A 72,089-nucleotide genomic window follows, 5' to 3' on the forward strand; every position below is an offset into this window, starting at 1 on the left:
AGTTCGTGGCTGCAAGGTTTTTGGATTTCAAGATGATTGACACTAGGTCAGTCATAACTCAAGTCCAAGAATTACAAGTCATTGTGCATGACCTCCTTGCTGAAGGTATGACCCGAATCAATAATGTTATTAATAAGATTTATCTTATTATTAATTATGAATTTGTTATTGAAGGTATGGTCATAAATGAGGCCTTTCAAGTCGCTGCTTTCATTGAAAAGTTACCTCAGTTGTGGAAGGATTTTAAGAACTATCTTAAACACAAGCGGAAGGAGATGACACTAGAAGACTTGATTGTTCGTTTGAGGATAAAAGAAGACAAAAAAAATTCTGAAAAGAAGTCACGTGAAAACTCGACAATAATGGAGGCAACGTTGTTGAGGAGGCGCCACAAAATAAGAAGGGGAAGAAGGCTTCCGGACCAAAGAATTACCCAAACAAGAAAAAGTTCAAGGGTAATTGCCACAACTGTGGAAAATCTGGGCATAAGGTCATGGATTGTCGTGCGCCCAAGAATGATAAGAAGAAAAAGAATCAAGCTAACATGGTTGAAGATGAAATGGAGGACTTATGTGCCATGTTGTCTGAATACAATTTGGTAGGAAATCCAAAAGAATGGTGGATAGATTCTGGAGCTACCTGCCATATTTGTGCTAACAAGGAGTTATTTTCTTCTTATGCCCCCGCAGGACCCGACGAGACAATCTTCATGGGAAATTCATCTATGGTCAAAATTGAAGGAGTTGGCAAGATTGCGTTGAAGATGACGTCGGGAAAAATAGTGACTCTAAATCAAGTCCTCCATGTTCCAGAAATTCGCAAGAATCTTGTGTCTACCTCACTTCTTGTCAAGAATGGATTCAAATGTATTTTTGTTTCTAATAGTGTTGTACTTAGTAAGAACGATGTATATGTAGGAAAAGGTTACCTAAGTGAGGGCCTTTTTAAGCTAAATGTAATAGCAGTTCCTATCAATAAAGTGAATGTTTCTTCTTACTTACTTGAGTCAAACACTTTATGACATTCACGTTTAGGTCACGTAAACTTCAAAACATTGCGGAAGATGATAAATCTAGAAGTATTGCCAAAATTTGATTGCATTAATTCCAAATGTCAAATATGTGTGGAATCAAAGTATGCTAAGCATCCTTATAAGTCCGTTGAAAGGAATTCAAGTCCTTTAGACTTAATTCACACAGATATTTGCGACATGAAGTCAACACCATCTCGCGGTGGGAAAAAGTATTTTATTACTTTTATTGACGATAGCACGAGATACTGCTATGTTTATTTACTTAATAGTAAAGATGAGGCAATTGATGCTTTCAAGCAATACAAGAGTGAAGTTGAAACGCAACTAAACAAAAAGATCAAAATGATAAGAAGTGATAGGGGTGGCGAATATGAATCTCCTTTTGAAGAAATTTGTTTGGAAAATGGCATTATTCACCAAACAACTGCCCCTTACTCTCCACAATCTAATGGAATTGCGGAGAGGAAGAATCGAACATTGAAGGAGATGATGAATGCATTGCTAATAAGTTCTGGCTTACCACCGAACTTGTGGGGGGAAGCTATACTTACAGCTAACCGGATAATCAATCGTGTACCTCATAGTAAAACACAGTCCATTCCTTATGAAAAGTGGAAAGGAAGGAAGCCTAGCTTGAAATACTTCAAAGTGTGGGGGTGTTTAGCTAAGGTACAAGTTCCTAAACCTAAAAGAGTTAAGATAGGTCCAAAAACGGTTGATTGTGTGTTTATTGGATATGTAACCAATAGCAAGGCATATCGTTTTCTGGTTCATAAATCAGAAAATCCTGAGATTCACATTAATACGATAATAGAATCAGATAATGTTGAATTCTTTGAAACTATTTATCCGTATAAAAAGGAAAGTGAAGTGACCTGCCAAAAGTCAAAACGACCTCGGGAGGAAATAACAGATGGTATGCCTAATGAAGAAAATCCAAGAAGAAGTAAACGTCAAAGGATATCTACTTCATTCGGTCCAGATTTTCTGACTTTTCTGTTAGAAAATGAGCCTCGTACCTTCAAGGAAGCAATGTCTTCCTCAGAAGCACAATATTGGAAAGAAGCTGTCAATAGTGAAATAGAATCCATATTGAGCAACCATACCTGGGAATTGGTTGATCTTCCTCCAGGTAACAAAACGTTGGGTTCTAAATGGATTTTCAAGAAGAAAATGAAGGACGATGGTACTATTGACAAATACAAGGCAAGACTTGTTGTCAAAGGATTTAGACAACGAGAATGTCTTGACTATTTTGACACGTACTCGCCGGTAACAAGAATTACATCCATTCGGATGCTAATAGCGTTAGCCGCCTTGTATGGTCTTCAAATCCATCAAATGGATGTAAAAACAACATTCTTAAATGGTGATCTTGAGGAAGAAATTTACATGAACCAACCTGAAGGGTTTGTGGTTCCGGGAAAAGAAAAGAAGGTGTGTATACTTGTCAAGTCCCTTTATGGACTAAAACAAGCACCCAAGCAATGACATGAGAAATTTGACCAAACAATGTTGTCAAATGGTTTTAAGATTAATGAATGTGATAAATGCGTTTACATTAAGAACGTTCCAAATCATATAGTCATTGTTTGCTTATATGTTGATGATATGCTAATAATGAGCAAAGACATTGCCGACATTCAAGCTACAAAACGTATGCTTGCTAGTAAGTTTGATATGAAAGACTTAGGAGTTGCCGATGTAATTCTAGGAATTAAAATCCAGAGGACTCCTCAAGGTCTAGCTTTGTCTCAGTCACATTACGTGAAAATGGTACTGGAAAAATTCAAACACTTGGAATTTAGAAGTGCAAGAACTCCAATTGACTTAAACCATCATCTTATAAAGAATAAAGGCGAAAGTACGTCTCAATTGGAGTATGCTCGTGTGTTGGGAAGCTTAATGTACATCATGAACTATACACGACCTGATATAGCTTGTGCAATAAGTAAACTTAGTCGATTCACAAGTAATCCCAACAAACATCACTGGGTGGTAATGAAACAAGTTATGAGATACTTGGAGTATACCCAAGACTACGCCTTGCACTACAATAAATATCCTGCGGTTATCGAAGGATATAGTGATGCAAATTGGATAACCGGCTCAATAGAAACAAAGTCCACAAGTGGATATGTTTTTACTGTTGATGGAGGAGCAATGCCTTGGAAATCTTCCAAACAGACGTGTATCGCTCGTTCTACAATGAAATCAGAGTTTATAGCTTTGGATAAAGCCGGTGAAGAAGCTGAATGGCTTCGAAATTTCTTAGAAGACATTCCGTTCTGGCCAAAGCCTTTGGCTCCTATTTGCATACATTGTGATAGTGAGGCTGCCATAGGACGGGCATGGAGCGTTATGTACAACGGAAAGTCTCGTCATATACGACGAAGACATAACACCGTTAGACAACTACTTTCTAGTGGAATTATCACCATTGATTATGTAAGATCAAAGGATAATGTGGCGGATTCGCTTACAAAAGGCTTAACTAGAGAGGGAGTTGAGAAATCATCTAAGGGAATGGGACTATGGCCGAGGACAAGTCAACATGGCGGTAACTCTACCTAGAATTTTGGATGTTCCGAGATCTAGGTTCAAGGAGCTCAAACAAAGTTGTGATTGACCGGTTCAACATTGTCAAAATAAAATCTTTGGTCCATTCTCGTGATGAAGACAATGTTCAGTAACAAGGATAGAACTTTACACGTTCTTTAATGATTACCAAAGTTTGATGAGGTATCTATCAAATAGTGTCAATCTAAAGGATTACACGTTTAGGAATCACCTACGTAAGTGTGAAGTGTAAGCCGCTTCAAGGAGAATTCTGTAAGGCCAATTCTCTACGCACTTATGAGACCAGGCGGTGTTCATGGCTAAAACGAACACAACAATGAGAACCAAAAGACGGTTAAGGGTTGGTTGTGTGACATATGGCTATCTAGGTATACACTAAAGTTCGACGGTTCAAAGATATCAAATCTACCGATTGACCGAGTATATCCGACATATGTTCACTACGGAAGAAGAAGTGTGAATTGGAAATGGAGGGAAATAAAATAGAGGGAAAATAAAAAATTTGAAGAAGTGAACTTTTGTCTTGCACTTTGTCCCTCATTGGTGAGGGACAACCACATTTGTGTGCTTATATATAGAATCACTTCTTAAAGCTCTTAAAAGGAGTTGAAGAGAATGAACCCCCGCGGCGTCGTCGCTCGCTCGCTCGGCTCGGCTTTGGCTTTGGCTTTGGATTTGGATTTGGATTTGGATTTGGATTTGTCAAATGATCGATGAGATTACTTTTTGGACAAAATTTATTTAATTATTTAATAATTAATTAAATGCCAAGTCACTGCTGAAAATACGCCAGAATCTTGCTGAAGATTCAGAGAGCCTATCTGACCGCGGTTCTGCCGCGTCGCGGTGGAACCGCGGCAGGTTTATTCAGAGAGCCTCTCTGACCGCGGTTCTGCCGCGGTCGCGGTAGAATCGCGGCAGGCAGCGTATTCTTCTGAAAAGTCACCTTTTCCAGACGCCTCTTCTGATAATTGCCTATAAATTCTGAGGCAAGGCTCTATTTTCTACACACGAAAAATACTCTAGAACTTCTTTCTTTCTGAATACACTGCATCCTAATTCGCAGTCTCTCTCTCAAATTCGTAAGTGTGATTTTGCTCCGTTCTTTGAGTTCGTTGGTATCCTGCAGTTTGGATTGCCACTGTTGCAGGAAGGTTTATTCCGCTTTATCATGGAAGGATTTAATCCATTACCTTGGCAACGTGTGAGGGGGTTAAAATTTCTTAAGGACACACAAGAAAATTGTGGACTCGGAATAATTCTGATTCCTTATTGTTTTTTCTAGATTTCTTTATTCTTCTAACAGTTTTGTTTTCTGATTTTTGTTTTAACATAGTAACGCCCACATTATCTCCTTAATATAAAGCCTTGAAATTACCAGCAGACTTTATCAAGAATAATTCCACATAGGTTTTGTCTCTAACTCTGGTTCATAAATAGATCTGTTATTGGTTAGACAATTTTGGCTAGAAATCGGAGAAAAACTTGATGAATCAGCTTCAAGGGCTTGAAAAATAGCTCTTAGACGATAACGACAATGAGGTAAAAATGGTTGCAGTAATCAAGTGCTTCACCGGAGATGGGAATTTGCAAATTCATGGCCCTTCTTGGGTCAAATCTCTTATTTTTTCATTTGTTACTGTTGGTCAACCTTGAGTTTCGCTAAATAGTTGAGATTGTTGGCTTGTTTCCTTAATCATTCGCTAAATAGTCCTCACGCGCTCAATGCTTAATAAAACTCAACCAAATAGTTGAGATTCTAAAATAAATCCAACAATCATTCACTAAATAGTTTAGTTGTACTAGAGTATTTGGGATAACTTAAAAGGGTTATTTATGTATTTCGACTAAATTTACTACTATAACATTAGCAGATCTAAAGTCTAGAGAGAGAAATGCAGTGCAGCTTCTAAGGACTAAAGTGAATATATTTTTAAAGGTTAAGACATTTCTTTTGCCTTGGTAACAAAGCTAAATTAGAGAGGGTCCATGATTTACACTTAAAAAAATAAAATCATGATTCCAAAGTTTTTCCAATAAAAGCAAAATTTCATTGGGCAGTCTATAGCGTTGTACCATTTATTATTTATGCTAGTATACTTATTAAAATAAATTTAAAAAAATATACTAGTATCTTAGAGAATACATACAAATTTTAACGCCCTTCATTGTATCCCTTTATGTGAACCTATTTGCTTTTTCGTCCGTTCCAAAAAGAATAATCCATTTATATATTTGGTAACAATTTAGCTTAAATTTACAATTCTACACTTAATGAGAAACTTTTATAACCACACAAATATTCTGGGCTACTTTTTGACTTGTTTAGAACCACAAATTCCAAAAATCTTTATTTTTTCTTAAATTTCGTGCCCAATAAAACATGTTCCCGTAAATTGGAACGAGAGGAGTATATAACAACCACGCGTCTTTTGATTTTCGGTCGAAAACGAAAACTAACAAAGTTTGTTTACAACTATTTTTTGCACTTCTATTTCTATTTTCTGTCCAACTTACCAAAAAAAAAAAAAAAACATTTTCCCCTTATTGGAAAAAGTTGCCATATGCTGGTCTTGCCCCTCTATTCTGACCCTGGACTCAAATTACTAGTTTCTACGAATTAATTGAGAATCAAAGAAATCTGGGCAACTTTTCCAAGTGTTTCATCAGCTCGCTTTTGCCTACAGATCCTCTGTAAAAATGGTAACTTTTCTTCTTCCCTTTGATCTAAATGAAAAATATTCAGTAACTGAAACTACAATCTATTGGGGAAATGCTTCTCTTCCCATTTCAAGAATTTGTATTTTTAAGATTTATTTTCATTTCTCTTCTAACATACTAATTTTTGATCCTTTCTTTTCAATTGGGTCATTTCAAAAATTGGTAGATCCGTTTCATTTTGCTTCAAAACAGACAAGGAAAGACACGTCTGGCCAAGTATTACATCCCTCTCGAGGAATCCGAGAAACACAAGGTTGAGTACGAGGTATTATTCTTTCTCTTTTGCTTCTGTTGTTTTTCTTATTTCAACTTTGATAACGTAAATCTTTTAATTTCATATAATGGGTTTATTTATTTAATCAATTTGGTCGTAGGTTCATCGGTTGGTGGTGAATAGAGATCCCAAATTTACCAATTTTGTTGAGGTAATAACTTCCAAAATCTTTTATTTCAGATATTTCCTATCCATCAGTATACAAAAGCTACGTTTTTTTTATACTTTTAAGAGATTCTACATTATTAAGCTTTTTCCTATCATGCTTCTGTGGAATTAAGTTCAACTTGGTCAGCTTGAATAGAAAAAGCTACTAGGTGACTATGTATTTTATTTTGTTTTCATTTCGTTTACAGAACACCAGAATAAGCTACTGTGTTGCAATTGTGCTAAGCCAAAGATGAAATCTTTTTTGCTAGTCTTTAATTTTCTTAAAATGTTTATTTTAGACTACCTTATAGTGTGCGTGAAAGATGTCTCTTGGTGAATGATTATTTTGGTTTTTCCCGTCCGTACATTGTTATGGCACTTCACATTTTAGGTGAAGTCATATTAAGAGGGCTTATCATATTTGTCTTTGTCCTATTATTTCATTTACCATTGTGTCTAACTACTAGAATTCTAACATATGGAGGATCAATATTGCCCAGTTCAGATTAATCTTCAGTGTTCACTTCTACAAGTAGGTCGAAGGAAGAAATTCCATGATACGTTTAAAGGATTTGGCAGTATTCATAGTTTATTGCACAACAGATAATTCCTGGCAATAGAAACTTATGTTATGGCTGAGTTGAAATTCATTTTATGGACGTTTCTTCCATACCTGCATGTTTGATTCTTTGTTCAGTCTCTTGGCCTTAAAAGTATAGGTGTTGGCAGAGAGTGGGAGGGTCAAAAGGAGGAAGGGGAGGGAGGGAGAGGAGGGAAGAGTCGAGAAAGAAGAGGATCTCCTTTTCGCTTTTGCTTGTGTGTGTCTGTGTGATAAGAGGATTTGTGAAGATTGAAGAACCATTTAGCATTCACTATTTTTGTGCAGTACATATGGATTCAGTATTGGTGTTCTATTCTCGGATTTAATTCCTTGAACAATACGGCATTTGGATTTATGCATTACATTTTTAACCTGCAAAAGAAAACAGAAGATGCATTGTTTTTAATTTTCTTAAGTAATCATCAGATGCTTCATGAAGCGTAACCAACTGTTTAATTCCCTTAAATGATTTGGAGTAATGGAGAAAATAATCTCCACATAAAATTTGACATTGTTAATACAATGTCGGTTTCACTTTTCCTTTCCACATAAAACTTAACATTATTTTATAAATCATTGGTTCCACCTTTTCTTTTCTGAATAACTGGTATCCGCATAAGTTATGTGGGAATCCATGTATTATTTTATGCAGGATAGAGTGTGGAGTAAGGATATGAGGATTAACACTACATGGAAACTATTAAATGGCTAAGGAAACCCTTAATGTTGTAACCAATACTTTATTTTTTTTTAGTAAAAACATATTTTAAAACATACAATAGTAATAATTTTTAATGCAACAAGCCAACAATCCAATAAGAAATAATACATACATTACAATCCCTACATTACGAATGTTGAGATTAGTAATGCAGAGAGTAAGATTAATGTGAGAGGAAGAATGATCAACACATGGTATTTATTGACCTGGATAAAGCATATTCCAAGAAAGGTCTTTTGGTGGTTATTGGAGACGAAAATAATCCATGTTAAATATATAGATGCCATAAAAGGACATGTTTGAAAGAGCCGTCACTAGCTTGAGAACAGTAGTTGGAGATACAAAGGAGTTTCCCATTACTATAGGTTTACATTAGGGATTGACATTGAGCAGTACTTGTTTTCCTATTATGGATGAGCTAACTAAGACAATACAAGATGAGATCTCATAGTATATACTATTTGCTAATGATACTGTACACTAATTGACAAGCAACTAGGGTGTCAACCAAAAACTTGAACTATGGAGAAGCACTCTAGAGACAAGAATTTAAGATATGTAGAAGTAAGACAAGAATTTTAAGATAAGCAGAAGTAAGACAAGAATTTAAGATATGTAGAAGTAAGACAAGAATTTTAAGATAAGTAGAAGTAAGACAAGAATTTAAGATATGTAGAAGTAAGACTGACCATATGCATTGCAAGTTTAGTCTGCATAAGAAGAGTGAAGTTGATGTGAGATTGGATGGGATTGTGGTGCCTAAATGCAAATAGTTTAGATATCTAGGCGTGTCATTCTAGGAGAATGGAAGATATAACACATAGAATCAAAATCGAATGGTTTTAATGGAGAAGTGCTATCGGGGTGTTATGTGATCAGAAGATGCCTATCAAAGTGAAAGGTAAGTTCAATAGTTATAAGACATTGAAAGAAAAAGAATGGTTATAAGACCAACAATGTTATATGAGATTGAATCTTGGGCTGCTAAAGTCCAACACCATCATAAGATAGTATCGTGGAGATGCGAATGCTAAGAAAGATATGCAGTCATACAAGATTAGATAAGATTAAAAATAAATACATTCGCTGAAAGGTACAAGTAGCACAAGAACAATAACAAAATAATACATAAATTCTCGCATAACTTATGCCGGTATTAGTTATGCGGAAAAGAAAAGTTGGAATGAAACATTATATAAAATAATGCTAAGTTTTATGTGGAAAGGAAAATGAAACTAAACATCGTATTGTATTAACAATGTTAAATTTCTCCACTATTCTGAACCAAACATCACCTTTCTGACAAAAAGGAAAAAGCAAGAAATAAGAAAGCAGAAATTGTTTTCTCTCCTTAAATTAGTGATTTATGATTGAAACTTTAAGGGGGAATTCAAGCAACCGAAGGGAGAGAAAGCAAGTTTGAAGCTTGAACCTGTGTGTATTATAAGATAGAATACAACTGAATGCAATCAAAAAAAGAAAAGGAAATCATTACCTTTTGTGCTGAAACCTCAACAGAATTGATGAAAGAACTGAACCCAGGGAGGAGTTTATTTGAATGAGGGGCTTGCTCAACTTTCTTTAATATTAGGTTGCTCATGAGGTATACATAATGGCCGAGTCATGGTGTATTTTAGTTAGACATTGGTCTTCAGGATACTAACATCAGTAAAAATGGTGGACATATTTGTCATCTTGATGCAGCATCCAAGATTTATTTTTCCGTCTCTACTTTTTAATTTTCGTAAAGTTATATACTTTTTGATAATTCACTAATAAATATCACCGGCCTGTGATTTTCCCTCTTTGCAGTTCCGTACCCACAAGGTAATATACAGAAGATATGCAGGATTATTTTTTTCACTCTGTGTTGATATCACAGACAATGAGTTGGCTTATTTGGAGTCCATCCACTTGTTCGTGGAGATTTTGGATCACTTTTTCAGCAATGTCTGCGAACTAGATTTGGTTTTCAATTTCCATAAGGTTAGACATTTCTTATCAAACTATGGTTGCTACTTACAGAATCAGCAAAGGTTTTAATATCTTTCTTTTCCGATGAACCCTGTTGTGTCACAATGGTCCTTTTATTTGTGGTAAATCAATCAATATATTGAATCTTCTAAGATGCCTACTAAATTCTGCTGTATTTTTCTTTTTAAGTTTTGTGCGGGCTCTCCAATTGAGTGCCTGTCCTCAAATCTTTAGTTGGCAGCTTGGTTTATACTTTATACTCAATTACTTTGTATTGCCACTTGGTTTCTTATTGAAAGCGTGATCCTCCAGTAGCAAAAGTAGTGATTTACGAACTTCCATGGGTGTAACATCCTACGTATACTATGAGACTTAACCACTAATTTACTTTGTTACACAAAATATCACCTTTTTATCAACTCCACGAGGCTGCCTTCAGTGTTTGAACATGGTTTTAGGCAGAGATGGAAGGCTATGGAATAAAGATAGAGGAATTGAAGTTGATTATTCCATGAGCAAATGCTTTACTGAAGAATTTAACATGGTTGTTAGTTCAGGGTTCTTTCAAGGTAAAAACTGATGGGTACCATAACAAATTGTTTCCCCCAATCATCGGCCCATCTCACATTGCCATCTGCAACCATTATCAGCATCATGTCCTGTATGAAAACACGAAGTGTTCCCTCTTACTGGTTATGGTATTTTACCATTAAGAGTTGAGCGGTTTTTCTTTATCATTCCAGCTACTTTTAGAAGTTGAAAATATTTCTAAATTTAACTTGTAAAGGAGTCGAGGCCAGTAATGTTTCTCAATCCTTCCTTATTGATTTCAAAACTTGGCAATAGGGCGATTAGAGTAGGTGGGATTTTAGGTTTCCTGGGTGGGTGGTTAATCATCCTTTCAACTTACAAATGATTGCCAGCAAAAACTTGTAATACTATCATGCCTCATCAGGTGCACTAACTGAAAATACCAGTTTACTAAAAATTAGGGGAAATCAGCTATTCTCTAGCGTGCAGCTTTTATCAACAGGCACTCTGTATTCCTTTCATCTCTAGAAAAATGTTGACGAAGAAATATACTTTTCCTTAGTAGAGTTGATGCCCACCTTACTAACACAATCTATCGTTTATAATCAATTTTATTCCCTCTACAGGTATATCTGATATTAGATGAGTTTATTCTTGCTGGGGAGCTCCAAGAAACAAGTAAGAGGGTAAGAAAATGCTACTCTAATCACTTCGTTTGGCCAAAATTTTCGTTTTTGCTCTTTTGATGTGCATCCATATCCATACATGCAAATGTGTGCGTGTATGTATATGTATATGTCATTCTGAGCCGAGGATCTAACGGAAATAGCCTCTCTGTCCTACCGGGGCAGGGGTAAGGTCTGCGTACACACTACCCTCCCCAGACCCCACTATGTGGGATTTTACTGGGTAGTAGTTGTTGTTGTTGTTGTTGTTGTTGTTGTATGTACATGTATATATGTGCATATGTATATGCTAATTTACTGGTTAGTTTGGCCTCACATTTGCCACAAACATATTTCACAGTGATGCAAAATTTTCAGCAGAGGCAGGGTTATTATATATCTGTATCAGTTTGTTTTTCTCTTATGCATGAAATGTCAAATCTAATGCATATTTGATCCTGCTTCGACTCTGCCAAATTCTGTATGACTTTGCGCTGAACAACCTTTTTATTTTATATGGCAGGCAATTATAGAGAGAATGGGGGAATTGGAAAAGCAGGAGTGAAGATTTTCATGCTTGCTCAAGATAGACGCTTTTCCGTTGTAGTTTGGACATCTTTTCTGTCTGGCTGTATTTACTGCATTAGAAATTCTGTGCTTATGTTAATACCTGAATGTCGCTGTGCCTCATTTATCTCCAAATTTATTCATTCATACATTCAAAGGTGATTTTCTGTTGCAAAAAAACTTCATAGGCAGTGTTACCGATTCATTCTTCGTTGTGTACTGAACTTCACCAAGTTTGAAAATACATATCTTGCAGTTGACTTTTCTGATCAGTTAACATTTTTCTGGCGAACTGCGCTAGGGTGACCTTGAGTTATAAATTTCAATGCCAGAAAGTAGGTCATTTTTCTGAAAGCATGAAGGTGCAGAAAACCAAGGAGCAGCTCTTTTAGGATGAATAGCTTACTGAAAGAAATTTAAAGCAGCCCTGAAATTATTTCATCTCTTTTCTTTTAATTCCCCCCTTTTGTCCCAAGATTCGAGTCTCTTCATACGTGAGTAATGAGATAATCTCTTCTTAAGTCAACAATCTTCTGAGACACAGATTAACTTTCTTTCCATAGAATCCAGAGAACAAATAGCCATTTAGGCATATATTAGCAGGTGTGTTAATTCCTATCTACAGCAAGAAAGGAAAAAGAAGAAAACCTCTTTGAAAATGTTAACTTTATAACTAATTGAAAGTGAAACATAACATGTAAGCCTTTAATATATGAAATTGTACTAGACTACATCATCCAACAAAGGGACACAATCTACTATATTCTCCCTTCTTGTTGTTCCTCCTAACGATATTTTCATTCACAGAATGAACACTTACTCTTGTGCATAAGCAAAGAAAAGAATAAATCAATTGTGATTTGGAAGAGGCCTGATATAATCTTCATATTGGTAATATTGTACCCTCGCTTTCGATCTTAAAGATGACCATTGCACAGCAGCTGCAATGAAGGCACCTTATTGGGGTAGAGTCCATGTCCATTTCCCTCGTAGCCAGAAGGGAAAAGGTAATATGGTCCTCTGTGCCGTGGCGAAGAAATGGACATAAGCTCCTGCCCACTCAGAAAAACTGGAGCAAGCTTGGAAGAAAGAGATTCCATGGAGGAAGAAGCTGCAAATTGAGCTTGAGAAGGTCCAAAGATAGGCATTTGTCGCCCTGCATTTTGCCAGACACTAAAAGTTTGTGAGGTAGAGACTCCAAACTTGTACTGAGCAGTGAAATGAGCGTTGCGTAGTTCATTCTGCTGCAATGTTTGGCTTTGTAAGGTCATATCAGCTGCAAATGAAGGACGGGTTGATGCACCTCCAAGATATGGAGGCAGCAGAACCTGCAACTTAGCCATAAAAGAATCGCCTTAATCTTCCAAGCAATGTATTAACTAGTAGTGTCACCACATAAACTGACTTATTCCCAAATCCTCTTTCAAAAGACGCTGACCAGTAAAATGCAGTTGATCACACAAATATACCGATATTGTTCTTTAACATAAGCTTTTGTATGTATTGGTATATAAACACGTAGATATGTATTTGACTGGGCAGGTGTCTTTGCATAAAGTATTGTTTATGCAGTTGATCACACAAATATACCGATATTATTCTTTAACATAAGCTTTTGTATGTATTGGTATATAAACACGTAGATATGTATTTGACTGGGCAGGTGTCTTTGCATAAACTATTGTTTATAGTCCGTCCATGGTCGTGGCAGATCCACCCAGTGGCATTATGTTGTTTTACATAATCAAGGCAACCAAAGGGTCCAGATTTAAGTATGTACCTATGCTGTCCGAGTACTGATACATAAAGATACCTAAGCATTCTATTTACTTGTAGATTGCAAAAGCAGTTAAGTGAAAGCACATTTCACAAGCACCTGCTCTTTATGAAAAATAAAATAAAATAGAAGTAACCTGCTGAGCTGATGCTGTTGCAGGAAGGAAACGGAAAGATGTAGATGAATAACCATTCTGGGGCAGCAAGAAATGCATGGCTGGATGGTCTTGTGATGTTAGGGGCGCTTCAAGGTTATGACCAGCAATATTAGCACCGTTAGCACCTTTCATCACGTAACTTCCAGCTGACAATGACAGGAAATCTATGTTCTGCCCATTACAGAAAGTTGATTGTTATTGCGTATCAATGAAGAATATCATACATTACTGAATATAACTGACCTGCTTTACTAAAGAATTGACCCCAGATGTTGTAGAAGCTTGTTGCTGCTCTTGAAGGAGTCTTTGGTGCAAAAGGATTGCATTTCTAACTTCAGTTTGATTCTTCTCAGTAGAAGTGCAGGCAACGCTGCCGGTAGAAACAATGCCATGCATCTCATTTACCTTTCCAGTTAGGCAGTTCTGAAGTAGGCAAGTCCCTTGCTTTGATCCATCGTGGGATGACGACTGAGGAGGATGCGAGGAGACGATGTCTTCTCTTGCAGCAGTCTGTAAGACTTTTATCAGCCGACTTATATAAACATGAGCAGCACACCTCTTAAATGATTTTCTCAAATCAAGTGGAACTTGAGAATCCTGCAGAATCAAATCAAATGAATGATTCTCTTAAGTATATACAAGTAACTTAAAAACCATATCAAAATACTACAACACCTTCACGGTTGGGAGAGAAGACTCTGCATTTTGAGCTTGAGCATCAGCTCCAGTACTTCCAAACCACGCAGGAAATTTGGCAATTGGATACCTATCATTACTCAGCGCATGAGAGGCCAAACAATATTTGTAGGCAAAAGAAACTAAGAAAGAGTACGGCTAGAAATTGGAAATTACTGTTTTGAAAAACCAAGTTTGTCGGAACAAGAGGACCCTCCTGCAGACAAGCCTGGCCACAACAATGAACCTGATAAACAAAAACGACATTTCTGTGTAAGTGTAAATATTGAACGCATAATTTGGATGCCGCTGTCTCTGTTATATGTACAACCATTCATTAGAAAATTTCGTAACTTGCAGGCTATACCATTATTCCTCTTCTCCTTAAGCATGTTCAGTTGGTTGGCTTGAAATCCACAGGCAACAATCTAAATAGCAAAAATGTCAGAACAACACCTATGTCACGTATTAACCATGCATAAAAATGTCCAAATGAAACCTACTGGTTGCAATGAAATTTCAAGTTGCTCTGTGCTGATCGATGTATCGCACTGGGAAGCATCCTCAGATGATTTTAATTTGGCAGCTTCTCCAGCTGAAACAGCCACTTCAGGAAACTGCTTAGAAACTTCATCATTGAATTGGGAGTTGGTTGTCCTTATCTCCTGCTCTTCCTTCACAACTACACCATTCATGAAATGTACTTAGTTTGACAAATGACCAATTATGGAAGATACTAACACATAAACAAAGAACAAACAAACAGACCTCCATTTGCAATCATAGAAGCCTCAGCTTCTTTTAACTCCGATTTCACTTCTGACAGTTGACTATTTAATTTGCTTGCGCTCGAGGTGCCAGTGTCTGGTATCATACCAGCCAAAGCATATAAGGTTTCAGCCACTTCTTCTTCATCTTTGGTGATTGGCCCTTCAAGCTCCGTTACACACCCATTTGAGCCACGACGAGCCTGTATTAAATTGATGTATGAATCAGAGAGGCAAAAGAACTAGTAAAAGGAAAAAGCTGCAAAATTTACGGGTTCCTAACCAATTTGAGCTTAGATTTGTTGACGTCTTTCCTTAGTGTTTCAGCTCCATCTAACATGTAATTCAGCTTTTTTGAAACTGGCAAAGGCGGAGTGATGGACTGGCGACTTCTCTTCTTGATGGCTACAAACGGAAATAAATTCTCTTAACAGACTTAAAGTTGCTTGAATCCTTGTATACAACTTTATAATTAATTCAAAGTCCCAAGTGTTACTTAAACAGGAACTATTTTTTTAACTTTATACTAGAGTAAAATCAGAAACTTGGCATGTGCAGTCACCCAACTGCAGATTGAATACTTTTTAAGTTCTCATGCTTAAATAAAAAGAAAGAAAAGTGAAAAGGAATTTACTAATGAAAAAAAGAAAGCAACAAATGACCCACTACCAAGCACTAGGCTCCAATTAATACGGAACAATTCCAATAACATAACAGACATAAACAAGTGATTGATTTCCAAATTCAATCCACTAAAAAAAAACAAAATACCTGAACGTAGTTTCCGAGGAACAGAAGCATGATCTACTCCATTACACTCATCAAAAAACTGCAAATTCAAAATAGTTGACAATTAAATAAGATTAAATAATATTTACACTATTTCCAATTATAGATTGATATACTAATTGAGCTAAAATTTCCCACCTTTTTAGGAAATCTAAACCGCTTCCTAACAGAAGCACTGGAATGAATCTCATTATCACCATTGGACCTTAAACAACTCATTTCACTGCTGTTCATATTGGATTAGACTTGTCAATTTTCACCTTTTTTCTTCAGTTTATTTTGCTATTATGACATTTTCTTCCTTACAATCTGAACCTTCAAAGCAAAACCCAGTAATATTATCAGAGCCAATTGAGAGAAAACAGAACTTATAAGAAAAAATCAAGAGAATAAGAAGGATAAAGAACTACTAACAGATAACGAAAAAGAAGAGGAGAAAAAAAAGTAAAAAGGAGGAATGCAATACGACACGCGTTACTCAACCTTGCAAACACCAAAAAATACAGATGAATGAAATAAGAATAAAAGAATATTTACAGAAACAGACAATATATTACATTGATGGTTTTTGTTGTTTAGTAACCGTTGATCTTTTAATACGGAGAGACGAAAAACCAATTGAGTTAAAATTAAAATTTTCATATTAATCAAAATTTACACTTCACATCTTCTTTAGCATTACCAATTTGTTTCCACCAAATAGCCTCCCGTCTGTTAAAAAAAGAAAAAAACCCTCCAAATTACAGAGCTTTTTGTAGTAAATCTAGACTAACCAGAACCTAAAAATCAGAGGTTTTTCAGCTGAAGAAGAAGAGGTAAAAAGTTACTGTAAACAACAGAAAAATGGTATTGAAAAAGATTTTTACCAGAAGAAAAGTGAATTTGGGTCCTTTTAATATGTACAAAAAGAATCGGGTTCGTACTCACTCATCAACCCCAGAAAAAAAGAAAGAGAGAGAAAAACAAAGCACACGCAAAGTACTCACATCAAAGAAAAATAGAAAAAGCGTACTTATAACCAATCTCTATACATTTAATAAATTAATATCCATAACTACCAAAAATCAACAATAAGTACTACAATTAACATTTCTGATTTATTTGGATTGTATGTATGTACAATTTCTTCATACAATCTCAGAAAATAAAAGTCTCACTCTTTCAGATCGACATAACAAAATTAAAAAAATGCAGAAAATAAGGAAACTAGAACACATTCCAATTACTTACTCATTTCCAAAGAATGATGAAAAATCCAGCTTATAATCTGTTGCAATTCATAACTGAACAGGAAAGGAAAAAAAAAGAAGAAATTTTGATTAACTAAAATAGTAACGATTTTACAGCTGAGAATATTTCTGCTTAACAAACGGAAAAACCGAAGCTTTCGCTTCTGATTACCCGATTCTCTGAAGATTTCACAAAACGGTCAGTCACACACACACACTCTGAGTTCTGTTTTCTCTTTTTCTACGTTTTATAAGGAATATATTAATTATTACGTCATCGCATTATCTACGGACCACAGCAACGTGATTTTCGTCACCGTTGGATCAAAAGGCCGGTAATCCCACGTGTCATCTACGTGGCCAAAGAGTTTCTTACATAAGTTGCCAGCGTGTATTTTACAAGCCGGAAAGAGGAAAAATCGGCGAGTGATTGAAAACTACGGCGATTAACGATTTTTTTAGTGCTTTGGGTGGGGTCCACGTATGGTAATGATTTGATTCTCTGGCGCTGGGTGAAATTGGAGGGCTTCATGAATGATGCGTGAAGTTGAGATCAATTCAGTTGAAAGAGACTAATGAAATGACTAATTTAGCCTTTCATTTGGAGTTTCAGTTACCAGGGTACCCCTCCAGTTCCAAAAAGTGGAAGGAAGGAGCCATGGAAAATTACTCCTTCCGAGTCAAACCGAGAAAAAAAATTCGATTATGGTTTAGTTTGGAAAAAAAACCCGACCATAATTGGTTTGGTTTGGTTTTAACTAAAGAAAGTCAAACTGAAACAAACTAACCCGACATTACATATATAAAAATTTTAGATATATTTAATATATAAATATACTTATTGTAATGTAATTTATAAATATTTCTTAAAAAATCAAAATTTTATCTTTTAAGGTATTATTTCAAGGTTAGACTTAGAATTTTTGAATGCTTCAATAAGTTTTATAGCCATTAATATTAGTAAATTAAATAATGCTAACAATCAATACTAATGCTAACAAAAGAAATTCAATTCAATATTACGAACAGGAATGTATTGAATATCTATTTTTTATTTTGCAATAATTTAGATAAAAATGCATAACCTATTTTTATTTTGCTTTAGCTTTTAGTCATGTAATTAATACTCCCTTATTAGTCTATTTATTTTAGCATGACTTAGTAATTTTAGATTATGTTTATTTTTATTATGGCTTTTTAATTAGCAATATTTATATTACATAATTTTATTTTCTTTATTGTTGAATATTTTAGGATAATGCCATGACACATCTTATATTTTGTATTATTTTCTTGGAAAATACTTTATATAGTTGTATCTTACTAGGATTAAAGAAATATTTTGAGCATACGTTATATGTTTTTTTCTACGAAGATTTTACCGGAAAAAAAATTCAGAAAAACCCGAATAACACGAAAACCCGAGAAAAATCGATATTGAAAAACCCGAGTTTTATTAGTTTGGTTTGGTCTTTAGATTTAATAACTCGACACAATTGGTTTGGTTTGGTAATTGTAAAATCCGAACCAACCCGGCCTATGTACACCCCTACCTTCAGGTACTTTTTTTTTTTTTTGAATTTTAAAATTGGTACATGTTAAAATAATTTAATAACATTGATTGCAAGATATATTTGATCATATTATACTTAGCTTATGTTTAAATGAGTTATTAATAAATATATGTTAGTCTTAAATAGTGAACATGCTACCAAATTGAAATAATAACTCTTCCTGAGGTCCCTCTCGGCACCTAAATGTTTTTGTCGAGCTTTGTTGCATGAGACTTGCCTAATACAATTTACCTATCTACTATCATTTGCAAGCTATTATATTAAAGTGGAGTTTATCCATAACCCACCTAAAGAGTCGCGACAACGATTTCCCTAGTTTAAACAATTTTTTTAAAGTAGGATGGTATGAATAATTTGTTGAACCGCACCATAAAATCGACTCTAAGTGAGTCATTTTTAGTAAGTAAAAGTGGCGATGAAGATTATGATGCCAAAATGCAGCTAACCTCGACAATAAGGATGATTTGGTTCGGAAAAAAGTATCCCATGACTAATTATCGGGGTATTAGTATCCCGAGATTGTTAAACACTACAATCTCGGGATAACTAATCTCAGAATTAATTATAATTTTATTTTATCTCAATAAAACGTGGATAAATTTATCTTAAATTTAATTCCGAAATTACTTATCCCTTATCCCTTATACCAAACAAGTCGTAAGCGTTGATTAATTAAAACAACAGTAAGAGTAAAATTGAATAAAGTTATTAGTTTCTTCTCAATTTTGCAAATGACAATAGTAATTTGTATTTGGAATAAGAAAATACTACTACTCCCTCTGTTCCAGTTTATGTGAACCTATTTCCTTTTTGGTTCGTTCCAAAAAGAATGAACCCTTTCTAAATTTGGTAACAATTTAGCTTAAAGTTACTACTTTACCCTTAATGAGAAGCTTTTATAACCACACAAATACTCTGGGCCCCATTTGGACTTATTTAGGACCACAAACTCCAAAAGTATTCATTTTTTACTTAAACTTCGTGCCCAGTCAAACAGGTTCACATAAATTGGAACGGAGGGAGTAGTAGTTAAAGAAATCAGAGGAAGTAGCATTACTGCAAAATGAGCAGAAAGTTCGAGGGGACTTTTGTGCTTGCACTCTATTACTCCGCAACACGCGTGTGTCCTGCAACTATTAGTCTATTTTGTTTTGCCTATTTTGTTTTGCTTAAATAAAATTTGCCTAAAAAGGTCATATTAAATAGGCCTCAGCTTGCAAATGGACATTTATTGTTGAATCGAGGTTAGAATTTTATCTTGAATTGGAGATAATTTGAAATTGAAATTGAAGTTGCAGTTAAAGAGTGTATCTTAATGGTAGGCTTTGAAATCCTTAACTCTCAGAAATCATTAAACTTTCATAATCTTTCTCTGGACAAAATTTAATATTCCTAACCGAAAGTCATCTATGTTTTCAAGTTACTTTGATTAGATTATTTATTCTATTATTAAATATTAATATTTCTGTTAGTCGTTTATGCCCCCTTCTTTTCTTACGCCGAGATTTGATTTTAATAAAATCATGCTTTCTAAATATTTATATCGTCTTATTTTATTTAAAAAAATTTAATTGCCATACCTCTAACACCGGCATTTCCCCATTTTTTTCCAATGTATTTAGGGATGACAATTAAAGCGGGTCAGGGAAAACTGTTAACGAGGCGAGGCAGGAGAATATTTAAACAAGACAGGCAGGGCAGGGCAGGGCAAGCAAAACGTTATATTTAAAAAAAATTGGGCAAAATCTTTATTAGCTGCTGTTTTGTACCAGTTTTGGTTCAAAAATAAATTGAATTTGACAATGTTGTGTGTGTTTCAACCACTTAATTGCTGACTTTTTTCAAATCCTTGTTGCTATCACGACCCATTTCTTAGATAGGCCCTTAGATAGGCCATGATGACGCCCAACATCGTCGCTAGGCAAATAAACAGTGAACTAACTAAGTGATTGTTCCTTTTTAATAATTTTTTTAGTAGTTGAAATTCTATTTATTAAAGAAAGCAAGGGGTAGAAGAATTTAACAAAGTAAAGCGAAAACAGGTAAAAAAGCAAATGTAGTATTATAAATACTCAAAAATCATAAAGCCTACTAGCATGTATTTCAAGACCCTGTATCACAAGTAAATGAGCAACTAGTACAATATACAAAACACTAAGCTACTGTCTCAAATAGAGTAGACAGAAAATAAAATGCAAAAGAGAGACTCCGGGTGCTGCAGAACGGACTCAGAAGGCAGCTCACCACTAAGCCTCGGGGTATTGGGGGGTGCGCGCCGGAATAACCGCTAGATGCACCTGCCTCAGATGTTGCACGATCAATGCAGAAGTGTAGCGTGTGTACATAAACAACATGTACCTTATAAGTATCTTGTCTAACTTCGAAGAAGTAGTGACGATGGGTCGGCTTCGATACTTACTACGGGCCAATAATAATTAAATACATAAATTCTAATAGGCATGGTGTACGTGAATAACAACAACAATAATAACACAATAACAAACAATAAATAAATGGTTCCTTAAATAATAATCAATTAGAATCTCCCATTGACACGACACGAACTTCAACAATTTTGGGCCATCAAATAAATTATAACCTCTTAAGTCATAAATATAATATCAAGTGTATTCGGGCTCCAAACATTATTACGCACGATTTATGCCGAGGTTGTACTGTCCGATCCAGAATAATGTGTACACTGTCGATGGTCGAGCGACACGAACCATAGATGCGTCTGTTATACCGCCGAGGCATTCGGCCCACTCCACAAGAAGAGAGAATATTCTATGAACACCCAAATTAAAGCTATCACGCAATTATACACAAGGAACACAATTTTCATTAACAGTCAAGTAGTCCGCCAAACTCAAAGTAAGTGAAGTTCAGTCTTTAAGAATTCTTTATCAAGTTTCAATATAATCTAGGCACTTAAATTAATAAGTAGAGTGCAAACAACTCAAGTATTTCATGATTTGGGACCTAAACTACCTGAACTTAGCATGATTAGTAGCTACGCATGGACTCTCGTAACCTAGTACGTATGTATCTCCCCCCCCCAAATAGAAACAAATAGTAATTTAAAACACCTATTTGGATATATTCCCTCTCACAAGGTTAGGCAAGAGACTTATCTCGTCTCCAGGTTCACTTTCCGACCCACAAATTCGTTCTAAAGCCTCAACTCGGTGCGAACAATCCGAAACTAGTCAAATATTATATAAATTAATCAATATATAATCAAAACTTCATAATTTAACTATTAGAGTAATTACCCAACCCAAATTGGAAGATTCCTAAAATTTACTCCCGGGCCCACGTGCCTAGATTCCGAAAATTTTTCGAAGATAAATGTTACCCATAATCTCACGAACTCAAATATATAATTTTCACCGAATTCCATAATCATTTTCGTGGTCAAATCCCATTTTTATCAAAAACCTAGATTTTTCAACTAAACCCATAATTTTCATAATTTTACATGTTAAAATCTACCTACAATCTATGTATTGAACTTACATTGGGTGAAAATTACTTACCTTCAATATCTAGGTGGAAACCCCTCTCTAATAAGCTCCAAAATCATCCAAGAAGTAAAATAAATGAACCCAAAATAGCCTAAGTCCCGTCTTAAATGAACCTCACTGCCTAGGTCTGCCTTCTTCGCGATCGCGAAAAGGTCATTGTGATCGTGAAGGCTATCTGCCCGGGCCCCCAGGAAAATAGCCATCGTGAACGCGAGGAACCACACGGGAACGTGAAGGCTGACGAGCCTAAGCTTTGCGAACGTGGGGTCCAACTTGAGAACGCGAAGAAGAAGAAGCTCAGCCTCCCCCCGCCCCCAGGCCCATTTCTCTACGCGAACACGGGCCTCCTCACCTGAACGCGGAGGTCATAGGTTTCAGACCTTTGCAAACGCGGGAAAGGGGTCGTGAACACGTAGAGAAATCTCAGTCCCTCACTATTTCCTTCTCCGCAAACGCGACACAGCTCTCACATTCGCGAAGAAGGAAACCAGAACCAGCACACCAGATTTTTGGAACTCAACTCGAAACTCACTCGAGCCACCCGGGATCCCGTACAAGTGCACCAACAAGTCCACTAACATAAAACAAACCTGCTCGAACTCTCAAAGTGCGTAAAACAACATCGAAACTAGGAATCACACCCCAAAATCAAATTGAATCAAATTATGAACTTCGAGTTTTTAACTTGCTTTGAACGCACCGAATCATACTTAGACTACTCGGAATGATGCCAAATTTTGCGTGCAAGTCTTAAATCACCATATATAACAATTCACGAATTTGGAATCTCAAAGGGACCTCGATAACGCCAAAACTTACTTCAAACCAAATATAAAAAACTTCAAAATCTTCAATGTGCCAACTTTCAATATTAAGGGTCGAAACACTCCCGGGTCATCCAAAACCCGATCCGAACATATACCAAAGTTCAAAATTATTTTACGAACCTATTGTGACTGTCAAATCCTAGTTTTGAGGTCATTTACTCAAAATGTTGACTCAAGTCAAACTTAACCCTTTAAAGCCAATATTAAGGAACTAAGTATTCCGATTTCAATCCGAACCCTTTCAAACTCGAACTAACCATCCCCGCAAGTTATAAAATAGTAAAAGCACATACAGGGAGTCTTAATTAGAGGAACGAGGATCTAGAAAGCAAAACGATTAGTCAAGTCGTTACATTCTCCATCTCTTAAACAAATGTTCGTCTTCGAAGGGGTCTAGGATCATACCTGAAGTGCCGAATAAGTGCGAATATCTGCTCCGCATGTCCTCCCCGGTCTCCCAATTTACCTCCTTGATTGGTTGACCCCTCCACTGAACCTTTACCGTATAAATCTTCTTGGACCTCAACTGGCGAACCTGCCTGTCAACAATGACAATTGTTTCCTCCTCATAACCTATGCTCTCATATAGCTGAACCGTGATGCTATCTAACACATGCGACCTGTCGGCATGATGCTTCTGGAGCATAGAAACGTGGAAAATAGGATGAACTCCCGATAGAGTGGGAGTCAAAACAAGCTCATTGTCACACCTCCTTTTTACCCGAGGGGGGATATAAGGGAGTTTTTCCAATTTAAGTAACATTAATCGATGTGAGATTATTTATTTAATTTCAGAGTCGCCACTTGAAATAATTTATGGTTTTCCAAGTCATCGGTTTATTTTAAATCCCAAATCGAGGAAAATTTGACTTCATATAAAAGTCTACGAAACCAGAAAAACTAGGTAAGGAATTCTGTTAACTCGTGGGAAGGTGTTAGGCATTCCTGGGTTCCATGGTTTTAGCACAATCGCTTAGCAATTTATACTTGGCTTATTTTGTCTAATTACTCATTTTAGGACCTATGTTTATTTTACCTTGTACCGCTATTAATCACTTGATAATCCCTATTTAAAGAATTAACTTAAGATGAGTTACAAGTACGTATACTTTTTAGTTTTAGTGTGTCAAAAATCATGTCACACGTACGTATACACAATTCCGAACACTTAGTTTATTTAAGAAAAAAAAGGATTGGTCAAAGTCGCGCGAACACAAACTTTGATTTATTCGAAAAAATCGCAATCACGATAGTAATTTAAAAACCGCGCCTTAAGCATTTCTATGAATATTTGATTAAGGCATTTTATTTAATAAAAGGTTTGACCATGGTCACGCGAACGTATACCTTGGTTTATTTTTGGCATCACAACTATGTCACGTATGTGTGTACATGATTGTAATAGTTAGTTCGATTTAAAGTATACCCAAACTATAATCACGTCTATAAGGTATTTTCATATATTTCAGACTAGATGTAAATGCCCAATGCTATGTGAGTCGTAATTGGGCAGCATAATATTAAGATAACTGGCTTTGCAATACTAGCCTAATCGTATAGGGTAAAGGTTCATTTCCCTCACATGCACATATAAACTTTCCCCCAAATGAGAGAGTAATTTGCCACCATGTACCATGCCTCAAGCACAGGTGTCCAAACTTAACATAACTGAGTAAGAGATTACGACAATTGAACTACTCATTAAGTTTGCATAAATGAACAAAGTGAACAGTTAAGCACATAAATGAGTTCATTTACAAATCATATTACTGTTGAGTTGTTGTAGACTAATTACCAACGGATTAAAATGAACCAAATAACACCATAAAACATGTATGACCACATAGCAAGTTTGAACTCCAATTGACCAAATAAAGCAACCTTGTTCACAAATCAAGAGTAACAGGGAAGCAACAATATGCAAATCTCATGAAAGAACTCGCTAAACAAACCGAAAAAGAAGTAATAAGGAAATAACTAATCAAAACATGTAAAATAATTCCAACCAAAACAACAAACTAAGAATTCAAGTATTTACATAGAATCTGAAACAAGATCGAACCTTTACAGTTGCAAGTATTAACGAATCGTCAAGCAAACGAGAACCTCAAACCAGGGGACCTCGACGACCTTGATGGACTAAGTTCAAATGGCTTCAAAACTGATTTTGGAAATGGAATATGAGAAACCAACCGCTGCTGCGTTTTTCCAGAACTGCTGATGCATTTTTTACAGTGTTTGAAGAGCTTTTTGGAGGTGATTTTGCTGGGTTTTGGGAGTTATTTTTAGTAGTTTTGTGGTTGTTTTTCGACTGTTTTTAGTGAAATTTTGATCGATTTTTAGAGATGATTTCGTGACTGTTTTTAGCTGGGTTTGGGGTGGAGATAAAGCTGGATTTTGGAGCTATTTTGGAATGTGTTTGCAACTGGGTTTTGAGGGGATTTCATGGCTATTTGCAGCTAGTTTAAGGTTGTTACGTGACTGATTTACATGGTATTTTTCAGCTGTGTTTATGGAGGTTTGAAAGCTGGTTTTTGACTGGTTTTGCGACTGATTTTTCAGCTGGTTTTGAGCTTGGTTTCAGGTGTAAAAGGATGGTGTTTGGCTGAGGTTTTCAGATTATTTTAAAGTTTTTTTTCGGTTGGATTTGGAGTGGCTTCGGGCGTGATTTTAGGACGAAGAAGGAAGCTGCCTCTATTGAAGGAGGAGAAGCAGGCGAGCTTCAGCTGCCTCTGCTGGTTCTCTTTGGCCCTAGTTTTTTTGGTTGTTTAAGGAAGAAGATGGGGTAGGCTCTCTCAGATCTATTTTTGAGGGAAAAACGGTTGTTGTCAAGGTGTAGGTGTGTGTGGGAATTAAAATTAGGTCTAGTATTTTATGTAGAGGGAATTAGAGTGTATTTTAGAGATGAGGGGATATTGGGTTTTGGGTAGTGGTCTAGAGAATTGGGTTAAGTTTTGGGCCAATTTATACATTTTTGGCCTAGTCTTGAACAAGACCAAATAAAACTCCTCTTTTCTTTATTTTTCTCTCTTTTCGTTAATTTTAAAAATCTAATTTTATTAATTAAAATCATAAACAAGCTAAAGAAAAATCCTAAATTAGACTCTAACTTAAATCTAGTTAGCAAAATTAATTCTATTTATCTATTAACAAATGCATGCAATTTTTTTTTTTGATTTTTATGTATTAATTCTAACAATTAAAGAGTAATTAATTTCTAAAGTGTAAATTAAACCTAAGATGATATGAAATTAAAATGTGACAATTTTTATGGGTTTTCAATGATTTAAGATACTAAAAATGCTAAAATGCAACTAAGTAAAGAAAAACTCCTACACTCATTTAAAATTATTTTTGGTCTATTTTTAGGAGTAATTTCCATATGGAGAAAAAATTAGGTGCTCACAGCTGCCCCTCTTTGCTCGGAAACATGAAGGATTTTTGGGCAAAGATAAAGTGAGTAATTACGAGCGATATTTGCCCGTTTGGATACTCCATGAGAAGCATTTTGAAAAAGTTTGACCGAGCCTTGCTTCAGAGGTTGCCTACATATCCTTGGCTATAAAGGAATCAGGTTAGTGTAGTTTTGGAGAATGATAGAATTAATGAGTTGCAGAGCCGAATGAGGTTCCGTCGAGGCTCCGGTCCGTGGTCCTGCTATAACAACAAAATCCAAATGAAAAAGACTAACTAAGCCTATCATCTACGAGTTACAAGATTCCTATCTATAAGTCTTTTGAAGCTTGATCTTGAGTCTTGATTGGTTTTCACTTAGACTCTGATATGAATCTTGATGCTTGTTACTGCAGGTGCCAGTTCATTCTTTTTTTCCCCAGCTTCACGGATCAATGTGGGACATGCAAATCTTGTGACTTCAATCATGTCTTGAGCAGTCCGCGTCCCTTCTCTACTTCTGCACTTTGAGTTCACTTCTTTTTCTTTTATTCTGGATTGAGACTTCTTTTTTTGGTCATCTCGAACCCTATGTCTCGAGGTATAACATGCTCAGACACCAAAATAACAAACGAACAGAATTTTTCTGCCCCAGTTTTCACTTGGAAAATTTCGTGAGTTATTGGTAACCACAACTCTATACTACTTCATTATTGAAAGCAATAAAAGCCAGGTTTGTGTATCCTTGGGAAAAAGAGATTGGGAGTGGAGACCCTATATCTAAAATGAAATCAACTAGGAATTGAAGACCCTATTGTCATCAACTAAGGAGTGAGATCGTATGTTGGAAAATTCACCAGGTTATGCTGGCATCAACTAGAGAGTGGGACCATATGTTGGAAAAGTCATCAGGTTATGCTAGAATCAACTAGGGAGTGAGACCTTATGTTGGAAAAGTCATCAGGTTATACTAGCATCAACTAAGGAGTGAGACCCTATGTTATAAAAGTTATCAGGTTATGCTAGCATCAAGTAAAAAGTCGTCAGGTTATGCTGGCATCAACTAGGGAATGAGACCCTATGTTGACAAAGTCATCAGGTTATGTTGGCATCAACTAGGGAGTGTGACCATATGTTGGAAAAGATGCAGTTAGGTATTGGTGATCCTATACTACCATGGCTTTGAACTTTTCTTCTTTTCTTTCTTTGCATTTCATTTTTCATCAATTTTATTTAAGAGAATGAGTAAAGAATTTGGAGGGGACTTCCCTCCTAAGTTAACTATTGCTGCATAACCATTTTAGTCTCTACGTGGTTTGCTTTAGTTGCACCTGCTTCTTGCAAGGTTGCTTTGAATTACACTTGTTTTTCCTGTTTTTCAAACAAAGAATAATTTATCAGTTTGAAATAGTGGTTGGTTTTTTGTGGTCTTGAGAGTTTCATTCACTTGATCTCGGCCCGACTCCTTCGATAAAGGTCTCCATTTCTTGCTTGCTCTCTAGGGATTGGTTTCATTCCTAAACCTGGGGATATTAACTTTAACACGATGGTTAACTATGTGAGACTTAACCTTTTCAAATTTATTTTGCCTTGTGGGCATTTGACTTTGATTTCCTTTCTTTTTGGGAGTTTTTGACTCTAGAGCATCGACCATCATGCCCAGTCGAAGTCGACTCGATGCACCCGTTGAGGCTGGGTGCCTTCTTGAATATCGACTTGTATCAAACAAAAACCCTATAAATTAATCTTGCCATCTTTTATTTGTCTTAGTTTTGAAACATAATTAGACCGAAAGAGATTCAAATAAAATCAAACAAAGAAATGGACAAATGAACTTAGACGAGAGGTATCTATTTCGGAAGGAAATGACGACTTATCTGGAGTGCATGCGGACTTTAATGAACACGACATGCCTCTTGGACTGGATGCCCGATCTATATAGACTGTCCAACTCTCATAAATTCATCGTAACTCATATCTCAAAACTGAGAAACCTTGCTAGGACTCTGTCGATGCCGATGGCTGTGTGGATCCCCTTTTCGATTAGTGGTGCCCTTTATGGGTTTTCAACAGCTGACCTCTCTCATTTATCTTCTTACCATCGCCTTATAGTGCTCTTTGTGAGTTTTCACTAACAAAACTCTTTCATTTTCAATTTCTCTGCCTACCATTGCCTTACGATGCCCGTGTGGATTTTTACCAATAAGACTCTCTCATTTTATTTCTCTCATTTGATTGTATCAGATACAAGTAAATATATCTTCTAATTTGAACATATTTGCCAATTGATCTGAAGGACTTGAACAAGATTTGGGTAAAAAGAATTTGAATTGAATTACAACTTTGGAGCCTTTCAGGCAAAAACTATTGCTGGATCATTGTAACTTCTGCCCCAGTTTCGACTTTGGGGAAATGTGGATTTTGTTTTGGTGCGACTGAACCTCAGAGAGAGGCTACCTACGTATCCTTTCGGAATCAAGTCGAACGTAGTTCAAGGAAAACTTTTATTTTTGTTTTTCTTTTGTTTTGTTTTGCTTCATTTTTCATCATTTTGTTTCATAACAACTTCTTGGTTACAAAGAGGGTAATCAAAGAAGAGTAACCGGATCAAAGGGTTTGCAAAGGACTGATAGTGTTTGGGTAGCGAGAAATAAATCCTTTGCCATCCCAATTAGAAAGTATTAAAATCGCGTAACAGCTGTTTTGGGATCATTTCCTTCAATGTCTCCTAAATATAGTGCTCCTTTCGGCAACAATTTTCTTACAATGTACGGACCTTTCTAATTTGGAGCAAATTTTCCTTTTGCTTCCTCATGATGTGGGAGAATACGTCTCAAAGTGAGTTTCCCCACTTCAAAGTTTCTAGGTCGTACTTTCTTGTTGTAGGCACGAGCCATTCTTTGTTGATACAACTGCCCGTGGTAGACTGCGGCCATCCGCTTTTTATCAATCATGGTTAATTGTTCTAAATGGGTCTTGACCCATTCATCATCCTCAATCTCAGCTTCAACAATGATTCGAAAAGAGGGAATCTCAACTTCTGTAGGCATTACGGCTTCAGTGCCATAAACCAATAAATAGGATGTTGCCCCAACTGATGTGCGCATGGTTGTGCGGTATCCCAATAATGCACAAGGCAGTTTCTCATGATATTGTCTAGAATTTTGGATCATTTTCCTGAAGATCTTCTTGATATTCTTGTTTGCTGATTCAACAACACCATTAGCTTTGGGCCGATAGGTAGAGTTACGACGCGTGATCTTAAATTGTTCGCATACCTCCCTCATCAAATGGCTATTCAAATTTGTAGCATTGTCTGTAATGATAGTTTTAGGAATACCAAAACGACAAATGATGTTGGAATGCACGAAGTCCACCACCGCTTTCTTAGTGACGGCTTTGAAAGTGACTGCTTCAACCCATTTTGTGAAATAATCAATGGCAACCAGGATGAATCTGTGCTCATTTGAAGCTTTTGGTTCGATCGGCCCATTGACATCCATACCCCAGGCAACGAACAACTAAGGTGCTGACATAGGATGAAACTTTGAAGGCGGTGATGAATCAGGTCACCGTGTATCTGACACCGATGACACTTTTGGACAAAGCTAAAGCAATCCTTTTCCATGGTCATCCAGTAATAACCTGCCCGAAGGATTTTCTTTGCAAAGACAGATCCATTCATGTGGGGTCCACATACTCTCAAATGCACTTCGTTCATGATCTTTCTAGCCTCTTGGGCGTCTACGCACCTTAAAAGATTCAAATCTGGAGTTCTTTTGTACAAGACCTCCCCGCTCAAGAAGAAACTGCTGGCTAGCCTTCTAATGGTTCTCTTTTGGTCTCCACTAGCTTGCTCGGGTATTCCTTTGTTTTCAAAAATCTTTTGATATCATGATACCATGACTGAATATCTAGTTTTATTTCAACTGTATTGCAATAACCATGTCTTTCTCGAATTTGGATCTCCAATGGGTCAATATGGACATTACTCGGATATGGCAACATTGCCGCCAAGGCAGCTAGTCCATCAGCTAAATCATTATGGAATCGAGGGATGTACATAAATTCAATAGATTTGAGCCGTTTACTCAAATCTTCCACATGTTGCATGATAGGATAAGCTTGATGTCCCAAGTTTCCCATTCACCTTGAGCTTGCCGAATAATCAGGTCAGAATCTCCCATGATTAGCAAGTCTTCCACATCCATGTCAACTACCATATTCATGACCATAATGCAGGCTTCATACTCAGTGTTTGTACAGAAGAGCCAGAGCCGGGCTATGGCTGGATAGTGCTGACCAGTGGGCGAAATCAATATTGCCCCAATCCCGACACCTTTTGCATTTACAACTCCATCAAAGAATATTTTCCAAGCGTTGGCGCCTTCTGGAATTACTTCAAATGAATTCACTTCCTCGTTCGGGAAGTAAGTACTCAAAGATTGGTATTCATCATTCACTGGGTTCTCAGCTAAATGATCATCCAAGGCTTGGGCTTTCATGGCCGTGCGGGTGACATAAACAATGTCGAACTCAGTAAGCAGGATCTGTCATTTTGCTAGCCTTCCCGTGGGCATCAATTTTTTGAATATGTACTTTAGGGGGTCTAATCTGGTTATGAGATATGTGGTATAGGCCAACAAGTAATGCCTAAGCTTCTGAGCGACCCAAGTTAGGTCACATCAAGTTCTTTCTAAAAGAGTCTACTTGGCTTCGTAACCAGTAAATTTCTTACTCAAGTAGTATATGGCTTGTTGTTTCTTTTCAGTCGCATCATGTTGCCCGAGAAAATAACCAAAAGAATTCTTCAAGACTATTAAGTACAAGAAAGGTCTTCCAGGCTCAGGTGGAACCAACACCGGCGGAGTTGATAGGTATTCTTTGATTTTATCAAAAGCCTCTTGACACTCATCTGTCTATTTAATCGTCGCGTCTTTCTTTAGCAACTTAAATATGGTCTCACATATTGTAGTCAGTTGAGCAATGAACTTGCTGATGTAATTCAATCTTCCCAACAGACTCATGACCTCTTTCTTGGTTCTCGGAGGTGGTAAATCCCGAATAGACTTTATCTTTGTTGGATCTAACTCGATACCCCTCCGACTGACTATAAACCCCAGAAGTTTCCAAGATGGAACTCTGAATACACACTTAACTAGATTTAACTTTAATTCATACTTGCGCAAACGCTCGAAGAACTTTCTCAGATCCCGCACATGGTCATCCTGTGTTCTAGATTTAATGATCATATCATCCACATACACCTCAATTTCCTGGTGTATCATGTCATGGAAGATGGCAGTTATAGCTCTCATATAAGTTGCCCTAGCATTCTTTAAACCAAACAGCATGACCCGATAATAGTAGGTTCCCCAGGGTGTGGTGAAGGCTGTCTTTCTGCGTCTTATTCATCCACTAGAACCTGGTGGTACCCAGCGTAACAATCCACAAAAGACTGTATCTCATGTTTGGCACAATTGTCGACAAGAATGTGGATGTTCGGTGATAGAAAGTTGTCCTTTGGGCTTGCTTTGTTCAAATCCTGATAATCAACACACACTCGGGTTTTCTCATCCTTCTTTGGTACTGGGACCACATTAGCTAACCACATGGTGTATCGAATAACTCGGATCACACCAGTTTTTAATTGTTTGGTGACTTCTTCCTTGATCTTATCGCTGATGTCCGTCTTAAACTTTCTTTGCTTTTGTTGGACAGGTGAGAAACCAGGATAAGTTGGCAATTTATGCACTACCAAATCAACACTCAGTCCCAGCATATCATCATAGGACCATGCAAACACATCTTTGAATTTGAACAAAAGTTGGATCAATGCATCACTAGTGCTTTCATTGGCGTGAATGCTTATCATGGTTTCCCGGATCTCTTCTGGACTACCCAAATTGACTGGCTTAGTTTCATTTAAGTTTGGCTTAGGTTTATTCTCAAATTGTTCGAGTTCTCAATTTGTTTCCCTAAAAGCCTCATCTTCATCGTATTCCAATTCATGATTCATTATTTCACAGTTAGACAGCGTGTTAGGATCTGGGCATGAAGTCTGCATTACTAGAACTGAAAAGAGAAATATGAGAAAAATAACAAAATTAGAAAGAATAATAGAAAGTGATTCATAGACGATGAAATGTTGATTTTATTTCATTGAATTTGAAGATATGAGGGTTTACATCGGAATTTAAAAGACAACAAACTAAAAACATTCGAGTTACACCCTGAAATAACTCGAAATGTAGAAAATATGGCAAGACTAAACTACCGGGATTCCCGCCTGACTCCATATATTGCACCTCAGCAGTGCTTGAGCCTTCGCCCGGTTTGACCATGTGAACCTGTTACAACATTTGCCTCATTTCCCGACATATGTCCTCAATTTCTTCGGCCATGAAGGCCTCTTCTTCTTCTTCTTCTTCTTCTTCTTGTTATTCTTCTTCTTCTATATACCTTGGCTTAACAAATGACCTGGCAAGGTGTGGGACTGGCTGAGGCCGGGCCCAACCATTGTTCTTACATTCATTAGCCTATTTAACGTCGGCCTCGGTAGCTTGAAAGCCTATGCCAAAGAACTTCTCGCTGACAGTCAAAGTGACAGGCTCTGTAATACCTTGTAAGGATACCCCGAGCCCTTTCCCGGGCTTGTACCCATGTTTGATCATTTCGCTGGCAACCATGATTGATGCGTTTGACAAGTAGGGTTGAGGACATGGGGTTCCTTCCTCGCACTGGTCGGCAACCACGATTTCAATGGCTTGGTAGACAATGTGTTCACTACCCTCTCTAGCCTCCAAGCATGGGACTGACGAATCCCTATAGATTGACTATTCATCTTCTTCGTGGACAAATATTTCTTGATTTTCATGTTTGAACTTGACCCATTGGTGGATAGTAGAGGGCACGGCTTCTGCGGCATAGGTCCATGGTCTTCCTAAGAGAAAGTTATAAGAAGTGTCAATGTCTAGAACTTGGAATGTTACTTCAAAATCTACTGGGTCAATAGTTAGAACCAAGTCAATCTGCCCTATAGTATCCTGTTTGACACCGTCGAAAGCACGTACGCAAATATTATTGGGTCTAATCCTTTCAGTCCCAATTTCCATCCTTTGTAATGTTGATAGTGGGCAAATGTCAACTCCAGATCCACCATCTAACATAACCCTTTTCACATAATATCCTTCACACTTGACAGTCAAGTGAAGGGATTTGTTGTAGGCGTCTCCTTCTGGAGGCAAGTCATTTTGACTGAAGGAGATTCGGTTGACCTCGAAAAACCGCTCTGCCATTCTTTCCAACTGTTCAACCGTGGTCTCAATCGGATCATATGCCTCATTCAACGTCTTTAGAAGCACTTTTTATGTTTATGTGAGCTTATCAACAACGACAAAAGTGAAACCTGGGAGGAAGTCTTTCTAAGTTGATCAATTACAGCATACTCCAAGGTTTTCATCTTTCGGAAAAATTCCTCTGCTTTTTCAGCGCTAATCGGATTCTTGAGTGGAAACCGCTTCTGCTTTGTTTTGTTCAATTCTTCTGGGTTTTGATACTTCCTAGATTGGTTTGTTTCATTTACTTCTCCCACAACTTCCTTTCCTTGTATGCGACCACCATTTTATTGTAATTGCAAGGGACGATAATTAGGTCTCTTAAAGGTTTCTACGGTCCGCGACTAATGATCACAGGCTCATCCAGCCTGGGTGGAATTGTTGGTCTTCGCACCACGTAAGTCCCTTTTGGTACATACATCTTTGGCAAGTTCAATGTGCCTTTTTTCTGTTCAAATCTTTTAGGAGGGCTCTGTGAGCACGTGATTTTTGTTTCACGAGACAATCGCTCCAAAAGAAATAAAAAATAAATAACAATTGATCCTGTTGTACAATTTTTTGATTTTTACGTGGCACTTTGTTAATTATTTATGATTTTTGCCCATTTTTACCTTATTAAAACAAAATACAAAAAATGTACGTGTCATGCGTAATCCGAACCGTGACACGGTTGTTAAATAGAAAATCATAAATGGGCATCTTTGTCCGGGATTTTGCTTTTGCTTGATTTTACCTGTTTTAAAATATTTTAATGTATGTGCAATTAATTGTATTAAGTGTTTATTTAATTTTAATCTGATTTTACTTAGTTTTGTTTTTTTAAAAAAATAAAGAAGAAAAGGAAATAATAAAAAAAGAAAAGAAAACCCTTCCTTTTTCGGACTTGGGCCAATTTGTTAAATTGGCCCAAACAAACAGCCCAAAACCAGGCCTGCCCGGTCCGCACCAGCTGATACCCAGGGTGTCCAAACGACGCCATTTTAATCCAGCCTGATCTGGGCCGTTGATCTCAGATTGATCAACGGCCAAGATCACATTTCCCATACCCACGAACAAAACCCGACCCGTTCCACCCGGACCAACCCAAACCCCCTTTAGTTGAAATGACACCGTTTCCCCTAAGCCTTTAGATCCAAGCCATTGATTTCAGTTGATCCGACGGCTGAGATCAACCCACCCATTCCATATATAAGCCCTTTACCATACCCTGCCCCCCCTATCCAACACCCCAGCCTTCGTCCTCACCAAACCTTTCCCCTTCAAACCCTAGCCGCCCCCATCTCCCTTCACCAGAAACCCGGCGGCATGAACGCCGGTGACCTTCACCTTAACACCCTAGGACCACCTTGACACCCTGAACATGGATCCACCAACCGTTCACCTCGAATCCCATCCCACCTTCTCGAATCTTCATTTGAAGATTCAAGTCAAAACTCGATCTACCCCGATCTGCCCTAAATTCATACCAGACACTCCCCAGATCCCCCTCGAGACCAAACCATGCTTGGTTTGGTCCGAATCTGATCAGGGAAGCATGAATCCCAGATCTGATTTTTGGAACCTTAGGGTTCCTCGACACTAGTCCATGTCCGTTCGAGCCAAAGAGATTAAGGTCTAATGGACCTTAATCGAAGTCTGTTCAACCTTAAAAAGGGTCTGTTCGAATCCAAGTAAGATTTTGATTTTTCAAGGTTTAAGGTGAGTTCTTTCTTTTTCTTTATTTGTTTTGGTCCGTCTGATTGTGGTGAAGGTATGTTCATGTTTTGTTTGTGTCCCCGAATTTTAGCAACTATGCCCTGACCACTTTGCCTGAACCTTTGTTGTTTGATTGAGTATCTTCTTCTACTTGTTCTGATAATGTGTATGTATGTATTTGTTGTGCAATAATTGAGCTTCAAATGTTGACTGATCAATTGGTTCCTCGAGTACCACTTTGCTCAGTCAGTATAATTCAAATCATGTGTCGATACTGTTAAATGTCTGATTTTTGGTTACGACTGTATGTGTTATAACTAATATAGTCGAGTCGACAAATGTCTCAATTAATTTCAGTAGTTCAAATGTTAACGATTGAACCTGTTGTTTGCTGCAACTTTGTTTGAATCAAAGTAAGAATCAAGTAGGGTCACTTATAGTTGCTGTATTTGAATCTGAAAATAAAAGGGTAGATTGTTAGCTGCAATCTGAATTGATGGCATGTGCACTTGTGCACAGCATGTGCATTGTGAACAACCTGGTTCCTGCATAAAGGGGCTTTTGATTTTAAAATAGTTTGACAGCATATGCTGTCAGATATATTCTGCTGCCCATACTTTGCTTTAGTTTAAGAAGTATTAAACCTTTTAAAGAATAAGTCTGCCAGGGAATGTTGATGGGGGTTAATACTTAAATAACTAAGTGGAACTGAAAAGAAGAGACCACATGGGAGGGGTTTTTGGTTGTTGAACATGCTGTGTTTAGTATGACTTTAGGGTGATAAAAGGGGAATACACACAGAGGGACAGGGACACACGGTGAGGATATAAGAGAAAAAAGAGAGGGCATAGATAGAGAGAGGGAGAATTTGAAAGAGAGAGAGAGTGATACACACTGAGAGGTATACACACACAGAAATACACAAAGAGAATCAAAAAAGAGGGGAGAGCAAAAAGACATACATAGATACACATAGATACAGAAATAGAAAGAGAGTAAGAAAGAGATAAAACAGATTAGGAAATCAGAAACTTGGTTTTGTTTGGCTGAAGTTCATCTGTTGTCAATGTGTCAGGCAGTGTTGCTTCTTCTAAGTTTCAATCGAGATTATTGTTAGTGTTTTGTTGCATTTGGTGTATCTCGGAATTGGATTGTCTGGAGTTTGGTTTCCACCACACTGTGTGCTGCTCCATTTGGCTGCTTTCTCTTCAACTATAGCTCCACTTCTTGCAATAGAATCTGTTCTGCTATGTTGTTTCGATTGCTGCTGTTATTCTGATTCCTGCTGCTGCTGATCTTCCATGTTATTCTCTTCTTCCTCTTTGCATTTCAGCATTCCAGGTACACATTTCAAATCCTATGTGGGTGTAAACTGTAACAGTTCGAAAGCATGAAATGAAAGGAGTTCCAAGAAGTTTAAATGTCTGTTTGTAATGCTCATGGTCTATTGATTTCTTCGTATAAATTGATCAGTGTGTAATTCAATAGCAAAAAAAATCTAGTTAGTTAATACTTAACTGAGTTTTAGCCTCTTGTATCTTAGTGTATAGTTGTTTGTTGATATGAGTTAAGTAATGGTGTAGTACGTAGAATGTACAAATATTTGACATAGTGACTGACCGGATTCTTGTTTTAGCTATAATGATATGCATAGGATAGGATACTTCCACCTTACACAATGATGTTCTGTTTTATTTTAGTTTCTTTCGTCAAAACCCGCTAGGCAGTATATAGGAGCACGTTCGAACCTCCAGTGATAATAATGCCTAGTGGGTTAATTCCCTTAACCCAGCCTAAATGAGTCTAGTTTGAATTCAATTCAAGAGATGTTTTGGATATGAGCATAGCATTTGTCATGTAATTTCTTTGTCAAAGTAGAACATTTCTCATAAAAGTAGGACGTCTTTTTCACTTTATAAATAATTAATCAGAAATTGATAAGAATTAGGCCCAAAGCATATACTTGAATTGACATGTATCTTCCTTCTTCTATTTTAGACTGAACATAGTAGAAATGTAGCCACTTTAGGATATCCTTTCTAAATAGAGACGAGCCTCGCCAAATAAAAATGCAAAATTGCGGGGCCCTCAATAAATAATCATAATAAATATTTAGAATTCAGGATAGGCCGTTTAGTGAATTTCATGGCTTCCTACAAATAATAATGCGCTAGACTCTTTAGGCGCGACTTAATTAAATTACATTCTTAAACTCGGGTGCACATTGATGTGACCCGAATCCAAATCTCAACGGAGTCGAAATGTGTTAACAACTACGGGTGCATTGATTGTGACGTGGTTCGAAATGCATTTTCATGACGTTGCAATTCTATAAAAAATAAATAAATGATAATAATAAAAGCGGTTTTAAACTTAATAAAAGCACGTAAGTCACAACATGTATTTAAATCCGATATTTTTGCCATTATAACAATTTAAGCGACCGTGCTAGAACCACGGGATTCGAGGGTGCCTAACACCTTCCCTCGGGTCAACAGAATTCCTTACTTAGAATTTCTGGTTCGCAGACTTCATTTGAAAAAGTCGAAAATTTCCTCGATTTGGGATTCAAGATAAACCGGTGACTTGGGACACCAAAAGCCAAACCTTTCCCAAGTGGCGACTCTGAATTAAATAAATAATCCCATTTCGAATATTGTCACTTAAATTGGAAAAACTCCACCCGCGCATCTTACCCCTCGGGGCGGGCGCGCAAAAAGGAGGTGTGACAGGCTCAACATGAGTTTTTCCTTCCTGGGGGCCCTAGGAACGTAAAGAATGGCATCTTTGGCAGGTGCTGCCCCTATCTTTGTTTCCACCGCCTTTTCTGCATTTCGGTGAGTGGAATTTATCTTCTTCTCATTTTTATCCAGTTTTGCTACCGCTTTGGATTTTTTTTCCTGGGTCGGCAATAGAAATGATAGCTTTTAATGCTGGGTCGAATTCTATGTCTTCACAGATTATCCCGATGACCGGCCCATTGTTGTGAGCCGATAATAGGTTGTTGGTTACATTGGGGACTTCCTCGTCTCTTAGCACTACCCGCTTCTGTTCTATTAGATTATCGATTGCTCTCTTAAGGGTCAAATAGTCTTTAGTGTCATGCCCTTCCGCCCCTGAGTGATAAACGCATATGGTACCTGGTCGGTAAGATGAAGATTCCGGATTCTATCTGTTTGGAGGTACAGGCTGCAATAGACCCATTTGGACTAACTTTGGAAATAGTCTGGAATAAGACTCACCAATAGGGGTGAAGTCAGTCTTCCTGGGTGGTTCACGTGGGCGTGTGTTATATTGGTAATTATTCTGTGGTGGGTGAGGATTATATGGAGCTTGGTTATGAGGGTTATTTCTTGGAGGTGGAGCTCTATTTTAGTTATAATGCTACTGTGACCATACATATGGTTGAGCATTCATCATCGCATAAGGATGCGGGGCCATAACATATGCAGCATGCTGGTGGGGGTAGTAATGTTGCGGGGTCCTGGGAGAGGGACCAAAATAATCCCGGGGCTTACGAGAGTTTCTCGAGCTTGAAGCCATCATGGCTCCTTCTTCTTTCTTCTTCCGGTTTGCTAAACCTCCCAAGCCGCTCTGGATGGCTTGGGAAGTGGCTCTTATAGCTGATTGACTTATGATGTGGCCTGTTTTTAGGCCGTTTTCTACCATTTCTCCAATCTTTATGGCCTCCACAAATAGTTTGCCCATGGCAGACATCGTGTTTTGGAAATAGTCGGCCACTTGGTCCTATAAGAAAACATTGACCATCTCGGCCTCATCCATCTGTGGTTTTACCTTGGCCGCTTGTTCACGCCATTTGATAGCATATTCCCGAAAACTTTTCAAGGCTTTCTTTTTGAAGTTAGTCAAAGAATTTCTGTCGGGAGCAATGTCCACATTATATTGAAACTGCCTTATAAATCCTGAGCCAGGTCGTCCTATATGTGCCAATGGGAGATATCTTGGTCCATATTCCACTCAGAAGCAATTCCGGCAAGGCTCTCTCCGAAGTAAGCCATGAGTAGCTCCTCTTTTCCACCAGCACCTCTCAGCTGGTTATAGTATCGCTTTAAGTGAGCAATCGGGTCTCCATGCCCGTCATATCTTTCGAACTTTGGCGTTTTGAAACCAACGAGTAAATGCACGTTAGGGAACATGCACAGATCAGCATAGGAAACGCTCGTGTGGCCACTCAGGCCCTGTATATTCTTGAGGCTTTGCTAGATGCTTTTCATTTTCCGTGCTATCTCTTCATGTTCAAGATTCTTCACGGATTTATCATGTTCTATGGGGACTTACATTGTGGGTGCTGAGGATAGGAATTTGGGGTAACCCGAGCGGAGTCCAATTGAAATTGGGGTGTTTGGAAAGTGAAAGTTGATGGTTCAAAGCTTTGTCGAGGTAGTGTTGGTTGCGCCATAGTAGAGGTTGGTGGTGTTGTGAACACTGTAGATGCTATTCCTGAAAACGGTGCATGGGGGCGAAACTTAGATGGTGTACCGATGAAATTGGCCGACATGGTGGGGTACCCAAATAGGATGAATGGGTTGGTTAGTGGGATAGGGACATTGGTAGTTCCTCCCGTCCTGGATCAATTCAGGGAATCCAGGAATAGCTCTGGGTGGCTCCTTGCCATTGGACCATGCGTCCCACATTTCTAACACATGGCATCGTAGTCTTCTATTTTCCTCAGCAGCCGCTGACTCTGATTGCTGGATAACCGATACCGGGCTATCTTCGGGCTCAATGATGAGTAGGTGACTTTCTGATGTCATGGCAATACTTCCTTTAGATCTCGTGAAATAAGGGTGTGAAACTAGATTACCACAAAAACCAACTACTTAAAATAGAACCTGTTCTTAATAGCATACATAACAAACCGGTTAGTTCGTGACATTTAGCACATAGGGAATCACATATTGGGGATGTAATGCACCTGAACAGTTAAATGTATCTAAATGTTTGCGATGATTGTATGTCTCATCTCGGCCTTGCTATTTCTTTTATCAACTTTCAAATCGTGAATCTTTTTCTTTCTTTTGCTTTTTTTATTTCTCCACTTTTTTTTCTTTTTTTTTTTTCATTTGATTTTTCTTTTCTCTCCCTTCTTTTGGTTTATTTTTTTACTTAGGTTGTCTATAGCTATGATCGAATTCGATGAGGATTTTCTATGTATCATGATGACGCATGCATAAGATCATTACGTAGTTCACGGAAATAAATGCAAAATAAAAGACAAGAAAGTTTTGGGGTTTTTTAATTTTTCATTAAACAAAATCATTTTGTTTTTTCTATTACAGGGACTTAAAAGAACTGACTATTAAAGGAACTATAAAGACTCGAAATAAATAACAAACAACTTAAAAATTAAAGTACAAACTCAAACTGAAAACTTAAAAGTACATAAGAGCTTCTACTAGTACTCTGTGAGCCTGCGGGATATTAGCCAGTCTTTGCGCGGGTCTTTTGGCAATATCTTCTTGAAGACAGTCTAAGTCATCCATCACCTGGCGAACGAAGGTCATCATGGTAGCAAAAAACATAGATCTAGTCATGTCTTCACATTCGTGACATTTCATCACGACATAGTCAGCTATCTCCTTGATCATTGTTCTGATAATTCCTTTTTATTGAAGCAAATGCCCAATTTGCTGTGCTCGGGCTTCCAAAACTTGTGCGTCAGTGTTGTTTTGGTCTTGTAGCTGTTGCACACTTTTTTCTGGTTGGCAAATTAATGCGTAGAAATGCTCTTTTTCAGTCTTAAAATCTTTGGTTTGCTGGACCATTTCATTTTTAAGGGCAAATAGCTTTTTCTTCGGAACTGTTACTTATTGGTCATATTTCTGCTTCAATTGATGGGCTAATTTGGCCGACCTTGTTTGAACGTTTAGCAAATCTCTTTCGGCCTTTGTCAAGCCAGCTGTATAGTCATGTATCTTCAATCTTAGGTTGTTGATTAGCTTTCCATCCTTCTCACTTCTCAAAGGAATTTTGGCGGCTATCCTCATGTCCCAGAGTTGGGCTCGGAGCGCCTCGTTCTCTCGGGTCAATTTTCTCTTTTCACCTTCGACCACATGCGCTTGTAAGTCATTGTCAAACATGAGGTTCCTCAACCTTTCCTCTAAGGAATGGATGGTGACTTGATATTTCTTTTCCTTTTCTCCCCAGTCCAACCGTTCTCGGGCTTTATCATTAAAAGCTTGGATATGAGGCCTTTTGGCAGGCCTTTCAGGTTCGGGTTCTGGCTCATCACTAATGCAACCCCTTTTCTCAAACCATGTGGCATATCCCAGATCTACTTCACCTTTTGCAAGATCAGGCACTTGGGTATCCTCTTTCAAGTATCGGCAACCATCCCAGATTTGTTGGACTAAAGCCTCGGGAATTGAGGCTTCGGGGTGTAGTTCAATGACTGGGACACTCAGGTCTTCATCCTCAGGCACCACTTGATATCTTTCCAGTTGCCTCAGAACCCTCTGGGGAACATAGGGTTGGACACTCCTCATGCCAATTAATAGCAAATAATTCTTTGTGGATGACATGTATATGACTTCCCTCACCGGGAGCCATCTCAAAGTCCACTCAATTTCATTTGCCTTTAAAGTTCTCAAGTGGACAATCCAAGTTTCGACCCCTCCCAGAGAGTCGTAATCTTTCACTCTTTCTTTATTGCTCCAATGAAGTTGCTCTTGCTTGGGCCGTAGTTCATAAATTTTGGATGATGGCGAAGGTGTTCAATTAGACACATTTGTAAAAGGATATTGCAACCTTCGAAGAATGTCGCCCCCTACTTACACTTAGTCAGCGCTCGGTAGATATTCGACAAGATTAGTGGAGCAAGTCTGTGATCTTCCTTAGCAGTTAGGACTTGCGCAATTTTAGCCCTACGGATATCAACTGTTCCTTTTTCATTTGGGAAGACCATGACGCCCAAAATGCTACTATGAAGGCAAAACGATAGTGAATTTTCCAAGTTTCTTTGCTTTGCTTGTTGGTCAACCTTTCTTCATGCATTTCAAACCCCTCTGGATGCCCGTACCTAGAGTACAAGAAGTATAATGAACAACAACCCTCGCTTACACGGTTCTTTCTTATTTGCTTACTGATGTTCATAGTATCAAAGAAATGGCGCACTGACATAGGCCTCAGGAATATAAGCTTCTGATTTCTTATGTCCCTGCTGAAACCTGTATACCCAGCTATTTCCTCTAGGGTGGGAGTGAGCTTGAAGTCCGAGAAGTAGAAGACATTGCGGACGGGATCCCAAAAAGTCACTAAAGCCTTGATTAGATCATTCCGGGGCTTGACTTTCATGATATCCATGAGAGCATCCAGATGTTCAACTACCCAGTCTTGCCCCTCTTGGTCCAAATCATGCCACCACATTTGAAGCTGTAGTAGAGCTTGTTCTATAATATTTAACGGTGGATTCTGGACGGTATTCATTCTGTATCTGTGAACGGGTAGAGTTAGGGTTGACTCTAGTTTGCAAGACAGACCAGCGAACTCTTTTTGTAAGAACTGGTTTTCAATTTTTTAAAGAAAAATCACCTAAAAGTGGCTATTTGTGCAACATTAACCAGAACGGTTATTTTTGCAATAGTGGCCCCTTCTTATTTTGGGTAAAGTTTTAAGGCCGAAGTAAGACACTTTTCTAGGAAGACTGATGATTTATTGACAGACATGTCCATTCTTAGCAAAAATAGCCCTTCGACAATGTAATGTGTTCTAAGGCTATTCCGGCAAAAACGGTGCAAGACTTAACCGAAATTGGGTCGGCTTTATTTTTTGACCAATGGACGCATTTTATTTATTTGGTTTGAAAACATTAGGGTCAGCAACGATTAGGTTTGCTACGTAGCTCATATCCGGTGAGAATCAGACCCTCGTAGTTCGGTCAGTTTTGACACAATTGGAAAAATATGGTATTGACTCACTTTCATTTTGAAATGCATTTTCTTTTTCTATCTCTTTTTTTTTTAAAAAAATTGGCAGACTTTTGAGGCATTTTCAAATACCGGGGTTTTCAAAACCAGGTGAATTCTCTATCCTACCTCACTCTTGGTTTTTCTGTCGTATTTCTTTCCTTAGCTGGTCAACATACAAGCCGAAACAAATAAATGTACAAATAGCACATAAGATGCATCGAGATGGTATTTCATTTCGGGTACACCTGTCCTAGACGGACCCAACCCCTGTGTTGAGTCCCCAAAGTCAAATGCACATGATGCAAACAAATGTTCCTACTAGGGATCCGACATGAGGTTTTGTTATTCTAGGTTTAAACCAGGGGTTGTGTTCTAGACCTAGCTTATCCAAGCGGACAACTTGAGCCAAGGTGGGAGGGACGTACCGGGAGCACGAAAGACTACCCGTCCTAGTGATGATCCATCCTCGTTCTATTTGGTACGACCTTTAACAGAAAAGCGGGCCACACGAATATGTGCACAATTGTTTAGAAAACTCAGAAGGGAGGCATAAGAAGACAGTTTAATACAGTTCAAATAATATCAAAGCGGTAAATAAGCAGCAATTAGCACATTAGGCCCACAAAATACAGTATGCAATAATTAATAAAGCCAAGTAAAAATCACATTAACAAACTCGAATTCTTGAACCCTGAACCAGAGATTCTGGGTTCACATGTCCCCAGCAGAGTCGCCAGAGCTGTCACACCTCCTTTTTACCCGAGGGGGGATATACGAGAGTTTTTTCTAATTTTAGTGACATTAATCGATGTGGGGTTATTTATTTAATTTCAGAGTCGCCACTTGAAATAATTTATGGTGTACCAAGTCACTGGTTTACTTTAAATCCCAAATCGAGGAAAATTTGACTTCATTTAAAAGTCTGCGAAACCAGAAAAACTAGGTAAGAAATTCTGTTAATCGGGAGAAAGTGTTAGGCATTCCCGGGTTTCGTAGTTTTAGCACGATCGCTTAGCAATTTATACTTGGCTTATTTTGTCTAATTACTCATTTTAGGACTTATGTTTATTTTACTTTTTACCGCCATTAATCACTTGATAATCCATATTTAAGAATTAACATAAGATGAGTTACGCGTATGTATACTCGTTTAGTTTTAGTGTGTCAAAAATCATGTCACGCGTACGTGTATTCAAATCCTAACACTTAGTTTATTTAAGAAAAAAAAGTTTTGGTCAAAGTCGCGCGAACACATACTTTGAATTTATTCGAAAAAATCGCAATCACGATAGTAATTTAAAAACCACGCCTTAAGCATTTCTACGAATATTTGATTAAGTCATTTTATTTATTAAAAGGTTTGACCAAGGTCACGCGAACGTATACCTTGGTTTATTTTTGGCATCACAACTATGTCACGCATGCGTGTACATAATTGTAATAGTTAGTTCGATTTAAAGTATACCCAAACTATAATCACGTTTATAAGGTATTTTCCTATATTTGAGACTAGATGTAAAGACCCAATGCTATTTGAGTCGTAATTGGCCAGCTTAATATTAAGATAACTGGGCTTTGCAATACTAGCTCAATCGTATAGGGTAAAGGTTCATTTCCCTCACATGCGCATACAAACTTTCCCCAAATGAGAGTAATCTGCCACCATGTACCATGCCTCAAACACAAGCGTCCAAACTCAACATAACTGAATATGAGATTACAACAATTGAATACTCATTAAGTTTGCATAAATGAACAAAGTGAACAATTAAGCACATAAGTGAGTTCATTTACAAATCATATTACTCTTGAGTTGTTGTAGACTAATTACCAACGATTAAAAATGAACCAAATAGCACCATAAAACATGTATGACCACATAGCAAAGGATGAACTCCAATTGACCAAATAAAGCAACCTTGTTCACAAATCAAGAGTAACAGGGAACCGACAATATGCAAATCTCATGAAAGAACTCGCTAAACAAATCGAAAAAGAAGTAATAAGGAAATAACTAATCAAAAGATGTAAAACAATTCTAACCAAAACAACAAATTAAGAATTCAAGCATATACATAGATCTGTAACAAGATCGAACCTTTACAATTGCAAGTATTATCGAATCTTCAAGCAAACGAGAACCTCAAACCGGGGGACCTCGACGACCTTGATAGACTAAGTTCAAATGACTTCAAAACTGATTTTGAAAATGGAATTTGAGAAACCAACCGCTGTTGCATTTTGCTAGAACTACTGGTGTGTTTTTTACAGTGTTTGAAGAGCTTTTTAGAGGTGATTTTGCTGGGTTTTGGGAGTTATTTTTTAGCAGTTTGGTGGCTGTTTTTTGACTGTTTTAGTGAAATTTTGGTCGCTTTTTAGAGCTAATTTTGTGACTGTTTTCAGCTTGGTTTGGGGTGGAGATGAAGCTGGATTTGGGGGGTTTATGGAGTGAGTTTGCAGCTGGGTTTTGAGGGGATTTCATGGCTATTTGCAGCTAGTTTTAAGGCTGTTATGTGGCTGATTTACATGGTGTTTATCAGCTGTGTTTATGAAGGCTTGAAAGCTAGTTTTTGACTGGTTTTGTGGCTAATTTTTCAGCTAGTTTCGAGCTTGGTTTCAGGTGTAAAAGGGTAGTGTTTGGCTGAGGTTTTGGGATTATTTTAAAGTTCTTTTTCGGTTGGATTTGGAGTGGCTTCGGGCGTGATTTAAGGACGAAAAAGGAAGCTGCCTCTGTTGAAGGAGGAGAAGCAGACGAGATTCAGCTGCCTTTGCGGGTTCTCTTTGGCCCTAGTTTTTTTCTTGTTGTTTAAGGAAGAAGATGGGGTAGGCTCTCTCTCAGATCTATTTTTGAGGGAAAAACGGTTGTTGTCAAGGTGTAGGTGTGTGTGGTAACTAAAATTAGGTCTAGTCCTTTACGTAGAGGGAATTAGGGTGTATTTTAGAGATGCGAAGATATTGGGTTTTGGATAATGGGCTAGGTGAATTGGGTTAAGGTTTGGGCCAATTTAAACATTTTTGGCCCAGTCTTGAACAAGACCAAATAAAACCCCTCTTTTCTTTGTTTTTCTCTCTTTTCTTTAATTTGAAAAATCTAATTTCATTAATTAAAATCATAAACAAGATAAAGAAAAATTCTAAATTAGACTCTAACTTAAATCTAATTAGCAAAATTAATTCTATTTATCTATTAACAAATTCATGTAAAGTTTTAAAAAATATTTTTTTGATTTTTATGTATTAATTAAAGAGTAATTAATTCCTAAAGTGCAAATTAAACCTAAGATGGCATGAAATTAAAATGTGACTATTTTTATGTTTTTTTTTATGATTTTAAGATATTAAAAATGCATAAAATGCAACTAAATAAAGAAAAACTCCTACACTCTATTAACATTATTTTTGGTCTATTTTTAGGAGTAATTTCCATGCGGGAAAAAAATTAGGTGCTCACACTCATAAGCAGCCTCGCCAATTCGCCTCAACACCTCAAATGGGCCTATGAATCTTGGGCTCAACTTGCCCTTCTTCCCGAACCTCATGATTTCCTTCATCGATGATACTTTCAAGAGAACCTTCTCGCCTACCATAAATGATTACGCGCCTTCTAATCCGCATAATTTTTCTGTTTGGACTGTGTTGTGCAAAGTTACTCCTGAATCAACTTTACCTTTTCCAAAGCATCTTTCACCAATTAGTACCATATAACTTAGCCTCGTCGGGCTCAAACCATCCGATGGGCGAACGACATCGCCGACCATATAAAGCCTCAAATGGAGCCATCTCGATGCTGGACTGATAACTATTGTTGTAAGCAAACTCGGCCAAAGGCAAGAATCGATCTCACCGTCCTCCGAAGTTAATCATACATTCTCTAAGCATATCCTCTTAGATCTGAACAGTCTGCTCTGACTGCACGTTGGTTTGTGGGTGAAAGGAAGTGTTGAGCTCTACCCCGGTCCCCAACTCACTTTGTACTGCCCTCCAAAAATGCGAAGTAAACTGAGGGCCTCTATCTGATATGATAGAAACAAGCACACCATACAACAGAACAATCTCCTGGATGTAAATTTAGGCCAATCTCTCTGAAGAATACGTGGTCACAACCGGAATGAAGTGTGGCGACTTGGTTAACCAGTCGACAATGACCCAATTTGCATCAAACTTCCTCAAGGTCCGCAATTACTCAACTACGAAGTCCATAGTAATGCGCTCCAATTTCCACTCAGGTATAGTCATTTGCTAGAGTAGACCACCTGGCCTCTGGTGCTCATACGTAACTTGCTGGCAATTTAGACATCTCGCCACATACTCGACTATGTCTTTCTTCATACTCCGCCACCAATAATGCTGCCTCAGGTCGCGATACATATTCGTAGCCCCTGGATGAATAGAATACCGAGAATTGTGTGCCTCTTCTAGAATCTTCTCCCTCAAGCCATCGTCATTAGGAACACATAGGCGTCCTTGGAGTCGCATAACACCATACTCACCGATAGTGACCTCCTTGGCACCACCCCGTAGTACCGTCTCCCTAAGAACCACCAAGTTCGGATCACCAAACTGATGAGCCTTGATCTGCTAGAATAATGAAGAACGAGAGACGATGCATGCAAGAACTCCGCTGTGATCTGAATATCCAACCTCACAAGTCTATTAGACAAGGACTGAACGTCCAAAGCTAATGGCCTCTCTTCTGCTGAAATGAATACCAAACTACTCATACTCTCCACATTTCTGCTCAAGACATCCACAACCAATTGAGATACCTCTGCTTAAACAAATGCACGGGGTAATTCTTCTCGTAGAGCTTTAGTTGACGTGAAACATATATAATAATACGCCCCTCCTGCAGTAATACACAACCCAGGCCAATGCATGAAGCGTCGAAATACACAGTATACATCCCTGAATCAGAAGGCAACACTAGAACTGGTGCCGTAGTCAAAGCTGTCTTGAGCTTTTAAAAGCTCACCTCATAATCATCGGACTACCGGAATGGAGCACCCTTATGGTTCAATCTAGTAAAAGGTACTGTAATAGATTAGATGCCCTCCACAAATTGGCGATAATAACCTGCTAACCCCAAGAAGCTCCTGATCTCAGTCGTTGTGGTAGGACGAGGCCAACTCTGAACTGCCTCAATCTTCCTGGGATCTACCTTAAAACCCTTGCCTGATACAAGATGCCCCAAGAATGCCACAGAATCTAACCATAACTCACACTTGGAGAACTTAGCATATAACTTCTGTTCCCACAAGGTCTGAATCACCATTCTCAAATGTTGCTCGTGCTCCTCCATGCTACACGAGTAGATCAAAATGCCATCATAAAAGACAATGACAAACGAATGAATATATGGCCTAGACACCCAGTTTATCAAATCCATAAATGTCACTGGGGTGTCAGTTAAACTGAAGGACATCGGTAGAAACTCATAGTGGCCATATCTAGTTCGGAGAGCCGTCTTCGGAATATCTAAATCACGAATCTTCAACTGATGGTATCCCGATCTCAAGTTGATCTTAGAGAACACCCTGGCACCCTGCAATTGGTCAAACAAATCATCAATATGCAGAAATGGGTACTTGTTCTTAATGGTAACTTTGTTCAACTAGAGGTAATCAATGCACATCCGCATAATCCTATCTTTTTTCTTCACGAATAGCACAAGTGTACACATTCGGTCTGACGAACCTCTTTGCTAGCAACTCCTCAAGCTATTCTTTCAACTCCTTCAACTCTTTCGGAGCCAACGTTCCAATGGAATAGAGATAGGCTGGGTACCTGGAGCCAAATCAATATAAAAATCAATATCACGATAAGGTGGAATACCTGGTAGATCAGAAGGAAACACATCGGAGAACTCCTGGACTACAGACACTGATCACTCACTGGAGTCTCTACAGCCGTATCCCGAACATAAGATAGATAAGCTAAATAACCTTTCTCGACCATGTGTCGAGCCTTCAAAACATAGATAATCCAACTAGGTGCACTAACATATAAACCCCTCCACCCCATTCTAGGCAACTCTGGCATCGCCAGGGTAATAGTTTTGGCATATCAATCAAGGGCGGCATGATATGGAGACAACCAATCCATGACCAGGATGACCTTAAAGTCGGTCATATCAAGCAATAGAAGTTCCGCTCTAGTCTATCCACAAAAAGTCACGATGCAGGATCGGTAGATCCGATCCACAACAACGGAATCGCCCATTAGAGTGGATACATATACATGAGTACCCAAGGACTTGCTAGGAACTCCCAGGAAATTAGCAAACAGAGATAACACATATGAATATGTAGACTCTGGATCAAATAGCACCGAAGCATCCCTATCGTAAACAGAAATAATACTTGTGATCACGGCATCTGAGGCCACTACATCTGGCCTGGCTGGGAAAGCATAAAACCTAGCTGGAATACCAACAAACTGGCCTTAACCCGATGGGCCCCCACCTGATGGGACTCCACCTCTAGGACGACCCTTCCCATCTGCCTCCGCCTCTGGGCGACCGGACAGTTGGTGCGGCAGCTGGTGCTGTATTCATAGGTTGAGAGCCCTGCTGTACTGCCTTGCCCTGAAGCCTGGGGCGGAACCTTCTCACATGATCAAGATCCCCACACTCGAAACAATCTCTCGAATGGGAGACTGCTAACCTAAAGTCTGACCCTGATGGCCTGAATATCCACTGGAGGAACCCTCAATAGCTGGAGGACAGTAGGAGCTCTCTGGATTGGCACTAAAATAGGGCACACCGGAGCACCCCAAGGAGGCGGCGGTGCTGGATATGTTGGCCTGCTATACTGAACCCTCACGAACTGAACTCTGGCCCTAGAAGGAGCACCACTGAACTCTCCAGAATATCGAAACCGCTTGTCCCGCGACATCTGCTCTCGGCTCCGCTGACGAACACCCTCTATCCTCCGAGCTATCTCCACAACTAGCTAAGTCCCCATCTCAACCTCTCGGGCCATAGTAGCATGGATACCTGAATGTAAACCAGCAACAAACCTCTGTACTCTCTCTGCATCAGTGGGGAGTATCATAAGTGCATGGCGAGACAACTTAGAGAATCTCACTTCATAGTCGGTCACCAACATCTGACCCAGCTGGAGTTGCTCGAATTGAAACCGTAGCTCTTCCCTCTAAGAGGGTGGAATATATCTATCTAGAAAGATACGTGTGAATTGGTCCCACGTCAAGGGAGGAGAACCTTCTAGTTTGCCAAGAAGATAGGACTGCCACCATCTATAGGCCCTGCCCTCTAGCTAAAAGGTGGTAAAGTCCACTCTGTGGGACTCCAATATCCTCATGTTGTGTAGTCTGTCCCTGCAACGATCAATAAAATCCTGGGGGTCCTCATGTCGCTCACCTTTAAAGACATGAGGGTGTAGCCTGGTCCATCTATCCAAGAGCTTTTCTTGCTCGCCGGCCGCAGCTGGTCTGGGCTCTGGTATAACTTCTGTAACTGGCCGGGCTCCGTCCATGGGTAGTGCGTCCGAGTTTTGATATACAACAACTGCATGTCTTGGAGTCTGAGCGATAGGGGTCTGTGCTCCCCCTCCTGCCTAAGATATGGATGGGTCTACTGAAAATAAACCAGCCTGAGTTATAGAGTCGATGAACCACAGCATACGGCCCATGACCTCCTGGAATCCTAGTGTGGACATGAAATCCACCGGGGCTAGCCCTGCTCCTCAATGATAGGATCCTCTACTGGGTCCACTGGTGATACAACTAGAGCTACTCTAGGACGCCCTCGTCCTCTGACTCAGGTTGGAGCCCTCCCTCGACCTTTAGAAACAGGGGGAGCAGCTTCTCCATGGTCGGGTACATCTGTCGCGTGCGTTCTCACTATCTGTGAGAGAATAAGAGAAATATACTTAGCACAACATCAACTGCACGATAGGAGATGAAAAAAGAGTAGTTTCCTAACACCCTATAGTCTCTTGGAGATAAGTGCGGACGTATCCGCAAGACTCATAATTTGTCAGACCTGCGTGAACCTAATGCTCTGACTACTTTGTTAGCTGTTGTTTTGTACCAGTTTTGGTTAAAAAATAAATTGAATTCGACAATGTTGTGTGTGTTTCAACCACTTAATTACTGAGTTTTTTCAAATCCTTGCTGCCGTTGCTGGGAATTTAAGACTAAAGAAAAACTTCCTTTAAAGCAAATTTGGGTGAGAGCTGGAATGTGAAATTTCTTAATAGACTGAATAGTTACTTACAGGTCAAGTTGGTCATTTTTCTTATCTTAAATATGAAGTATAAGGTGGGTGCTGACTTGCTTAAATATTGTTGTAGACTAATATATTACCGGAGATATAATTTTTGTGCTCTCTACATCTAGTTATTATTTCATTGAATTTAACATCTTGTTTGTATGGTTGTTTTATTCCATCGATATATATAAATAGCACTTATTGACATGGCAATTCTAAATGTTTCAATAGAAAATTGAAAAACTTAAAAAAAAATTATATTGCAAAATAAAAAAACAAAAAGAAAAAAACAAAAGAGAGTCTAAACAGGGTGGGGCATGGCAAAATTTTAAAAAAAAAAACTAAATAAGGCAAGGCGGGTCAAAATTTTAGTGGGTCAAGGCTTGCCCCGCCCCGCCCTAATTGCCATCCCTAAATGTATATTTGACAAACAAATCATATTGATTACTTTTGTCGTCTCATATTATTTGAATTTTATGAAATTAGACATTACACTGCAATATTAATTGTATTTAATATAAAATTAAGACTTAATGAAACTTACCCATTTGAAGAATACACTACTTCATAATCCATTGATCACACCCAACTATGCCTTATAAAAAGGACTAAGCGGTCGTTGCAAATATAATCCGATTTACAAGTCCGGAGTCGAATCCCACAGAGAACTAAAGCTTGGCTGTTCACTATCACCAAGAAGACAAGCTTGAATAATTCCTAACTTGTAGATATTAACATTCGCATATTTAACTAATTAACTAACAAATTAAAATAGTAAATTAACAACTAAATATACTAAAGGTTAGAGACAAGATTAAGGAGGTCTAAAGTTATGATTTTCCCAATTGTCGGAATCCTTCCCGCTACGTTTTTTATAAATTCGCCTAAGTATTCTCTACTGATCATGAGCGTTCTGACTGTCGTAACTCTCTCCCGAGTAATAACCACAATTTACTAGACCTATTCTCCCCAATTACGCTAGCTGGAATTAAGTATGTCTCACTCGGATCGCACCCAAGATTTTGTTATCCCTAATCCTACCTTTAAACCCTCCGTATGATCATATACGTTAAGAGTGATGTTGTTCAACAACTACCTAAATATGCACTCTCTCCCGAGTAATACACACTAAATAGTCACAATCGATTGAGAGATCTTCAACCAACCATAATAATAACGTAGTTGAACAAATAGAGAAAAACTACGTCAAATCATATATTAACATAACAAGAAAATCATCCTTCAAGAGGTTCCATCAAAATCCCAGATAACAAATTAGCTATTCATAATAGTATGCATAACTACAATACTAGAATTCATAACCAATAATGAAAATAGGAAGAAGGAAATGAAAAACTCGTAGAAGAATTCTCCGCCTTGCTCCTAGTGTATTCTTGCCTCCTTAGGTCGAATCCCCGGTCTCCTTAGACTCCTTAGGTATAAATTATGTCAAAAGTATATCCTCGTGCTCAAAATAACGTTTTTACATATATTTATACCAAATAGGGTCAGGCCCAGTCGAAATACCTTTTCTTGCGTGAAATAGGACTCTGGCTCTGTAAAATTTGCACAGGCACCCCGCATGGGGCGACGCGCCACGCGGTGTGCTTGTGGGGAAGTTCAAAGAGCTGATTCTGACAGGCTGCAGGAATTTCCCATAGGCACGGCGCGCCCTACGCCTTACCATGCGCCGCGGTAGTGGGAATTCGCAAAAATGCAAAACATGAAAGTTGTATCCCTTTCAAATAGCTTTCCGACGATATATTGTGAAGCCCAAACGGAGTTTTAAGCAAACATTTATGTGCATTTTACTAGACAATGCGCCATATGCCCGCTCGATTCTCCGTTTTGTTCTTAACTATCATCCATTAATCCCCAAACACGATCCCGGCTTGATTCCTTGGTCTTTTACTTAGACTTCAAAGCTCCACATCACTTGAATTCATTTCATAATATCTACATAGCTCGAAATCACTCTTACAGGGCATAAAATACACAATTAGTGCAAAACACTAGTGATTAAAGCTCAAACTCAATTAAAGTGCAGTACAATAGAGTGTAATAAGGGACTAAAATACGCAATTAACGCTTATCATCAACACCCCACACTTAAATCGTTGCTCATCCTCGAGCAATCAAATTACACTTTATATAGACACGACCTTTTTAAACAATCCTCCTAACTCATCACACCAAGAATATTTAAAATAGACTAAGCACAAAAGCGTAACATCTTCACCTCAAGAATCGACTCACAAGTACCGCACATTATTCACAATTTTCTCTCTTACTCTAACATAGAGGTTCGCAATATTGTCTTTCCTTCATGAATCAAGTGCCTTCACACAACAAAAGAGAGTAGTTCCACACACCATAAAAGTTAAGAACAATTAGGAACTCAAGATAGAAAGAATTCACTCACTCTCAGAAATAATATTTATATGCCACAAAAGATGCACCATAGGCTTGCCTGTAGTGTACTACTCTACTAATCGAACTCATTCAGTCTAGGATCAAGTAGGACTTTATTTGGTTGTAATGGAGGCTGAGGGACGGGTATGATACATTTAGAGATAAGAGTGACTATACCTCCCTAAGCACTTTAATACATACATTTTAACATTTAAAACACCACATTTATGTCAAACCAAAACTCCACCTTCACATCAATGTATATTACTCCATACCTTTTTAAGTACAATTACATCAAGAGTCACCACTTATCAAGGAATATTTCTTAGCAATACAACTATTTTTTTTCAATTCAAGTGACTTTTACTTTTTCAAAACAGTGCACTTTTCTTCTTATTTCATTAGTTCCACTCAAAAGCCAAACTAACCACCCCACCCCACACTTTAACTTTTACAAATTTCATAATAATTCAAGTGCTCATGAGAGATGAAAAGGTTCAAATAGATGGTTAATTCAAATAATTGGGTAAAGCTTGTATTGTGGTTGCCAAAGAAACAGGATTACAGGCTCAAAGGGGTTAACTACGGTACATAACAATTAGGCGGGTAAAATATAGATATCTGACTCAACAAAGAAATGCCTATATCACTTCCAAGATTTAACAAAACTACTATTTCTCTTTGCACACACCCCGTTCTAGACATCAAATGCAATGCATAGAACAACACAAAGCCTTACACATACATGACACATAATTCACTCAGGATTGGATTTATCAAGACACTATAGCCAAAGCAGTTAAGCAAATTTAAAATCATACAATTTAAGGTACTTCTACAAGAGTCAAAAACTGAGCCTAAGCGTTATATCCAAAGCGTCACTGTCAAAAACTGAGCCTAAACGTCACAGCCAAAGTACTCACTATTCTCAAGGCAAAGTCAAGAAAAAAACAAGAGAGAATTACTACACTACCTATAAAGAAAATCTGTTTGTCATTTTTTTCTTTAGAATTAAATCCCTCAAGAAAATTGTCTAGGATATCCATCATCGGGAAAAGTCTAGTTTGTTTCTTCGTTTTTCTAAAAAATAAAAAAGAATATTCAATTAAACTAACACAACTAAAATAGCATAGAAAGTCACCCAGATAATCTCCTCACCCCATACTTAAAAAAGTGCATTGTCCCCAATGCACACCACACTAATAAGAGGGTAAAAGAAACTCCCTGGTAGACCAAAGAATGAAGCACTAGCAGTTCATGGGGTACTCAGACTTGTTCCAGGCTTGGTCGTTTGTGCGGGTACCTCATGCTTAGTTCCAACCATCTGGTTTGTTATTGCATCCTTCCAATAGCTTTGCTTTCCATGCTCCTGAAAAATAAAAAATCAACAATACAAACATAATAAAAAAATAAAAGAAAGCAGTAAAGCTGGATTGCCTCCCAACAAGCGCTTGATTTAACGTCGTGGCACAACGCAAATCACTTTCTGCCTCCACTTTGAACTTATGAATTGGACCCCAAGTTTTGATTCTTCTCTATGATCATGCTCTTGGGGCGATACAAATTGTTGCAAGCTAAAAATTAAATGATACTTTATGAACTTTCTGGCTTTTAATCGAGGAATGTCACTTTGCCTAGAAGGCCTTGGAAATTTCAGAATATGGGGCTCATCTACCTCTTCCTTTGATTATTGCATTGGCTCATATGGCTCAATTTCCATTTCACCATCTGAACATAATGTAGAGAAGTGTTTGGAATGAGGTCCAACACGCTCAAATACATGAACGTCAAGATTTTAACCTCCTCAACACCAATCACACTAGAGTCAACTAAATTTGTATCTTCAACGTCCCTGGTTGACTCTAGTATTACTTCTTCAACATCAACATCCTCAAATTCTAACTGGTTAGGGTGTTGGGGTTCTACTTTGGACCCCTCCATTGGCACCTCAGTTTCCATCTCTAATACAAACTGCTCCTGGCTACTATCCATAATATTGACACATTGAGCATTAAAAGCTTCAACTAGGTGACTCACTTGAGCCTCCAAGTTGTGAAAAATTGCATCTTGCCTTTGTACCCGCAGTTGTATCTCATTATATTGTTCCACAAGGCACGTTAGTATATCCTCGATCTTTTTCAGGTCATCATCCCTGTGTTCTTTGTTCCTATTAACTTCACAAGAAAAATAAGAACCATCGAAGCAAGGGGTTGGGGGAAGATAAGAAATATAAGCACAACCATGAAAGTGACCATTTTGACCACCACACATATCACACACATTCCACACATAAGATTGAGTTGGTGCACATAACTCGCTCTTGAAAATATTTTGATAATTTTGCCCTGAGTGGTTTCCTCCACAATATGCATAAGGAGGATCAAAAGTAGAATTACTAACATCAAAACTCTCATAATTCCAAGATGCCATATCTTTCAGATCAATAATAAAAAATTAAAAATAAATAAAAAATCAAATAAAAAAAACAAAAATAAAAATTCAAACTTGAAACCAGGCAATATGTACACCTACAGCTACATCGTTAGTTCCATGGGCCAAAATTTGATCACGCTCAACTATGCCTTATAAAAAGTATTAAGCGATCGTTGCAAATATAATCTGATTTACAAGTCCGGAGTCGAATCCCACAGAGAACTAAGGCTTGGCTGTTCACTATTACCAAGAAGACAAGCTTGAATAATTCATAACTTGTAGATATTAACATTCTCATGTTTAACTAATTAACTAACAAATTAAAATATCAAATTAACAACTAAAGATACTAAGGGTTAGAGACAAGATTAAGGAGGTCTAGAGTTATGATTTTCCCAATTGTCGGAATCCTTCCCGCTACATTTTCTATAAATTCACCTAAGTATTCTCTACCGATCATAAGCGCTCTGACTGTCGTAACTCTCTCCCGAGTAATTACCATAATATACTAGACATATTCTCCCAGATTATGCTAGCTGGAATTAAGTACGGCTCACTCGAATCGTACCCAAGGTTTCGTTATCCCTAATCCCACCTTTAAACCGTCCGTATTGATCCCTCATATACGTTAGGAGTGATGTTTTTCAACAACTACCTAAATATGCACTCTCTCCCGAGTAATACACACTAAATAGGCACAGTCGATTGAGAGATCTTCAACCATCCACAATAATAACGTAGTTGAACAAATAGAGAAAAGTTACAACAAATTTATATTAACGTAACAGGAAAATCATCCTTCAAGAGGTTCCATCAAAACCCTAGATAACAAATTAGCTATTCATAATAGTATGCATAACTACAATATTAGAATTTATAACCAATAATGAAAATAGGAAGAAGGAAGAGAAAAACTCGTAGAAGAATTCTCCGCCTTGCTCCTAGTGTGTTTTTGCCTCCTTAGGTCGAATCCCCGATCTCCTTAGCCTCTTTAGGTTTAAATTATGTCAAAAGTATATCCCCATGCTCAAAATAGCGTTTTTACATGTATTTATACCAAATACGGCCGGGCCCAAACGAAACACCTTTTCCTGCGCGAAATAGGACTCTGGCTCTGTAAAATTTGCATAGGCGCGCTGCATGGGGCAACGCGCCAAACGATGTGCTTGTGGGGAAGTTCAGAGAGCTGATTCTGACAGGCTGCAGGAATTTTCCACAGGCGTGGCGCGCCCTGCGCCGCACCATGTGCCGTAGTAGTGGGAATTCGCAAAAACGCAAAACATGAAAGTTGTAGCCCTTTCAAATAGCTTTCCGACGATATATTGTGAAGCCCAAACGGAGTTCAGAGAGAAAAGTTATGTGCATTTACTAGACAATACGTCGTATGCCCATTCGATTCTCTGTTTCGTTCTTAACTATCATCCATTGATCCCCGAACACGATCCCGACTTGATTCTTTGTCCTTTTACTCAGACTTCAAAGCTCCAAATCACTTGAATTCATTCTATAATATCTACATAGCTCGGAATCACTCATACAAGGCATAAAATACACAATTAGTGCAAAACACTAGCGATTAAAGCTCAAACTCAATTAAAGTGCAGTACATTAGAGTGTAATAAGCGACTAAAATACACAATTATAGCCTATCATCATCCATAAAATTACATTGTTACTCAAAATATGAAATAGTAAGATTATGCAGAAATCAATAAAATTAAAAATTAAAGATCTATCGGTAAAATATCTAAATATCTCGTCATTAGCCCAAGCGTTGGGCCTAATATATTTGGGGGCCCCGAAAAGGATGGCCTAGAATACACCTCAAATGATATACATAGTTAATTTCTTGATTATAATTTGAACATTGTTCAAATGTAGGTGCTGAACTCATGGCACCTGAATTGGCATTGGAATTATGTTTAGTGAGCAACTTGAATTTCATTCAATTTGAAACGAATCCAACATCGGTGAAAATTGGTTAATGTGGGAGCACAAGACGAGATAATTCAAAATAAAAAAATCTCAGCGTTTCAATCTACTGCACTACGAATAACAGTTATAGCAGCTTCATGACATGTTCAAAACACGATTAAGCACTCAAAAAATCAAAATAAGAGGTCGAGATATTACAAAATTGATTAAATAATTTTATAATCAATTAAAAAGGAGATATTACAAAATTGGTTAAATAATTTTATAATCAATTAAAATTCTTAAATGCCATTCTTCATGTACAAAAATGATTCTAGCAACTTTTTCCCTGATAAATGACTAACCTTTCCTCAAGATAGTACTAATCTCAAAATGCTTAAATATCCTTCCTTTTGTAAATAGAAAAGAATCTAACAGTTTTCCCCCTAATAAATTACTAACTTCTTTTCTCAAGATTACTAACTTTGAATGCAAAGGCCAAGGTTTTTCAAATGGAGCGTGTGACATATCTCAACGTTGTTGTTGTCACCAAAGCCTTAATGTATGAAATCTGGATATTTAAAATAAAATACTATATAATAAAATAAATGAGCTTGTAATGGTTGTATTTTTCCCCCTTCTTTTAATTGAAAAATGTTCTTTCTTCATTCTCCTTCCTTTGCTTTCTTTTTGCTAGAGTTTGGAGATTACCATAATAAAAATAATTTACTTGTAATATAAAATAATAATTTTTTTCAATGATTAACTACAGATATTAAGCGAAAATTTTGTTGACACGTGCATACAACTTCTACATGAATACAATTATTACTATTTAAAATATTAATGAATAAGCTGCCAGCTCGTTGGTGGTCCAATATATGTGGTTATCATTCATATTCAAATGGGCAATTGAAGTATTGAACCCAAACATAAGAATAAGGAATCAATCAATGGTGAAAATTCAGTATTTATTCATGTAATTTTTAGGCAATTAAAGTTAATAAAGCTATGTAAGCAATATTTACATTATTGTGTGGGGGCATTTATAGCGTTCTTATAAAAAGTTGTAAAATTCCTTATATTTCATTTGCCCATTCTTCCTTGTCTCATATGATTATATTCACCGAATAAACAGTAATCGTAAGTGTAACCCAAAAAGTTGCTACAAGAACTCAGAAAGTCACCTTTATATTTCTAGTGGCAACTTTAGTATTTTACAGAAACTGAATATTTTTGTGATAACTTCTGAGTGTCGCCAATGAAAATACACATTGATGACGATTAAAGTTGCTACAAAAAGTAAAGAAATACGCGACCAAAGACTTCAAAAAAATAGATTTTCAATAGGTTGACAATGAATAATGACTTTATTGGGACCTATTTGACTTTTATTGGTAAATTAGTTGACTTTATTGGCGAACTAGTTGACTTTTAATGGCGACTGTAATTGTTAAAAAAGGTAAATACTTACGCGACCATCATAATAAAAATAATAGATTTTACATAATAAAAATATTAACTTTACTGGGGACCTAGTCAACATTTAGTAGCGACGAACATTGCTAGAAAGTGCACAATCATACGACCAAAAAGTATAAAATAATAAATTTTAGGTAGGGCGCAAAGGAATTATAATAAGGCGTTTGGCTTTTAGTAGCGACTTAGTTAATATTTAGTGGTTGGTTGCTGCAGAAGAGAACAATTATGCGATCAGAAAAATTCCCGTACGGTAGGTCGTCTGTTGTACCAGTAACTTATTCAACCTTTTAATGGCGACCCATCTGACCTTTAGTGGCGAATATAGTCGCCACAAATTATCTTTATCTTTTCAATTGCAACTCTTATGGCTACAATGACAAAGTTGCCACAAATACTAGTCTTTGGTGGTCCAATATATGGTAGTTATCGTTTATATTCCAAATGCACCATTGAAGTATTGAACCCAAACATAGGCATAAGGAATCTATAGAGGTAAGTAATTAATGTTGTTGTACAGTTAGTTATTTAAGGTGTACTCTTCTAGATAGCTCATCTAGTTAGTTAGCACGTGTGTGTATTAGTTAGCTGGCAGCTATTAGTTAGTGAGATATATTAGTTTAGATATACTCTTATTTGTACAGATTCTTCTATATTCCAATTAATGAGATTTTGCCTTTCTCTCTCTAGAAACTTCTTCATTGTTGCTCACCATAGTTTCTCTTGTATAGCTCAAAGTTCTCTAATGGCAGACCTAGGGTTGGTTTTAACATGGTATCAGAGCTGCGGTGCTCGGAGATTCTAAGTGACGAGCTTCTGGACTATTTCGATCTTCTAATGTCCTTCTTCTCTTCTTCGATTTCCCTTAGTTTTATGTTGAATTTCTTCTCAATTCTTCATCTTCTCTCAATATCAATTTTTTTATCTCAAATCTTCAAAAATGGTCTGTAATGGCAAACGATACAGTCGAAACTACAACAGGATTCTCACTTATGAACAGTCAGCACATCGATTGCAACGATCCACTATATGTACATCCTTCCGACATACCTGACTTGCAAATTGTCCCAAAATTTCTCATCAAAACTGAAAATTATTCGGAATGGAGTCGATCTATGAAGACGTCACTCCTTAGGAAGAATAAATTAGGGTTTATTGATGGAACATGCACCAGAGATTTGTACGAAAAGGATGTATTCCAATTGCATCAGTGGGACCGGTGCAATGCGATTGTTCAATCGTGGATCATGACCTCGGTAGCGAAGGAGCTTAGAAAGGGGATTGTCTTCTCTTCAAACGCACAAAAGGTTTGGAATTTGTTGAGGACTAGATTTGATAAGGTAAATGCAACCAAAATCTATCACATGATGGAGATTAGCTCATTAGTACAAGGAGTTTCTAGTGTATCAGTATACTTCTCAAATCTGAATGACTTATGGAGTGAATTTGAGTCACCAATTCCGGAATCTTGTGATTGTGAGAGGTCAGGACCATTTGTTGAATTTTACACCAACAAAAACTTATGAAATTTCTAATAGGATTAAACGGCATTCATGCACCAAAGGAGTCAAATTCCCATGATGTATCCAATACCCTCACTTGATCAAGCCTACTCCATGATTATTCAGGAAGAAAGTCAGAGGAAGAGTAGTGGTATGGCAACACATGGTGGTATTTTAGGAAATTCTCCTGTGGATATGGATCATACTGCACTAGCCTCTGCTAATGCCTTCAACATAAGGCCTAAGAGAAATGATGGGTTGTACTGTGACTACTGCAAAATGAAGGGTCATACGAGGGAAGGTTGCTTTAAATTGATTGGATATCCACCTGGATTCAAGTTCACCAAAAAGAGAAGAGTGGAATATGAACAACCAGCAGTTGTGGCACATAACGTGACTGTTGGGGAGGAAGTTCATCCTGGTATGTATAGGAATATTGTTCCAACTGTTCAGCCTTTCACTACTGAACAATACCAACAAATTCTCAAGTTGTTAAACAAGAAGAAGGGTCATGATGCCTTAGTCAACATGGCAGGTAACCCTGCCACTAACCAAAGTCCTTAGATTATTGACACTAGGGCTTCCAATCACATTGTTTCAGCCTTGCATCTACTATCATCAGTATATCCTGTACCTGAACTTAAATCACCCTTTGTGCATTTACCTTATGGAAATAGTATTAAAGTTACCCATATTAGACAATGTACTTTTCATAATTCAGAAGTTCTTTATGTCCCTGAATTCTATTTTAATCAACTCTTTGTTTCTAGATACACAAAAGAGTTGAATAACTCAGTCCATTTCTATCATGATTTTTGTGTCTTTCAGGACCTCTTCAGTTGTATGGTGAAGGGGATTGGTAAGTTTAAGGGTGGTCTTTACATCCTCAATCCATCAACACTTATTACTACTTCTACTTCTAATTGTGTGTCTGCTTCAGTTCAATCAAATTCAAGTGCATTATGGCATCAAAGGCTGGGTCATGCACCTCTTTTAGTCTTACAAAAGATTCCTACTCTAAATAAACAATTGTCCTATATTTCTACTTGTCATTGTCATGTATGTCCACTAGACAAACAACATAGGTTACTTTTTCCTATTAGTACTTCCAAGTATAATTGTATCTTTGAACTTGTACACATGGATGTGTGGAGTCCATATAGAGTTTGTACTTACAATGGGTTCAAGTATTTTCTTACTCTTTTTGATGACTATTCAAGAATGACTTGGATTTTAATTTTGAGGTAAAAAGTTAATGTGTATGTTGTTTTAACTGAGTTCCTACACCTTGTTGAAAATCAATTCTCAACCACTGTTAAGACTTTTTGATGTGTGGCCAAAATGCTATATTTTTAGTACATTACTCGTCTTACATGTTGTTAGTTTAGTGGTTAATTGTGCAACATTTTAGCTAAATTATGTTGTTTTATGTGCAAGAGTATCGAAAGACAAAAACGAATGAAAGTTGCACAAAAAGAGGACAAAAATGCAAGAAAAGAGCACAAAAGCATCAAGTACCCAAACTATACTACATAGGGCTGTGCATTTGGATCGGATATCCGAAATCCGATCCGATCCACTCTATTTCGGATTTTCGGATTTCAAATTTCGGATTTTCGGATTGGATACAGATTGTGTTTTATGAAATTTCGGATTTTCGGATTGGATTCAGATTGGTATGATTTTAATCCGATCCGATCCGATATCCGAAATTATATGTACCTATATAAATACACACTAAAATTTTAGGGTTATGCTTATTCATTTTTCACACACCCCTCACTCACTTAGATTTTTCCGCCTCTCTTGCACCTCTCTTCTCTTCAGTGAAGACTAAAAGAGTCTCAATGACTCAAACTTCCGATTTTACTTTGATTTTATGTCTCTTTCTTCCGCCTCTCTTCTCTTCTCTTCTTTCTTTTATGTCTATTTCATGTTCTATTCTTCAACTTTTGATTTTATTTTGATTTTTTTTGTTTGTTTTGGTAGATGGAAGATGAGATAGAGACACCGAATGAACTTTAAATTGTTGAAAAATTTTGTGACAATCCGATCCGATAATCTGAAAAATTATCCGATCCAAAGTTTAAAATCCGATCCAATCCAATGTTAATTCGGATCGGATTCGGATTGCCCTTTTCAGAATCCGAAATCCGAAATTCGAATCCGAAATAGGCTAAATCCGATCCAATCCGATCCGTGCACAGCCCTAATACTACATACCAAATAAAGCTACCTCTATAGTTGCCTTACCGTGTACAAACCAAGTAAAGCCAGCTCTATAACTAGCTTGACCATGATACATGCCAGGAGTAGCCCGCTTTGTAGCCAGGATGACCGCGCTATAAGCATGGCCTTGCGAGGTCTGTAGCAAGGCTCACCAGGCTATAAGCCTGGCCTCGCGAGGTCTATAGCCCGATAATTAAAAATTATGGGTTAAAAGACGAGAAAAATTCAAAAATAGCCAGATTTACAACTGGCCGTTCAAAAATAGCCCAGTTTCAAAAGTAATCGAAATTTAGCCACTTTTCATTTAAAGATAAATCTGAACAAAAACACTGTTCAAAACTCAAAAAATACGCCAGTATATTATACTGGAGTTCCAACATAAGTATGCTTGAACTCCAGTATAATATGATGGAGTTCCAGCATAAGAACACTAGAACTCCAGCATAATATACTGAAGTTCCAGCAAGTATAATTGTCCAGTATAATATACTAGAGTTTGGAACACCGGTGCTTCAGTCTCCAGTATATTATACTGGAGTCAGCAAAGTATACCGGTCCAGCATAATATGCTGGAGTTCATACACAGGTGCACCGAACTCCAGTGTATTATGCTGTACCGGTCTCTGTTGCAGTAAAATAGCGGCTATTTTTCAATGACTTCGTAAATGCTGGCAATTTTTGAATGACCAGTCCGAAAACTGGCTATACCGTGCTATTTTTACTTAAAAGACTCCAACCCGAATTTGGACTCGAGGACTTAAACCCTAGCCTATAAATACTCCCTAAACATGTTTGAGAGGAGGAGAGCCATTTTTTAGAGAAGACTCTACCAAGGAGGACATTTTTTAGAGGGGATTCGGCTAAGGAGACAAGAACACACTAGGAGTAAGGCGCAGAATATTTCGATGAGTTTTTCACTTACTTCTTCCTATTTTCAATATTGGTTATAAATTTTATTATTGTAGGTTTACATACTATTATGAATAGCTAATTTGTTATCTAGGGTTTTGATGGAACCTTTTGTAGGACAAATTCTTGTTTTGTTTTTATGTAATTTTGTCGTTATATTTATCTACTTGTTCAACTACACACTTATTGTTGTTGATTGAATGGTCATCAATTGACTGTGCCTATTTAGTGTATATATTGGTCGAGAGAGAGTACACACTTAGGTAGTTGTTGAACAACACCACTCCTAACGTATGTGAGAGATTAATATGGAGTTTAAAGGCGGGATTGGAGATAACAAAACCTTGGTGTAATCGTAATGAGCGATGAATTAGCGTCAGCTAGCGTAGTTCAAGAGAATATGTCTAGTAAATTGTGGTAGTTGCTGGAGAGAGAATTATGACACCCAAAGTACTCACGATCGGTAGAGAATGTCAGGGCCCCTTTTTCTCGTAGAATCGGGTTTCGGCATTTTTGAGACAACTCCCTTCCTTTTGGTACGGGGTAAGGGATTTGAAAAGTCGCTACCTAACGAATTAAGGTGTGTTAGGGAACCTAGAGCAGTTAACTCATGAAATTAGTTTACATTACCAGAGATCGGGTAAGGGTTAGAAATTATCTTGAGGGGAAGATGTTAGGCACCCCTCGAGGTCCACAACGGTGGGTCCTGACCGAACTTAAATTAAGCGAATTGGTCTTAAAAGGGGAGAAAACAAATTAGACAGATACAATATTCAACTTATTTTTACACAGGAGTATAGGGGGTGGTCCTAGATTTTTTAACCTATAGGATCATTCCATGCAATTCTTTGCAACTCCCTCAAGTCGGGGTTATACTCATAGCATTAGCGCATGGGATATCATTTCCTTTATTACCCAATTACTATCTTTCAGTTGTTACCTAAGCGTTCTAGTAGCTTCTAACTCGTGCCTTATGCGTGCACTACCCGTCCCATACCTATGGTCCTAGAGGTAATTAGGACCTCTATTTAGGGTGGTTCTAGACTGACCTATGTTGCTTAAAATGAGAAAAGCTAGGCGACAAACAAATTCAAATAGGACTATCATGTAAGGAGAAAATAAGGGCTCATATTAACCTCCACAAGTAGACAACAAATTCACGCAGTTAAATCAGAAGATTTCATTAATTTAGGATCCTATAGACAATATATCTAGATGAGCAGAAACAGAATGCAAGACATCAATTTTATTAAGGCGGGCATCGGGAGCTATCAATTTGCTTACTAATTTTATTAAGCCTTGAATATGGGCATTTTCAGGCAGTAAGACATCATAGTTTTAGACTCTGGAATCATTAATAACCCTACAGATTTGCCTAGGTGATTAATAGAATCCTATAGGTATAGTATCTACAACTGTTAATTATAGACTTGTAACATGATTTCTAAGCAAATTATTGATTTTAACTCGTGAAGATAGGTTTTATCTCTTTAGAATCCTATAGGCATTCTTTCTAAGTTGTAGAATTAGTTTAACTCCTATAGACATGATTTCTAAGTGTAACACCGGTTTAAAACTCTATAAGCATGGTTCCTAAGTTCACAAACCGATTTCACCTTATAGGCATGACATCTATTGGTTTAAATCCTATAGACATGATTTCTAGGTTTTGAAACCGATTCCTTTTATTCCTATAGGCATGGTATCTAAGTTGAAACTGATTTTTTATTTTCTATAGGCAGGATATCTATTAATCATACGTGGGCAGAATTCTAAGCACATTGCCAGGAAAGTTTATTAATTCATACATTGAGCATTGAGTTATGCAAAAAGAAAACAACACGTTGTCAAGTACTTGCATGATGAATAACGATGAAATGCGATATTTAATAATTGTAAAGACATTTAAGAAAAGAAAAACAAGGAGATAAGTCAGTTTCCATAGTAAAAGTGATAAAGCAGGGGAGGGAGATCATAAACGAATAGGGATAGACAAATAAATTCGCATAGTATGGGAAGGGGTGTGCAAGTATTAAAGACATGCTTTAAAGACTAATTCATAGACAAGTTCGTTATGGTAAGAGCCTAAAGATATCCCAGCAGAGTCGCCATGTTGTCGCGCCCCCTTTTTCTCGCAAAATTGGGTTTCGACATTTTTGAGACAACCATCTTCCTTTTGGGAGGGGTAAGGGATTTGAAGAGTCACCACCTAACGGATTATGGTGTGTTAGGGCACCTAGAGAAGTTAACTCATGAAACTAGTTTGTATTACCAGAGATCGGGTAAGGGCTCGAAATTACCTTGAGGGAAAGGTATTAGGCACCCCTCGAGGTCCATAACGGTGGGTCCCGGCCGAACTTAAATTAAGCGAATTAGTATTAAAAGGGGAGAAAACAAATTAGACAAATACAATATTCAACTTATTTTTACACATGAGTATAGGGGGTGGTCCTAGATTTTTTAACCTATAGGATCATTCCATGCAATGGTTTGAAACTCCCTCAAGTTGGGGTTTTACTCATAGCACTAGCGCATGGGCTATCATTTCCTTTACTACTCAATTACTATCTTTCAGTTTTTACCTAAGCGTTCTAGTAGCTTCTAACTCGTGCCTTATGCGTGCACTACCCATCCCGTACCTATGGTGCTGGAGGTATTTAAGACCTTTATTTAGGGTGGTTATAGACTGACCTATGTTGCTTAAAATGAGAAAATGTAGGCGACAAACAAAATTCAAATAGGACTATCATGTAAGGAACAAATAAGGGCTCATATTAACCTCCACAAGTAAAGAACAAATGCACGTAATTAAATAAGCAGATTTCATTAATTTAGGATCCTATAGACAAGATATCTAGATGAGCAAAAATAGAATGCAAGACAGTAGTTTTATTAACAACAACTCTGAAACAATAGCAGTGATTCATTCATAACACCTTAAACAAGGCTTCCAATGTGTCAAAGTTCCCAAAGAGCCTCAGGGACCTCGGGCAATGCTCACACTAGACCCATACATTCAATGCAGAATTCATAAAAGATGGAAAAACTAGCCCCAATGTGTCAGAGTTCAAAAGAGTCTCAGGAACCCTAGGCAGTGCTCACACTAGGGGTGGTAGGAACCTAATGTGATGACCCGGCCAGTCGTCTCATGAGTTACTGCTCCACTTCCCCCATTTCTGCTTCTTATTGCTTTGTTTATTAGTTCTATGTGTGATCGGGTTAGTTGGCTCAGGTTCAGAAAGGTTTTGGTAAGGTTTGAGACACTTAGTCTCTTTTGAGGAAGCTTAAGTTGGAAAAGTCAACCGGATGTTGACTTATGTGTTAAAGGGCTCGTATGTGAGTTTCAATGGTTTGGATAGCTTCGGGAGTAGATTTGAGACTTAGGAGCATGAACGTAATGCGTTTTGGAGGTTCAGAGTGGATTTAGGCTGAATTGGCAAAAATGGTATTTTGGCATTTTCCGGTTGATAGGTGAGATTTTGATATAGGGGTCAGAATGGAATTCCAGAAGTTGTAGTAGGTTCGTTGTGTCATTTGGGATGTGTGTGCAAAATTTCAGGTCATTCGGGCATGGTTTGGTAGACTTTTTTATCAAAAGCATAATTCGGAAGATTTTGGAACCTTAGGCTTGAATTCGATGTGATTTGGTTGATTCGATGTTCTTTGAGGTGTTTTGAAGATTGGTATAAGTTTGGATGGTGATATATGGTGTGTTTGTGATTTTGGTTGAGATCCCAGGGGCCTCAGGTGATTTCGGATGGTTGAAGGAAGGTTTGAGTTTGGTTTTGGCAGCTGAAGATGTTCCATTGTTGTCATAACCGTACCTGCGGCTAGAGAACCGCAGGTGCGGTCTCGCAGAAGTGAGTTTGGAATCGCAGAAGCGGCAGAAGCCAAGGAGGGTAGGAACCGCAGAAACGGTTAAGGAACCGCACTTGCGGTGGCGCATGTGCGGGTTGTGTATCGCAGATGCAAAAGTTGAGGACTTAAGTGAGGACCGCAGATGCGGCGTCTTGGACCGCAGAAGTGGACCACAGAAGCGGTAGCTGGACCACAGGTGCGAAAAACTTGGGCTAGAAGCTATAAATTATTTCCTTCGCGAAATCTTGGGTTATTCCACCATTTCTAAGTCGATTTTGGAGCTTTTGGGAGATTTTGAAGAGGGAATTCAAGGGAGCTTCGTTGAGGTAAGGTTGTTGAACCTAAAACTCGTTTCTATGGTATTATTTCACGGATTAGAGCTGTAATTATGGAAATCAAGGGTTAAAAATTGGGAAACTAGGGCTTGGCATTGGAGACATTTACTTGAGAATTTGAGGGGTCATTTGTGGTCAAATTTTGGGACTTTTGATATGTATGAACTCGTGGGGAGATAAGAAATCTATTGATGTAAATTTTATCGAAATCCGAGATGTGGTCCCGGGGGTCGGGTTTTGGTTGATTTCGGGATTTATGTTGTAAATTGATTGTTTCTGCATGGGCTTCATACCCTTAGCATATTTTGACGATATGATTTTGATTTTGGATAGATTCGATGCGAGTTGAGGCCGATTCGAGGGGCAAAGGCATCGCAGGCTACAGTTTGGACCGGATTGAGGGGAGTAATGATTTTAAATATTGTCCTGAGGGTATGAAACCCCAGATTTCACATCGTTGTTCTATATTGAGGTGACGCACATGCTAGATGACGAGTGTGGGGTCGTACACCGTTGTAGATTGTGACTTAGTCCGTCCCGAATGACTGTTTTACCGCGTATTTGATTGAAAATTGTTTGTTATCATCATGTTTTGAGGATACACTGATTTATGATTATGAGGCCGATGGCATAATATTGTACGTAATGAGATGGATTTATATTGTGCTTGGGACGTAAGGGGCCCCTCTCGGAGTCTGCACACCCTCAGTGAGCGCGGGTACCCATTGTGATATGAAATATAGCCCGAGGGGCTGGTGTTGTTATATGTGTTGTGCGAGGGACTGATTCTATTGGTATTATGCCCGAGGGGCAGTTCTTTATGTGTTTATCTTTTCTAGTTGTCTGTCATTTACTTGTTTAACTATTAAAAAGGTATTTTAAAGAAGCTGAAATTGAACTAAGGTGACTTTTTATGTTTTCATTATTTCATTGCTTTTACTGGCTTTATACTGCTTCTTTATAGCATGTTGATGTGCCTTTATGTGTTTGCTTATCTCTCAGTCTTCATTTATTATTATTACTCACTGAGTTGGAGTACTCACTTTACTCCCTGCACCCTATGTGCAGATTCAGGCGCTTCAGGTCCCGCTAGCGAATGTTGATTTCTTCCAGAGCAGGTGGATTCGGAGATTCACTAGGTAGTTGCTCGGCGTTTGTAGCCTGGTGCTTCTCCCCCTTTCTTATTTTCTCTTGTTTTAGTTCTGTAATAGACTATGTAGACTCTTCCAGTTCTTAATCGGTTAGTAGATGCTCATGACTGGTGACACCCCAATGTCGGGCTATATCTATTCCGCAAATTGTATTATTCACCTTCATTTTGGGATTATTATTATGTTAAAGACTTAATTTTTATTATTCTAATTGATTAAAATGAATTGAATGTGTGTCGGCTGGCCTTGTCTTCAGAGAGGTGCCATAATGATCAGGTCTAAGTTTAGGGTCGTGACAAGTTGGTATCAAAGCCCAGGTTACATAGGTATCACGAGTCATGAGCATGTTTAGTAGAGTCTTGCGGATCGGTACGGAGACGTCTGTATTTATACTTGAGAGGCAGCAGGACCTTTAGGGAAAACTCTATATTCTTGAAATTCTTGTCGTACAAATCTGTTGATCCGAGTACTAAACCTCTATTATTTTATTCTCTCACAGATGGCGAGGACACGTGCTACCGGTCAGGATGGACGACCACCAGTACCACCAGTTGTGGCCACTAGAGGTCGAGGATGCGGTCGTGGTCGCGGTAGGGGCAGGGGTGTGGCCCGCACGACAGCTAGGGCAGCACTTGCAGATCCACCAGCCGCCCCAGATTAGGATTAGGTCCTAGTTGTGGACGCTCCAGCAGCACCAGCTGTGTCCATTGTGATTTTGGGTCTTTATGAGGCCTTGGCTCATAGTCTATCAGTATGCACCGGCCTAGCTCAGGCGGTCTCAGTTACTACAGCCGCAACTACTTCTCAGGACAAGGGGGATACTCAGACTCCCGCCGCTCGCACACCTGAGCAGGTCATGCAGGGACTTCATACACCGGGGGCACATCCAGCCCAGCCGGTTGTAGCTGCTCAAGACTATGTAGCTCCTACCATGCCAGAGGACGAGCAACGCAGGTTGGAGAGGTTTGGTAGATTTCAGCCTCCGACTTTCAGTGGTGCAGAGGGCGAGGATGCCCAGGGTTTCTTGGATAAGTGTTAGAGGATACTTTGTATAGCGGGTATTCCAGAGACCAGCGGGGTCACTTTCACTACTTTTCAATTTTCTGGAGCTGCCTTCACTTGGTGGGAGGCTTTTGAGAGGCGTAGGCCTGTTGGTGCAGCCCCCCTTACCTGGCAGCAGTTCTCCGTTCTCTTTTTGGAGAAGTATGTGTCGTAGTCTTGAATAAAGGAGCTGCACAGGCAGTTCGAGTGGTTGCGTCAAGGATAGATGACTGTGACGCAGTATGAGATGAGGTTCTATAAGTTAGCTCGTCATGCGATTTGGTTGGTTTTGACAGATAGAGAGAGGATTAGGAGGTTTGTTGATGGCCTCACTTATCAGCTTCGTATTCTCATGACTAGAGAGAGGGTGACTGGTGCTACTTTTGAGGAGGTTGTAGACATTTCTCATGATATTGAGTTAGTTCGTTTCCAAGAGAGAGATGAGAGGGAGGCCAAGAGGCCTTGAGGATCTGTTAGTTATGGTGGTGCTCCTTCGAGAGGTTAGTTTCAGCACGACAGAGGTCGTCCATTCAGGCATGCTCAACCAGCTTGCCCAGGTTATCATGGGGTGTCATCGGGTCATGGTTCTCACGGCCCTCATCAGGGCCAGTTATCACTTAGTGCCTTTCCAACTCAGAGTTCGTCTCGTGCTCCATCTGTTCGTCCCTTCCTGTTATCACTATACTATGCTAGTCATTTTGGTGTTAGGGGGTCCCTTCAGTCCACGTCTCCAACACCGGGGAGTTGTTATGAGTGTGGAGAGATGGGTCATATGTGGAGGCAGTGTCCTCGTCATCTTGGGGGTTCATCTTAGCAGAGGAGTTAGTCATCGGCTTCAGTGCCAGTTACTTCACCACCACCCACCCAACCAACTAGGAGTGGAGGTCAGTCAGCTAGAGGTCGTCCAAGAAGGGGAGGTCGATTAGGTGGCGGTTAGGCCCGTTTCTATGCACTTCTAGCTAGACCCAATGTTATTGCTTCCGATGTTGTTATTACAGGTATTGTCTCAGTCTGCCACAGAGATGCCTCTGCATTATTTGATCCCGGTTCCACTTATTCTTATGTGTCATCATACTTTGTTCGTTATTTGGATACGCCCTGTGA

The 72,089-nt window shown here is 38.2% G+C and overlaps 4 protein-coding genes across 10 annotated transcripts; 2 read left to right on the forward strand and 2 right to left on the reverse strand.

Moving 5' to 3' along the window:
- Positions 1-6,058: 6,058 nt before the first annotated feature.
- Positions 6,059-12,089, forward strand: LOC104229800 (AP-2 complex subunit sigma). Its single transcript, XM_009782506.2, has 6 exons — positions 6,059-6,316; positions 6,501-6,599; positions 6,709-6,759; positions 9,893-10,066; positions 11,212-11,271; positions 11,774-12,089. The coding sequence occupies exons 1-6, from the start codon at positions 6,314-6,316 to the stop codon at positions 11,813-11,815; spliced, it is 429 nt and encodes a 142-aa protein (XP_009780808.1). The 5' UTR covers positions 6,059-6,313; the 3' UTR covers positions 11,816-12,089.
- A 412-nt stretch (positions 12,090-12,501) lies between these two features.
- On the reverse strand, positions 12,502-17,461 carry LOC104229807 (uncharacterized). 7 transcript variants are annotated; one of them, XM_009782530.2, is made up of 13 exons: positions 17,384-17,461; positions 17,213-17,265; positions 16,121-16,291; positions 15,965-16,022; positions 15,477-15,598; positions 15,195-15,396; positions 14,930-15,108; positions 14,794-14,854; positions 14,604-14,673; positions 14,427-14,517; positions 13,995-14,348; positions 13,731-13,922; positions 12,502-13,145 (listed from the first exon to the last, which is right to left on the reverse strand). In XM_009782530.2, exons 3-13 carry the CDS (start codon positions 16,214-16,216, stop codon positions 12,735-12,737), a joined length of 1,836 nt encoding a protein of 611 aa, XP_009780832.1. In that variant the 5' UTR covers positions 16,217-16,291; positions 17,213-17,265; positions 17,384-17,461; the 3' UTR covers positions 12,502-12,734. The 7 variants fall into 7 exon arrangements, with proteins under 7 accessions (XP_009780832.1, XP_009780817.1, XP_009780826.1 ...); XM_009782515.2 differs by having other exon boundaries at positions 16,121-16,297; positions 17,384-17,454; XM_009782524.2 differs by having other exon boundaries at positions 17,213-17,427.
- Positions 17,462-30,348: 12,887 nt separating this feature from the next.
- On the reverse strand, positions 30,349-31,037 carry LOC138890560 (uncharacterized). The gene is made up of 2 exons (XM_070173955.1): positions 30,683-31,037; positions 30,349-30,566 (listed from the first exon to the last, which is right to left on the reverse strand). Exons 1-2 carry the CDS (start codon positions 31,035-31,037, stop codon positions 30,349-30,351), a joined length of 573 nt encoding a protein of 190 aa, XP_070030056.1.
- Positions 31,038-60,910: 29,873 nt separating this feature from the next.
- Positions 60,911-61,486, forward strand: LOC138890561 (uncharacterized). The gene has a single exon (XM_070173956.1). It carries the CDS (start codon positions 60,911-60,913, stop codon positions 61,484-61,486), a length of 576 nt encoding a protein of 191 aa, XP_070030057.1.
- Positions 61,487-72,089: the final 10,603 nt, after the last annotated feature.

The sequence above is a fragment of the Nicotiana sylvestris genome, chromosome 4 (assembly GCF_000393655.2).
Source record: "Nicotiana sylvestris chromosome 4, ASM39365v2, whole genome shotgun sequence".
NCBI lineage: Eukaryota > Viridiplantae > Streptophyta > Magnoliopsida > Solanales > Solanaceae > Nicotiana > Nicotiana sylvestris.

What these genes read in the sequence shown, in the direction of transcription:
- LOC138890560 (XM_070173955.1), bottom strand. Translation starts at nt 31,037, where the DNA reads ATGAAAGCCCAAGCCTTGGATGATCATTTAGCTGAGAACCCAGTGAAT. An exon ending in GATTATTCGGCAAGCTCAAG is followed by an intron (nt 30,567 to 30,682) that starts GTGAATGGGAAA and finishes ATAATGATTTAG; the next exon opens with CTGATGGACTAGCTGCCTTG.
- LOC138890561 (XM_070173956.1), top strand. Translation starts at nt 60,911, where the DNA reads ATGGCAAACGATACAGTCGAAACTACAACAGGATTCTCACTTATGAAC.
- LOC104229800 (XM_009782506.2), top strand. An exon ending in TGGTTTTCAATTTCCATAAG is followed by an intron (nt 10,067 to 11,211) that starts GTTAGACATTTC and finishes TTCCCTCTACAG; the next exon opens with GTATATCTGATATTAGATGA. An exon ending in TCCAAGAAACAAGTAAGAGG is followed by an intron (nt 11,272 to 11,773) that starts GTAAGAAAATGC and finishes TTTATATGGCAG; the next exon opens with GCAATTATAGAGAGAATGGG.
- LOC104229807 (XM_009782530.2), bottom strand. Translation starts at nt 16,216, where the DNA reads ATGAACAGCAGTGAAATGAGTTGTTTAAGGTCCAATGGTGATAATGAG. An exon ending in TCCTCGGAAACTACGTTCAG is followed by an intron (nt 15,599 to 15,964) that starts GTATTTTGTTTT and finishes TTCCGTTTGTAG; the next exon opens with CCATCAAGAAGAGAAGTCGC. An exon ending in ACAAATCTAAGCTCAAATTG is followed by an intron (nt 15,397 to 15,476) that starts GTTAGGAACCCG and finishes AATTTAATACAG; the next exon opens with GCTCGTCGTGGCTCAAATGG.